Source organism: Haliotis asinina, chromosome 8 (genome assembly GCF_037392515.1).
Source record: "Haliotis asinina isolate JCU_RB_2024 chromosome 8, JCU_Hal_asi_v2, whole genome shotgun sequence".
NCBI classification, from domain to species: domain Eukaryota; kingdom Metazoa; phylum Mollusca; class Gastropoda; order Lepetellida; family Haliotidae; genus Haliotis; species Haliotis asinina.
This window is the reverse complement of record NC_090287.1, coordinates 1,045,362-1,114,175: the sequence shown is the minus strand read 5'-3', so window position 1 is coordinate 1,114,175 and position 68,814 is coordinate 1,045,362. Positions and strand designations below refer to the sequence as shown.

General features: G+C 40.7%; 2 protein-coding genes across 3 annotated transcripts; both read right to left on the bottom strand.

Annotated features, from left to right (window-relative positions):
- Window positions 1-8,440: 8,440 nt before the first annotated feature.
- On the bottom strand, window positions 8,441-27,384 carry LOC137295055 (uncharacterized). 2 transcript variants are annotated; one of them, XM_067826323.1, is made up of 4 exons: window positions 27,158-27,384; window positions 11,644-11,845; window positions 10,903-11,010; window positions 8,441-10,421 (listed from the first exon to the last, which is right to left on the bottom strand). In XM_067826323.1, exons 1-4 carry the CDS (start codon window positions 27,202-27,204, stop codon window positions 9,414-9,416), a joined length of 1,365 nt encoding a protein of 454 aa, XP_067682424.1. In that variant the 5' UTR covers window positions 27,205-27,384; the 3' UTR covers window positions 8,441-9,413. The 2 variants fall into 2 exon arrangements, with proteins under 2 accessions (XP_067682424.1, XP_067682425.1); XM_067826324.1 differs by lacking the exon at window positions 27,158-27,384 and adding an exon at window positions 19,576-19,898.
- Window positions 27,385-29,608: 2,224 nt separating this feature from the next.
- On the bottom strand, window positions 29,609-44,021 carry LOC137293864 (cyclic AMP-dependent transcription factor ATF-3-like). Its single transcript, XM_067824637.1, has 4 exons — window positions 43,708-44,021; window positions 34,632-34,889; window positions 30,546-30,653; window positions 29,609-30,194 (listed from the first exon to the last, which is right to left on the bottom strand). Exons 2-4 carry the CDS (start codon window positions 34,872-34,874, stop codon window positions 29,829-29,831), a joined length of 717 nt encoding a protein of 238 aa, XP_067680738.1. The 5' UTR covers window positions 34,875-34,889; window positions 43,708-44,021; the 3' UTR covers window positions 29,609-29,828.
- Between the last annotated feature and the right edge of the window lie 24,793 nt (window positions 44,022-68,814).

Here is a 68,814-nt window from a genome sequence, read left to right as displayed (position 1 = left end):
CACGAACAGTACGTCGGTGGCAGCGACGTGACTGGCAGAGAGTGCTCTTCACTGATGAAAGTCGTTTCAACTTGTACAGAAATGATGGCCGAGCCCGTGTATACCGACGTAGAGGTGAGCGATTGGCGAGGAACTGCATTCAAGAGGTGCACCCATTTGGAGGAGGTGGTATCATGGTGTGGGGTGGGATTTGTGCTGATCAGAGGACACAGCTTGTCATCCTGCATGGAAATCTGACAGCCCAAAGGTATAGGGACGAAGTCTTGAGGCCAGTTGTTTTGCCCTTTGTGCGTCAACAGCCAAGAGGTGTTCTTTTGCAACAGGACAATGCACGTCCGCATACTGCCAGAATCGTTGAAGATTACCTCAACAACGCCAACATCAACGTTTTGCCCTGGCCAGCACGTTCCCCAGACATGAATCCCATTGAACACCTCTGGGATCATCTCGACAGACAGCTAAGACAACGACAGCAACCACCAGCAAATCGCCAACAATTGGAGCAAGTTCTCTTGGAACTGTGGCAGAGGATTCCTCCTGACGTCATCAGGCGTTTGACGACATCAATGCGGAGACGTGTACTAGCGTGCATTGATTCAAGGGGTGGACACACTAGGTACTGAGTGCTCAGACACTTCCAAGATTCAGTTTTCCACACACTCTGTGAATGCAATCCTCTGTGTAAACTTTCACGTCCACCCCATGTGTCATCTACCTCACTTCCTGCATGCATGAACATTGACAGGGCATCAACAAATACAGTTTTTGCTGTGTAAATGGCTTATCTTTCTTATATAAACATTCTTTCTGACATTTTTTTGTTTTTGTCGTTTTTAACACAAATAATGTCGGGTGATAAGTTTCTTTTGCCCATGAGTTTATGTTATTTGTCATCATTCGTTTGAACTTATAACAGGTATAATTATTGGAGATGCCACTTAGATTACCCGACAAAGGTCCCCATATGGCATTTCTTGTGTCTGGATTGATCTAAGGATTAACCGATAACACACTGATTGATTTATTACTCTTAGGCAGATTTAAATGCGGATTTGTCAAAAGGTAGTGTTTGTGTACTTATTTTACTAATCTTTACTGAATACCCTCTCTCGTGTCTGTGTAAAAACAACGCGCTTCTTCCACAGGATTAACCGGGTAACTAAATTACTTTTTTAAGGAATGACGGACATTAATCAGCTGCCAGGTGTGCCATATTGGGAGACCAGTGAGACTATACACCAGTGTGAAATACTTGAAACGATATGTCACTTTTTCGTATATTAATCTGTTAAAAGACACGTCACATGGAAAATCTGCACATGAATGGCAAATCACTCGTTTTTGTGGATATTGTGTGGCCTGACACTGCTCCTGTAACTTTAATTTGTTATGATTTTAATATTTGCATTATATTTTTATTAATTTGTCGTAGCATTCAACAGAATCATTGTTTACGTCGTGAAGTGTAATGATTGGTCAGCAATGATTTACTACAAGTGGTAAGTAGTTTTGATTTTATAACTCGATGAAAACAAATCTCAATAGCATTATTCTATCCTGGAAGCGAGGTAGGGTGCGAACCATCCGATTTAGTATATACCACAGGCTTCCACTCACAAACAACCCATTCAACACGAACTGCGGGGTCTGGTGGAAATCTGTGCATAGTGACACCATCACCCGACCCCAAGGAGCAATTGACGGCAACACAACAATTCGGCAGATCTTTGTTGATGTCGAGAAATCAGTAAAATGACGAGCTTCCTTCACATTTTGTATATGACAGACTGAAAATCGTTCCTCACATGCCGTCAGCAGAGTTACTAACATGTCTGTGGTTTCGTTGCCGGGCTCGGTATGAACTAACCACAAGTTTTCTAAAGAACTAAAGTTTTCTAAAACAAACAAACAAACAAACAAACAAATATATTTGTTGCGGTAGGTAGTAATGCCTGCAAACGTGACACTGGTCACACATAATGTGGCACTGATCACACATGATGTGGCACTGGTCACACATAATGTGGCACTGATCACACATGATGTGGCACTGGTCACACATGATGTGGCACTGGTCACACATAATGTGGCACTGATCACACATGATGTGGCACTGGTCACACATAATGTGGCACTGATCACACATGATGTGGCACTGATCACACATGATGTGGCACTGGTCACACATAATGTGGCACTGATCACACATAATGTGGCACTCATCACACATGATGTGGCACTGGTCACACATAACCATCACAACTAACAAACTGCAACATGAATGATGATTTGAGTTCAGGGAGTCCACGCGGGAGGGTTTGGTGAATGTCAACAACAAGAGCAGACACTGGTCGCGCACACTGTCACCCAAGTGTACATCTAGATATCTCACATACACTACGCACCTTCTCCCAACTGTACGTCTAGATATCTCACATACTCTATACACCTTCTCCCAACTGTACATCTAGATATCTCACATACTCTATACACCTTCTCCCAACTGTACATCTAGATATCTCACATACACTATACACCTTCTCCCACCTGTACATCTAGATATCTCACATACTCTATACACCTTCTCCCAACTGTACATCTAGATATCTCACATACTCTATACACCTTCTCCCAACTGTACATCTAGATATCTCACATACACTATACACCTTCCCCCAACTGTACATCAAGATATCTCACATACTCTATACACCTTCCCCCAACTGTACATCTAGATATCTCACATACTCTATACACCTTCTCCCAACTGTACATCTAGATATCTCACATACACTACGCACCTTCTCCCAACTGTACATCTAGATATCTCACATACTCTATACACCTTCTCCCAACTGTACATCTAGATATCTCACATACACTACGCACCTTCTCCCAACTGTACATCTAGATATCTCACATACTCTATACACCTTCTCCCAACTGTACATCTAGATATCTCACATACACTATACACCTTCTCCCAACTGTTCATCAAGATATCTCACATACTCTATACACCTTCTCCCAACTGTACATCTAGATATCTCACATACACTATACACCTTCTCCCAACTGTACATCTAGATATCTCACATACTCTATACACCTTCCCCCAACTGTACATCTAGATATCTCACATACTCTATACACCTGCCCCCAACTGTACATCTAGATATCTCAAACACACTATACACCTTCCCCCAACTGTACATCTAGATATCTCACATACACTACGCACCTTCTCCTAACTGTACATCTAGACATCTAGATATCTCACATACTCTATACACCTTCCCCCAACTGTACATCTAGATATCTCACATACTCTATACACCTTGACCCAACTGTACATCTAGATATCTCACATACACTATACACCTTCCCCAACTGTACATCTGGATATCTCACATACTCTATACACCTTCCCCCAACTGTACATCTAGATATCTCACATACACTACGCACCTTCTCCCAACTGTACATCTAGATATCTCACATACTCTATACACCCTCCCCCAACTGTACATCTAGATATCTCACATACACTACGCACCTTCTCCCAACTGTACATCTAGATATCTCACATACTCTATCCACCTTCCCCCAACTGTACATCTGGATATCTCACATACACTATACACCTTCTCCCAACTGTACATCTGGATATCTCACATACACTATACACCTTCCCCCAACTGTACATCTAGATATCTCACATACTCTATACACCTTCCCCCAACTGTACATCTAGACATCACACATACACTATACACCTTCTCCCAACTGTACATCTAGATATCTCACATACTCTATACACCTTCCCCCAACTGTACATCTAGATATCTCACATACACTACGCACCTTCTCCCAACTGTTAATCTAGATATCTCACATACACTACGCACCTTCTCCCAACTGTACATCTAGATATCTCACATACACTATACACCTTCCCCCAACTGTACATCTAGATATCTCACATACTCTACACACCTTCCCCCAACTTTACATCTAGATATCTCACATACTCTATGCACCTTCCCCCAACTGTACATCTAGATATCTCGCATACTCTATACACCTTCCCCCAACTGTACATCTGGATATCTCACATACACTATACCCCTTCCCCCAACTGTACATCTAGATATCTCACATACTCTATACACCTTCCCCCAACTGTACATCTAGATATCACACATACTCTATACACCTTCCCCCAACTGTACATCTAGATATCTCACATACACTATTGTGACGAGTGCGTATATTCTGTATATTTTGCTATTAATGAAGCAATAATTATTATTGGGTCACAACATTTAGTGTTTTGAATGTTTAATATGATGGGTCACATTTCGTTTTAATAACTGGTCAACACTTTTAGCATTCTGGTTTTCCGGAATTTTTCTGCTCCTTTTTTTCTATGTGTCTACTTCCGGGAGACTTATTCTAGCGCATTCTACAGTGTTGCTATATTGTACTTTGTGACCCATTGACTTGACCCATTGTACCTGAAATCTGCATTGTTATATTGACTTGTGACTTTGTATACCTTGCTCTCGTTACATAACAAGAAATAATTTGAACGTAAACAACTTGTCTTTGTTCTGTTTTGCTGGTTTACAAGGGGATTTCTTAAATTGTTGTCATGGTAAATTCTTAACCGTAACACTATACACCTTCTCCCAACTGTACATCTAGATATCTCATATACTCTACACACCTTCCCCCAACTGTACATCTAGATATCTCATGTACTCTACACACCTTCTCCCAACTGTACATCTAGATATCTCACATACACTATACACCTTCCCCCAACTGTACATCTAGATATCTCACATACTCTATACACCTTCACCCAACTGTACATCTAGATATCTCACATACTCTATACACCTTCCCCCAACTGTACATCTAGATATCTCACATACTCTATACACCTTGCACCAACTGTACATCTAGATATCTCACATACTCTATACACCTTCCTCCAACTGTACATCTAGATATCTCACATACTCTATACACCTTCCCCAAATGTACGTGGACTGAAGAACGGTTCGTGGAATGCGTATTCGGACATGTTTAGTTAGTGGATGTTTTGTTGTTGGACAGTGTGTTGTGCTCGCAACCGCACTACGCTTCGCGGAAAGGACTTCTGCACGAGATTTCCATGCATGTGTCTTATATAAGAACAGTTCGTGATTGTGGAAAAAGTATTAGTATTAGGGTTAGGTTAGGAGAGTTATGACACTGATTATATGACGTCTGCGTGTTAGATGTTGAAAGGTTGACTTGTTAGAAATTAGTTGGTCATAATCGGACCTCAGTGTGATATTGCCTGTGTGGGTGTCTTACACTGATTAGTTTATTGTAGACAGACAATTGCGGGGGAAAAATTTGCTGTTGGATAAATGGAATTTTGTTTTGTTTTGTAAATTCCACTGCAAAACAGACATCTCACATACTCTATACACCTTCTCCCAACTGTACATCTAGATATATGACATAGTCTAAACACATTTAACCAACTGTACATCTGGATATCTCACATACTCTACACACCTTAACCCAGCTTCATACATACACATCCCACATACTTTACCAATATACCTTACGTCAGCTGTAACCCTACATACCTGACACACCTTAACCCCAAGTGCACATCTACATATCTCACATACTCCATACACCTTTCCCCAACTGTACGTCTAGATATCTCACATTCTCTACACACGTTCCCCCAACTGTACATCTAGATATATCACATACTCTGCACACCTTAACCCACCTTCACATCTAGATATCTCACATACTCTACACACTTTAACCCAGCTTTACACCTAGATATCTCACACACTCTACACACCTTCCCCCAACTTTACATCTAGATATCTCACACACTCTACACACCTTCCCCCAACTGTACATCTAGATATCTCAACATACTCTACACATTTAAACTCCGCTTTACGCTAGATATCTCACATACTCTACACACCTTCCCCCAACTGTACATCTAGATATTACACATACACTATACACCTTCCCCCAACTGTAAATCTAGACATCTCACATACTCTATACACCTTCCCCCAACTGTACATCTAGATGTCTCACGTATTATGCACACCTTAACCCACCTTTACACCTAGATATCTCACATACTTGACACATGTTCCCCTAATTGGACATCTAGATATCTCACATTCTCCACACACCTTACCCCAACTGTACATCTAGATATCTCACACACTCTACACACCTTACCCCCAACTGTACATCTACATATCTCACATACTTGACACATGTTCCCCTAACTGCACATCTAGATATCTCACATACTCTACACACCTTCCCCCAACTGTACATCTAGATATCTCACATACTCTACACATTTAAACTCCGCTTTACGCTAGATATCTCACATACTCTACACACCATCCCCCAACTGTATATCTAGATATCTCACATACACTATACACCTTCCCCCAACTGTAAATCTAGATATCTCACATACTCTATACACCTTCCCCCAACTGTACATCTAGATGTCTCACGTATTATGCACACCTTAACCCACCTTTACACCTAGATATCTCACATACTTGACACATGTTCCCCTAATTGGACATCTAGATATCTCACATACTCCACACACATTACCCCAACTGTACATCTAGATATCTCACACACTCTACACACCTTACCCCCAACTGTACATCTACATATCTCACATACTTGACACATGTTCCCCTAACTGCACATCTAGATATCTCACATACTCTACACACCATCCCCCAACTGTACATCTAGATATCTCACATACTCTACACATTTAAACTCCGCTTTACGCTAGATATCTCACATACCCTACACACCATCCCCCAACTGTATATCTAGATATCTCACATACACTATACACCTTCCCCCAACTGTAAATCTAGATATCTCACATACTCTATACACCTTCCCCCAACTGTACATCTAGATGTCTCACGTATTATGCACACCTTAACCCACCTTTACACCTAGATATCTCACATACTTCACACATGTTCCCCTAACTGCACATCTAGATATCTCACATACTCCACACACCTTCCCCCAACTGTACATCTAGATATCTCACACACTCTACACGCCTTACCCCCAACTGTACATCTACATATCTCACATACTTGACACATGTTCCCCTAACTGCACATCTAGATATCTCACATACTCTACACATGTTCCCCTAACTGCACATCTAGATATCTCACATACTCTACACACCTTCCCCCAACTGTACATCTAGATATCTCACATACTCTATACATCTTCCCCCAAATGTAAATCTAGATATCTCACATACTCTACACACTTTAACCCAGCTTCACACTTTGATATCTCACATACACTATACACCTTCCCCCAACTGTACATTTAGATATCTCACATACTCTACACACCATAACCCAGCTTTACATTTAGATATCTCACATACCCTATACATATTTCCCCAATTCTACACCTTGATATCTCACATGCTCTACACACCTTCACCCAGCTGTACATCTACATATCTCACATACGTGACACACTTTCCCCCAACTTCACATCTAGATATCTCACACACTCTACCTACATACCGTACGTCAGCTGTAACCCTATATATCTCACATACTTGACACATCTTCCCCCCAACTGTAGATCTACATATCTCACATACTCTACACACACCTTCCCCCAATTCTACACCTAGGTATCTCACATACTCTACACAGCTTCCCCCAACTGTACACCTATACCTTACGTCAGCTGTAACCCTACATATCTTACATACTTGACACACCTTATCCCCAACTGTACACATGGATATCTCACATACTTGGCACACCTTACCCCTATCTGTACATCTACATGTCTCACATACTTGACACACCTTATCCCCAAATGTACACATGGATATCTCACATACGTGGCACACCTTACCCCTACCTGTACATCTGGATGTCTCACATACTTGACGCACCTTATCCCCAACTGTACACCTGGATATCTCACATACTTGGCACACCTTACCCCTATCTGTACATCTACGTATCTCAGATACTCTACACACCTTATCCCCAAATGTACACATGGATATCTCACATACTTGGCACACCTTACCCCTACCTGTACATCTACATGTCTCACATACTTGACACACCTTATCCCCAACTGTACACCTGGATATCTCACATACTTGACACACCTTACCCGCAACTGCGCATCTACGTATCTCAGATACTCTACACACCTTATCCCCAACTGTACATCTACATATCTCACATACTCTACACACCTTCCCCCAGCTTTACACGTGGATATTTCACGTCTGAACCCGTCATGGAAGAAAACGGAACAAATGAAATATGAAGTCATTCATAAAACAACCGAAATCAACAATTACGATTTATTTTACAAAAGAAAAGTATAAAATATTTCCGTTCACCAAACCCGCATTAATATAGCTGAAAGCCCTGTCGATGCACTCACATATGTAGACACTGTATGGAAGACAATGATACTGGTCAGTCGCCTCTCCTCTGGTGTGTAAACATACTGACGGAAGTGACAGACGTTTACACAAAAACAAACAGACACGGCGATAACACGTTTAAACACGGGACATCTTGGCTGAGATCACTGGTTGTATGGACAGATAATATCTTCTTTTAAGGATCACATAATCTATCACAGGATCGCTCATAAGGTCGATAACATAATTCATGACATATCACAATACTGCAGCCTCTTGGTTATGAATACATAAGTTACATCAGTATCTCTGCTGCTGTTGTTGTTACTGATGTTGCTACTACTACTACTACTACTACTACTACTACTACTAACTACAACAGGTTGTTATATAAACAACGCCAACATAATTATATAAATAACAAACAGGAATTTTGCAAATGAGGTAAGAGAGCATTTGTTAGTTTGAATGTGTAAATTGGAATATGAAAGACTGCAACATTAAGGTTTTCGGACAACATTTCAAAAGCCGCCCGCATGTGAGCAAAAACGTTCGTGTTATCCGGAGTACACAACAGTGCGTCAAGTTCGTGCCAGTTCCAGTGTAGAGAGCACTGGGTTAAATTCGTGACATCCTATGCATAAAGTACAGAGCATAAGCCATCAAGGAATATACAATGTCGACTAGACAGCAAGTGAACTTTCACTGAATAGCAGATACTGCAGCATGAATGAGATAGGGAATCTTCAACAATATAACGCAGTCCTGTGGTCGTATCTTTACCGCGTCGATAACCATCGCCGAGGAAATGTTGACAACAGCACTTTACCCATCATGCGACACCGAGGGTGTGAGCGGTATAAGATTTCAGACGACCTCAGATCATTATCAAGCATCAAAACATCAAGAAGTTGGGTTGGGTTTTATCGTCTGCTGTTGTGTACAGCTCATGCAGGTCCTCCGGGGTGCCATGTATCTCCTCGAGTATCAAGTTGTGAAGGTCTTCTGGAAACACCTGTATATCCACATGTGGAATGTCCTCTGGGTGACCGGGATGGGCTCCTGCTGCACCCTCAACCTCATTGGTGTCCTCGCAAGGTAACGACTTGGGTGAAGTAACATTCCCCGGGGGATGGGTGTGTCGCTGATCGCTGCTCTGGCTACCACATCCTGCTAGGATGGAATCTGTATTGTCAGCCATTGTATCAGGATTGTGAAAAGAACCCACTTCCACCTCGAATGGCCTGTTTAGAGTCTGCACGGATGTACACGAGTCCTGTGCAGTTTGCAACGTCTGTAACAATTCCCGACAAACACCTTTGTAGAGGTGACTGTCATCGTCAGGGGTACCGAGTGAAACATGCATCAGCCCGCACCCCGGGCCCTGACTCCTGGGGAATTGTGGGACTTGGTAAGAACTTGGTAACACATGACCTCGGGGCACTTCACACTTGGACCAGTTAGACGTCCTACCCTCGTCAAACACTTCCGCGGCGTGTCCGGTCTTGTTTAGGCGCTGTTTGTCTGGAACAATCCATGAGGGACTTTGATCTAGTTCAGTGTCTTGTTCGTGATGTTCAGACAGCTGCGCAGACCGGTTGGAAGTAATGACTCCGTGTTCTTCCTGACTTAATTCTCTGTGTTCTAGATGTCGAGTGTCGGGTGAACACAGGTTTTCAGGCTGACGCTGACTATCAGCTGACGAAGGACAAAGGTCGGACGGAGCCCTCACCGGAAGCAGGCCGGGAAAATATCCCACATGAGAGTCAGAGAGGTGGGCAATACGACAAGAACCGGATTTCAGGTGGTCGGTGAGGAACCTCTGCATGCTCTCTAGCTCCTGCTGAATGCACCGTATCTCCGTATCCATGTCTGATTTCAACCGTAGCTCCTCGTGGTAAGCCTGAATAATGGAACATACTTTACAGAAAATCAGCTGCGGACTATGTACACGATATTGTACACCATATGCTATGCATTAGCATACAACCATCTGCTATACATTATCGTACAACCATGTTCTATACATTATCGTACAACCATCTGCTATATACTATCGCACATTAAGTGCAAAACATTTTCGCACACGATAGGTTAAACATTGTTGTACACCATATCCTATAAGCACACGATCATCAACCAAATGTTATATAATGTCACACTATAAGGCTGAGCAAAATGACTAACTTAAGGCTATTCAGGCGTTTTTCCTGCACGGAAAGTCATGATCAGTAAACACAACAACATGTCATTTACAGCCAGCCAGTTCACATGATGCACCAGAAGATGTATTAGCACGGGGATCGACTTGTCATATGGCGTGGAGTAGGAAATGACACGATAGTTACCGTAATTATATGATCTATATTTTAAGGTATACATACTGTCTCAATTGCGGTCTTTTGCAGTTTCTTTTTCTGGCGACATCGCCTTGCAGCTTCTTTGTTTTGTTGTTTCCGACGTTCTAGTTTCGCCCTCTCGTCGTCCCGCAGCTGAAACACAACGTCAGGTAGGAGAGCCATCAACAGGACGTCGGGTAACGTGTGGTTTAACATCAGCATTATCATACTAGCGGCGTCATGCACGTCCGTGTCATATGGTCCCAAGTAAGTTTGTTTTAGGACGAGAATGATGAAATGCCAATAACTCGTTTAAAACGTTTGTTCAGTGTCACAATCTGTACAGAACAATATCTGCTGTTTGAAATTTCCAACCCTTCGCACTCTTCAAAGCCTTGGTCTTCCTCTCTTTAGGCGGACGCTCCAACCACTACACCATGGAAACGGTATGCATTCATTGGGATAGCGATTAAAAAATCTGAAAAAGAATAAGTGGGGGCGCACCTCCTCGTGTTGGAGGCTGGTTTTCATGTGTCAGGTGCGCTGTTGTTGTGATCTGTAGATCGTTGCCTGATGGTGCAATATTAGTCCTTTGATTTAATGACATCAAATTTGGGGCAGTAAAACGTTTGAATATACACCCAAATGGCATAAACTGAAAATGCATGTAGCAATGGGCATATATATAACGCTCCACTGTCCACTCACTGATGTAATGTGAAAACGTTACCATTCTGCTCCTATGGATTGAATCAGAGTGCCCGTGTACTCTGCACCTGTACCTACCTCGTGTTTGACTGGTTCTACAAACAGTGTCTGGTACTCGGGTAAACCGTGGGAGTGTCGGTCACTGAGTATCTTGAGCCGGAGACACTCCTTGATAACCGGGGTCAGGGTCTGCTTGGCAAGACCCTCTTCCTCCGCTTGACGGAGTCGTGCCGTCTCTCTTTCCTCCGTGTCCACGAACGTTGCCATGTCACCCGGCGATCTGTAACAGGGTGTTTGATAAATCATGCTTGGTTGAAGGTCACATGAGCCAAAAATCAAACATAATTTAAAAGCAGTTATCACTTGTTCATGATATATAAAATGCATTGCTGATTGTGAAAAAAAAGAAATCAACAGAATTATAGGCGTATAATCGCAAATCAAAAGTGCAGTATTTTATACTTAGGTTCACCTCCCTGAAGCAGTCGCATGCGTTATGGGCCCAGCTTAGCTTAGCTGTTGAAACCACTTTTTCCCCCAGCGCTGAGGGAAAATTAGTGAATCGTTTCCACTCCGATTTTGCGGGCTTTTTTCATCGCGTTTTTTCATCTTTATAGTTTGAATTGGCATGTTTGATGACTTGTTTCGGTAAGTGCATACCGAAGGGTATCCGAATCTGCAAAGTTGAGTTTTACGTTGCATGTTACATTTAGTGTGCATTAATATGTCGACATGTTGGTTCCTGGATTACTGGTAATAAAGAAGAAAGACGTGTCATCAATAATCACACGCTTTTCCTAAAGCAACATGTAACGTGTCATATCTGGGATTACACTTTCTTCTTATTAAACTGCAAATGCTACGGCTTTTTGGTTGAATCCCATCCGGGATTCGAACCCGCACCCAATGAGTCAGGCAACTAATCGCAAAGTGCACAAAGTCAGCCACATAACCCGCTCAGCCACCGCGACTTCCAACCGTCAGTTAAAATACTTCCAGAAGTCTTAGCGGCATGGATCAATTTGTATTTACATACATCTATCTGTTTCGTTTTCATTTTTAAGTAATTATTTGGTCCGGCGTCGCCTACATAGATAGACAAACTGTTTTAGTGCGAACTGGGAGCATTGGACAATTCCGCCATTGTCTACATGATGATACTGGGGTACTAGCATCTATAAACCCAATTCTAATAAATACATAACAGTGTGTGAAAATCATTATCATCAATTGCTTAATAATGACTAAGTGCACATCAAAACTTCTCATCTGTACTTCTATTTTGTAACCCATTGAACGTAATAATAAAAAAATGAAGAAAAAAACAACAACAACAAACGAACTACTCATCTGTCAACAGATACTCAGTCTGTAACTGCCACAATCTTCTTGGAGAGTAAACAACGAAACATTTGGACTAAATGGCATTCTGTTTTTACTTAATTGAATTAAACATGTGCACAAAAGTGTAAATGTGTGTTTGACGGCGAATGTCCCCGTGTTGACATTGATTAAAATATTTTCATTGATTCGTTATAAACATAATGTTTGATTTCCTCATTACGAATGTAGCTATGCTGTCGTTCGTCATGGTTGTGATCAGTGCGCTGAAATATAAACGACGTAATATCCTGGGTATACTTAGCTCGTGTCTACGTGACTAACGTCAGTAAATATATTGCCGTATATCAAACTCTACTTCAGGATACATAATAAATATAATAAAAAATAGGTCTTCAGCAATCATTCCAAAACCTTACAGAGTTTCGAGTATATTTATCACCACCCCAAACGATGGTGTGTTTGCTGATTTCTTTGACAGTATTCCGGAGTCGCAAGCGGGATTTAGAAAGGGAGGGATGTTGTACCGCGGATAATATGTTTACTCTGCAATGCCTTCTACAGAAACATCTGGGATGTAGATTGTTCTGTTTGTATGTGGATTTCAAAAAGGCTTTCGGTTACTGGAAATTTGTTATGGCTTGCTTTCAGTTATGAAAAAAGGGTTAATGCAAAGTTGTTGCTGGTTTTACAAACTATGTACTCTAAAATAAAAGCGTCTGTTAGAATATCTGGTACTTCTATAACAGGGTATTTTGATTGCTTAAGTGGAGTACGAGAAGGATGAGTCCTCAGTCCATCTGGTTCTTTTGTTTGTATTTTTCATTTCTTTTTTACGCTCAATGGGTTACAAAATAGAAGTACAGATAAGTTTTGACGTGCACTTAGCCGCATTGCATATAAAACATTTACAACATAATTTTAGAAAGATTCCTGTACATGTGTTATTTAAATGTTTTGACTGTGCCACAAAACCAATAATGCTCTGCGGGGCAGAGGTGTGGGGATTCCAGGAAAGAAGTGCTGTTGATAAATATCATAACAACTTTTGTAAGTTTTTTTTATTGACACCACATTCCATATAGTGCTATACATATTGTATACAATGCTATACACATTGTATACAATGTTTGCAATGGTACATGGGGTTACATTCAACATATGTTATACATACTCACGAGTATAAATACTATCCTGCGATAAGCAGTATTCTATTTAATATGTCATAAAGCACGCGTCTTAACAACTTGGCATAAACATCAGATGAATGAGTCATGTATGGCATATCATATTGTCTCTATCCCTATATCTGGCCTATTATGCTGTATATTGCATCATGTCCAAACATGTGTTATTGTATGCTGCATTACATCTAATCTATCATGTTCTATAAATAATAGTGCATTACAGCCAGCATATTTTATATATTGGACATATTATATTGATAAATCGCCTCCTGTAATATGTCATGTTGTATATTGCAAAAAAACCCATCCGATATATTGTTTCGTTATACAGCAGTACGCCCAACATACCATGTGCACTTAGTATCACATCTGACATATCATGTTGTATATAGCACACCCGACACAGTATATACAGTCAGGTCCAACCAAACCGTGTTATACATCGTGTATTATCTGACAGATGTACATATAGGTCTTATCAAACATATGTTACATATAGTATCACATCTGATATATCATGCAGAGTCTAACATCAGATTGAATGCGTATTGTATATTTCGTCAACACTTAACTTATTGTGTTTTATATTTCATCATATAGCCGCCCTATAATATATATTCCCAGTGATACATCAGTTCAGTTATTATAAATTGCTTAACTAATTAATCAATATCTAACTAGAGCAATGATATTTACTTATTTTTTTTTTGTTTCTAAAGAGGAAACAGATCAAGACTTCACAGAAGCAGCTGCTGCATCACAGGTCAGGTTTGAATAGTGGGAGTAGAGGATGCCATTTCTTTGCAAATGTTATCGTTTCATTCTTCTTTTGGCAATCAAGCTTTCAACAGTGAACATATCTATTAAAGTATTTATAAAATTTAGATTTTGGAATGATTCCTTTCAAAGAAGAGACATAGATGTCTTTTTGCTGAAATGGTGATATAATTAAGTAATGGGTTTTTACTTAAGGCACCAAAATACACTAAATATTTTGTCAGATGACTTTTTTGTATCAAGTAAGTGTTAATCCAAATTTGAAGATCATTCCAAATCTTCTTAGTTTCACGGTATTCCCAGTAGACATGGAACAAGTTTTCATCCTCATCCGTACAAAAGCTGCATACGGCACTTTGAATAAGGTTCATTTTTAAAAGTTCCTTTTCGGTATAGATGATACCATGTAAAAATTTAAATTGGAAATCTAAGCGTTTTGCATCATTAATGTCTTGTCCGTAAGACTTAAAAGTCATTGGCCAATCAAAATTTGTATCATCGAACATATTTTCCCATTTATGACACATATGGGCATTATTATTGTTAAATGACAATATATCATAAACTAATCTTGAGCCATGTATTGATTTCATAAAATTCTTTTGATAAGAATTTAGATTCATGTCATTGATATGTATATATCTGTGATTTGTTATTATATTTTTCCATGCTTCAGGTAAAGTATTTAGGAGATATCCATGATCTAACTATGTCCCTTTTATTAAATATTTACTTTTCAAACATTCAAAAGACATCAAACCATTTTCATCACACACGTCCTTGATGGTTAATCGTCTTTTATTTGCCCAGTGTTTGATGTAATGATTTTGGTTTTTAAATTTATGATTAAACCATAGTGGCTGTGCTAAAAATTCATCAGGGTTGCCTTCCTCTACAGTGTTTTTTTACAATACATATTCCATGCTTTTAATACATCTTTCCAATATGGATTATGAATATGAACAATATTACAAAAATTGGCACCAAATTTCATGATATCATGTAAATGAAAATTGCATGGATTACATATTGATGATTTTCTGAAATAAAGTCTCAAAGTAGATAGTAGATAGTAGATAGTAACTTTTGTAAATTTGTTATAGGGGAAGGTGAATATACATCTAGTAATGCTGCATTAGCGGAATGTGGAAGATATGGCATGGATGTAGATTATCATCTTAGATTACATTTTTGTGTAAACTATTAATAATGTCTAATGATCGTTATCCCAAACAATTGTATACTTAGACTGGATTCTGTTGGTATGGTTACGCGGGTTTCTCAATACGAAAGCTCTTAATTGAGTCTGGATTTGGTTATGTTTGTCTTTCCAAAGATATGCTTATCATTATTTAAGCAGAGATTAATTGATTGTTGAAAGCAAAATATCAGTAGCTCTATCTTGGAATAATTCAGTCTTGTATATTTTCTAAGTATTCTATCATAATTGCCGCTTGATAATCACATTTTAAAAATTAATGTAAGAGAGTTCAGAAAATATTTATGTTTGTTAAGATTCAATGCACTACCGTTACGATGTAATATTAAGTGGAAGGGAACTATGATGTAATTTGTAAGATGTGTAAATGTAACAGAAATGAAGATGAGACCCACTTCCTATTTGAATGTGATAAATATGCAACGCTACGACAAACATATTTACCTCTGTGGAATAATTTTAACAAATTATTGTAAATTCATAAAGTAACTAACTTCTAATGACAAGTTACTTTTATTGAATTGTGCTACATTTACCAAATTATAACATATATGTCGATCTTCTTTATAATGACAACACAAATGTCTGCCTATTGTCATTATGCAAAGTATCGTTTATATACTGCTTTTGTACATGGGCCCGTGACCTACGACTGAAAATAAACTTCTGCACGACAGGCGAAGGGAAAAGGGTAAAAGATAAACGGAGACAACTATAAGAATGGTAAACGACCAATAGGAAGCTTGCCCGTGAAACGCTGTATTCAAACACCTGCAAGAATGCAAGATGAAAATGTGCTCTACCAGCCGATGACATCGTCCACGTGCCAGCGGTGTATACCTTCACTCGCCACACGAGAGTATCGGGTTTGACTCCCGGGCCGTGATATTACTTCAATATCGCTAAACCTCTTCTCACTCAGCTCACAGAGCAGGTGTGGATGTATGCCCATTTACAGAACTAAACAACCAACAGCCATTTGGAACAGAAAAAATCTACATCAGGAAACTGTCATGTACAAAAATAAAATGTAAACCGACGTCGCGTTCTAGCAACTATTTCCAAATGTTAAGCATAAATAACAACTTGTCTAAATTGAATTCATTTCTTGGAACTTGCTTAACACCATTAGTTAAAAATAACCCAAGACACACAAACATGTCTACTTGTAGATGATTGTGTCTGTTTTAACCTCAATCAGCGCTGGACGTGTGCAACGACCCTGCACCGGGTAGCCAGCAATACACACTCTTAACGATGTCAGCAATGATTCTGGTAAACCCTATACATGTCATCATTCAGTGATCACATAAACTAGTCGTGTAAAACTAATTTGTAACAAGGGGAGGGGGTCAAAGAGTACCCCTCTTTCAAAGGCAGGTCGAACATAAAAGTACTTATCGAGTCCTACATGCTGGTAGGAATTCTATGACATTAATTTATGTCCGGCCAACGAAATATTTTAACGAGTCTTAATTCCTCGTTTTCTCACAACCACCCAAAACGCTTCACAGTACAAAGGTGTTTTGCGAGCTTATTATGGCGTGACGTGGTTCTCTTATTAGCTTACACAAAACCAAATATTTCCTCATTGACTTCTATAGAGTAACGTTATATGTTGTTTTTTTATAAAAAAAACTAAGTAACATATCAAGAGATACTACAAGTACATGTGTGTATAGTCTAGACTTAAAGAAATAATAAAAAACAATAAAGTATGACCACCTCTGACAGCTCCTTTTTCCCTGTAAAGGTAACCACACACGACAACCCCGTGTCATCTGCTAGAAAACACCTGTGTTCACATTCACTATGTCATCATGTAAACAACGACAGCACTTGATTTTAAGAAATACTACGTATTGAATGGATTAACCTTTAAAAGCATGGAACTCTGACAGAAAGTCACCCAGTGTCTGCTGTCAGATGATTTAGTCTGCACTGGAGGTTCATACGAACATTACTTGATAAAATACGGATTTTGATTGGTGTAGTGTAACCATTACTGTCTTCGCCATGTCTGTTGTTTTGACTCAGAGGTCCATCCTTTGCATGTCCCAGGATATGTTCTTGGGGTCATGGGAAATGGAATTAATAAACGTCTTTGGAATATACAGAATCAGGCATGTCCAAGTCAGCAAACATCACGTTATCGTTACGAGTGAAAATATGAGTACAATTGTCTGTCCCTTTTGACTCTTACGCCACTTTATATCTGGACGATGTGTAAAGAGGCTAGGGCCCTGAGCTAATGACGAGCTTAATTAGCCTTACTGTGCCATCTTTCTTGCATTTATTTATCATATTCTGTATTAATTCAACTTGGTCACCACACCAAATAACCTTGGCATAAAAGCTTCACAGACAGTTTAAATATTTTCTGAGAGGAACACATTTACTGTCTTCTCATTAGCATTTGCCATAGCCTGTTTGTTTGAAAACGTACCGATGAATTTCACTTTGTACAAGAATGTAGATCGAATTAAGTTAAATTAGAATTGCGATACTTCATAATTTTAACCTTGCCAATTGAAAATTTTAATCTCCGATTTTTTATCAATTTAGGCTGAACGTTGTTTAACAAACAATCATAGTTTCAATCGTTATCATTGGTTTGTATTACAAGGGGCTATGCACATTAAATGAAACACCGAGGGCAAGCAGAGTTGGTGTAAATTAATGCTCATCACGTACCGAACGTGCATTTGTTTCACTGTTCCAACTACTGAGCCTACCCCCTTGTAATACAAGCTAATAATAACGATTTGAATCTATGATTGTTTGTTAAACAACTTTTATCTTTGAATAAAATTCATTAGATTTAAATGGTCAATTGGCAAGGTAAAAATGTCAAGGATTTGCAATCTCAGTGTCAATTTATCCGATTTACTTTATTGTTTAAAGGGCAAACCATTGGTACGTTTTCACTGCAAACAGTCTATCACTCATATTAACGTAAAATAGCTTACCTTGCACACACATGTGTAAAAGTAATATTAACATGTACTAACTTGCCTTGCATAAACATTTACTAACATATGCAACATATGCTAACTCGCCTTACATAGAAACTGACTAAGTTTAAATTCCCCTCAGCGTACACGTCCCCCCCACGCAATGCTGTACACTCTAACACACCAGTAGGTCTGTGTTAGTAGGACGTGTTCCACGCAGCCTTTTGTGCATATGTTACAATTTTAACTGTTCAATTCTTGACCTTTACCAAACTAGGGCCGATATCTGGTCACGAGTGTAATGTCAAGATGACCCAGGTACAGTCTGTTATCTGTAAATCTCCTGACATGTTCAACACGCTCGAACCTAATTCTTATATTGATACCTTTATGTCATCATGTCATCAGTGTCTTGACTGCGGGGATGACACATGAGGACTGCCTAACCCCGTTGTTGTGACAAATGTGGTGGAATGTCCAACTGTTTAAATATCGGTTGTAACGGTAAGCTGGGAACATACTACTCACTTACCACCATGGTTCATATCCTTCAAACGATCACACCTGTGTCTACCGCGGCCATTATTCTGCGCATGTTGACTCTATAGGTAGCGGGTATAGCTAATTTCCCAGAAACCGGTCGTAGAAAAAAAGAAAATGCAGTTTCCAACAACGCTACAAACGTTTTAGTAGTCGTCGTGTAGCCATCGCCTTGACGATATATTGTCCACTTCAACTCACAAATGCCGTGATGCGAGTTTTCCCTGCATGCCATACCCCAGATTGTGGCCGCTGGTCACGTTGTAGGGGTACCCGGCACGACAGTAATATAACCTGGACATGTTCCAACACTGTATCGAAAATAGAGTTGTCTTCCTCGGAAATGTGAATCACCGCTGTCAGATAAAGCTTGTTGAGGCGCGGTGACGCTCCATGAATATGTTCAACTTCTCAACTCCTTTTTGTCTCAAATGGTTTTCTGATTATAAACGCTGCTGTGTCTACATTTGGCAACGTTTGAGGTATAATCAAGCGTTACAGTCATGGTTGCACTTTTAACATTTCCGTACGGTTTTATAACTTTGCTACTTGTAGTGGACAGCCCGCAATCTGACGTATCGGTAACAAAAGCGATTTCCGTTTCCTAATTTGCCCTGGTTGATCAAGTGAATGCTTTGCCCTTGGACACCTGACTATGCTTTTGACAAAGATTTCCCGTCAGTTTGGTTGCAGTTAATGTCACAGATTCCCATGTGCCTATGACCGTCTATGAAATCTATACTTTAGACTGGCTGGTGAGACATTGCCTGTTTGCTATTTATGTTCTAACTGTTTGCTGCTGAGATATAAACTGGTTCGAAGAACGGTTTGAACCTCATGTCCCCACAACGTGTCCTGGAACCCCTGACAACAGTTACTGACATGTGTCGGCAGCTAATGTCCCCACAACGTGTCCTGGAACCCCTGACAACAGTTACTGACATGTGTCGGCAGCTAATGTCCCCAGAACGTGTCCTGGAACCCCTGACAACAGTTACTGACATGTGTCAGTACCTCATGTCTCCTTTGTTACATTATTGACGATGCCTCGGTGAAGCGGAAAGCGACGGTTTATGCAGCTTTGGACATGCAGGACATGGCATATATTCAGAACATAGTGGTTGCCAAACTGTAGTGGTATGTGCCTTATCACGCCACGAGGTAGTGAATATGCCCGTTTAACTCGCGTCACCTTTAAGATGTGAACTTAACATTTTAAAGTTTGAATTGAGACAGATGATGTACTATGTCACACATCTAGATGACGGCAGCTCTGTATGTGTATTGTGTATGTGTTTAGTTGAAGGCAGCACTGTATTTACACATGCATAAACAGACGTGCATATGCATTGTGCACACGCATACAAAGACGTGCATATACATTGTACAAACGGATACACAGAAGCAGTAGTATTAATAACATTACTGACGGGCATACACGGACGTCCATGTACACATGCATAAACAAACCTGCATACACACACGGATACACGGACGTCCATATACACATGCATAAACAAACCTGTATACACACACGGATACACGGACGTCCATATACACATGCATAAACAAACCTGCATACACACACGGATACACGGACGTCCATATACACATGCATACACAAACCTGCATATACACATTCGTTATAATGTATGCCTGGATAATTATTAAATACACCGACTCAGCGGATTTGGAAAAGAATCTGTCAGGGCATACTGGGCCGGAATAGATTAACTGGTTACTATTGATGTTAGCCGTCCTCCATAAAAGCTACTACGTGACACATGTGTATAAAAATATACACACACTATAAACAGATCAATTTCACATGACATGACATGACACAGAGATACAAGTGTGTCATGTTGCCGTCTGTCACTTTGCCGTGGTGATACCAAATCTACGGACCAGGAAATCAGCAACCCGGAAATAAAATTAGTCAGGAATGAATGATTCAACCCAGTTTTGAAACTGATTATTGTCAACATTTGTTCAGTTTTTCCTTCTGAGAATGTCAGTTGTTGTATGTGGACAATTGCTGATGAGGCATCTAAACATGTGCTCCGTGCCAATGGATTACCTCACGAGGGCGTGGAGGGACAGGACGAGATCCAGGTAGGTGTGTCTATACATACACACATCTTCACATCAAGGCCGGGTGGAGAAGGGTATATTCCTGTAGGATTGAGGAAACAGACGAGTGCCGGTGTTTGTATCTATGCTGAGAGTACATTAATGCCTGAATCGTTCACTGAACACAAATATCGTATTTGTTTAATATTCAGAGTGCTAAAAATCGGCTATCTTAATCTGGATAATCCATGTATAATCATTGTATGCTCTTGTGCCTAAGTCGAGTCTGACATGGCCAGTGGGTTTGTACCACAGACCACAGCAACTGACTGGAATCTTAAAACACAAAACACACACACACACACACACACACACACACACACACACACACACACCTCACACACACACACACCTCTCACACACACACACACACACCTCACACACACACCTCACACACACACACACACACACCTCTCACACACCTCACACACACACACCTCACACACACACACACCTCACACACACCTCACACACACCTCACACACACACACCTCACACACACACACACACACACCTCACACACACACACACACCTCACACACACACCTCACACACACACACACCTCACACACACACCTCACACACACACACCTCACACACACACACCTCACACACACACACACCTCTCACACACACACACCTCACACACCTCACACACACCTCACACACACCTCACACACCTCACACACACACACCTCCACCTCACACACACACACCTCACACACCTCACACACACCTCACACACACCTCACACACCTCACACACACACACACACACACACCACTCTCTCTCGCACACATTTTATTGAGTTACACGTTGTGCACATGTATCCTACTGTCCTCCAAGGATGAGTCGCCATTATCTTTATGTTTGCTTGTGTATAACGATAAATAAGATTCAGGTGATGAAATCTATGTTTGATGTACAAGAATCAATATATTTGTGTTATTCTGTCATATCATGTCGAATTTCAACAAACCCTCGTCATATTGACGTCACAGGCAAATAAAGTTCGTTACAAGCAGCAACGTTATTGCCTCGACTCAGAAATTGCACTGTGATTCGTGATAACCGAATCTTCTTTATATGTGGTCCTTGAGCAGTGAGAGAGGAACTTTTGCTGACATGCAAATCGTGTCTGTTGGGTTCCCGGTGTCCCGGTGTGTGTTGGGTTCACGGTGTCCTGGTGTGTATTGGGTTCTCGGTGTCATGGTGTCTGTTGGGTTCCCGGTGTCCTGGTGTGCGTTGGGTTCCCGGTGTCTCGGTATGTGTTGGGTTCCCGGTGTCCTGGTGTCTGTTGGGTTTCCGGTGTCCTGGTGTGTGTTGGGTACCTGGTGTCCAAGTGTGCTCGGTACCATGTGTCTAGTGTGTTGGGCTCCTTGTGTCCCAGTCGGTGTTGAGTACCTGGTGTCTAGTGTGTTGCGCTTCTGGTGTCCCAGTGAGTGTGGGGTACCTGGTGTCCTAGTGTGTTGAGTATCTGGGTCTTGGTGCCTGATTTCCTAGTGTCTGTGCGGTACAGCATTGATCTCAGTTCCCCCAATGAGTCACACAACATGTGTTAAGAAAACCTAGTTTCAGTGGCGTTGGGATTTCTTTATCAGATTACCGCCGGCATGTCACCACACCCATCGTCTTTTGCAGTTTTACTTGGAAATACAAAATACAAAAACAGAAAGTGTGAATTAGCAAGGGTTTTACTTTCACATGTGTAATACAGATGAACACTTGGTTTTGGTTTGTTTATTCTGTAGGCACATAGTTTGTTGTTTAGTGGACATACGTTGTTTTGGTTATTTAATGGACACCGAATACTATTGTTTTGTTTATTCAGGAGTTTATGCTATTGCTTTGTTTATTATGTTTATTATAGTTCCATATGGTATTCTTTTGTTTGTTTACGAGAACAGAAAATTATTCATGAAGTGAAGGGGAATTTCCTACGGGTGAATTAAGTTCCTGCTTTGCTTAAACTATGTAGCACGTGATATCATCTGATTTATTGACGGGAATCATGGCACAGTACTGGTGGTGATATCAGACAGTGTGTGCTTGCTCTTGTACGCCCAGGAGAAGAATACATGTCAGTTGGCGTATGTGTGTTGTTGTTAAGAAAGAAACGTCAGTTCTACAATGACCAAAATGTCAAAATGACATTCGTGCAGAGTTTGACTTAGTCGTCATGTCTTTTATCGATTTGGTTAAAGGTATATGACAGGATATTCTGTCCCACGTCACTGATTTACGCATCCGGGTTAAATGATACATGCAGCAGTTGAATGAATTTCCACACGGAAGTAACTGCAGAAACGCCAACAACTTATAACTTCCCTCTGCAGCGTCCGGTCATCCATTGCTTAATGACTGGGAAGTTAACAAATGCAAATATATCCGTTTATTTATATAATTAATACTTTTGTTGAGGTCATCCTACACGGAACAGCGAACAGCTGTGCAACATAGAGATGTATGGCAGGGGCCACTCAATGTAACTTATAACAGATATGTGGAAGGCTGATATAATCAATGTCATTACAAACGTGGTGTCTTTCAACACTATAAAATTACGATTAGGACATTTATACTGAAATAGTAAGCCATCATTATCATTATAGATTAAAATATATGAATGCAACAAAGAGTGTTTGCATACTCCTGGAATGTGCCGACTCCCAAGTTATTCAGCTCTCTGCATTTTAACTACCAGAGCTACAAAAGATCTTTGTTTACAAGGAGACAGTACACCCTTGTTTACAAAGTTAGGTGACAGCACATCCTTGTTTACCAGTTTTCGGAACAGTACGACCTTGTTGACAATATTCGGGTTACGATATGTCCGTGCTTACAATGTTTGATAGACAGTACATCCTTGTTCACAATATTTTGGGGGCGTTAGATCCTTCTTTACAATGTTCTGGATGCAGAAAATCCTTGTTTGCAATGTTCTGGGTACAGAAAATCCTTGTTTACAATGTTCTGGGTACAGAAAATCCTTGTTTACAATGTTCTGCGTACAGAAAATCCATATTTACAATGTTCTGTGTACAGAAAATCCATGTTTACAATGTTCTGGGTGCAGAACATTCATGTTTACAAGGTTCTGGCTGCAGAAAATTCATGTTTTCAAGGTTCTGGGTACAGAAAATCCATGTTTACAATGTTCTGGGGGTGGGAGGGGGGCAGTACGACCTTGTTGACAATATTCGGGTTACGATATGTCCGTGCTTACAATGTTTGATAGACAGTACATCCTTGTTCACAATATTTTGGGGGCGTTAGATCCTTCTTTACAATGTTCTGGATGCAGAAAATCCTTGTTTACAATGTTCTGGGTACAGAAAATCCTTGTTTACAATGTTCTGGGTACAGAAGATCCTTGTTTACAATGTTCTGCGTACAGAAAATCCATATTTACAATGTTCTGGGTACAGAAAATCCTTGATTACAATGTTCTGGGTACAGAAAATCCTTGTTTACAATGTTCTGGGTACAGAAAATCCTTGTTTACAATGTTCTGCGTACAGAAAATCCATATTTACAATGTTCTGGGTGCAGAAAATTCATGTTTACAAGGTTCTGGGGGGCAGTATGTCCTTGTTGACAATATTCGGGTTACGATATGTCCGTGCTTACAATGTTTGAGAGACAGTACATCCTGGTTTAAATATGTTCTCGGGGACAGAAAATCCTTGTTTACAGTGTTATGTGGACAATACGTCCTTGTTTACGGTGTTTAGAGGACAATTTGTCCTTGTTTACAGTGCTTAGAGGACAGTATGTCCTTGCTTACAGTATTTGAGGGACTGTACATCCTTGTTTAAAATGTTTTGTGGATTGTACATCCTTATTTACAATATTCTGGGGACAGTAAATCTTTGTTTACAGTGTTTTGAAAACAGCCAGTCCTAGTTTACAATATCATGGGGACTGTAAATCAGTGTTTACATGTTTTGAGGTCAGTACATCCTTGTTTACAATGTTTTGAGGACGGTACGTCCCTGCTAATTAGGTTTTGGAGGACTGTAATCCTTGTTTACAATGATCTGGAGAAAGTACATTCTTGTTTACAGTGTTCTAAGGACAGTACATCCTCCGTGTGTCTACCGCCGAAGCGTTATGATAAACCCCGTGTATAAACGAGAGGGCATATTGATGTATTTACTGCTGGCAGGTGGCGCAGACACTAGCATGCATGTATTGGTCATAAGCAGTATGGGTGTATGTAAATTGTAACATGTCGATAGGTGTTGACAGACAGGTAGTGTTATGTTACATCTTACATCTCGCATTCAATCCAGTCACTGTCAATGTCCAAAGCCTGTTAATGTCGCATTTCATTACACCTTTCAGTGACGCCCTTCTACAGGTTCACATGGTATATATAAAATATCTTCGTATGAATATAAAGTTGTATGTTTATGGATATTTTGCAACTCAAATATATACTTCTCTTCGATATGGAGGAGAGCCACTGTGACCATGAAGGTCACGTATATTAGATATTACAACTGTTATGTAATTCTTCAGAAATATACTGGGTTCAAGCATGTAGCCACTCATATTTGACGCTGGATGTGAAGGAAACACACATGTACTGACAAGGTTTTGAACGTAAGTGCTTTCAAGTAAGGTTTTGATAACGGTTGTAAGCTGTAGGTTACGTCTAGACTTTTCAAGTGTATACTTTCATCTGACTGACATAAATCAAACAGCGCTGCAAGAGTAGCTCCGCCCACTCTCTTCTGGGGAATTTAAGCCTAGGCCTTTCACAGCAGGCAGTGGAAAAAAATCACTTTATATTTGAATCCTTGGCCTGTGTGCAAGGTAGAGTGGAACATTCCCAAGAACTTCTCATATTTGAAAGTTATGATCAAAGTGTGTGTGTCCATGTGTCACAGATACAGCTGTTACAGGTGCATGTTGTATGGTTGGACACATGTAGGTGAATGTGTTATTCAGTATCACCTGTATCATGACTGTGTTTGCGGATCTGGGGCTGTGGAGGAACTAATTCTTGATATCTGTGTTTAAATGACCGACTTGCCAACTGATTTCGATATCAGTTAGCTTACCTCGAGTGTGCGTGTGTGTATGCGTGTGCGTGTGCGTGCGTGCGTGCGTGTGTGTGTGTGTGTAGTAAGTATGTGTGCTCCAACAGCCAACCAGACCTCATGTACTTTCAAACAGGAGATCCAATTCATTTACATTACATTCCCTACCAGAGATCGGCACTTTGTTGTGAAGCATATTGTTTAGTAATCATGATCCAGAGTTATTCCCCATTGATCGCGTGACACTTCGAACTAGCAGAAATTTGAGAGATATGTATCTTCAGCGGGACATGTTTTGGGACCTTTCCCCAACATGCCCGCATTGATGTGTGATTGATTTCATCTGCGCAATCTTGATAAATAATCATGTGACTGAACTGTAGAGATACTTACATTGGCACGCACGCAGAACTTTCCTGGTTATATTCCAAGGTAAGCATGGAGACACTGTCAGTTTACAATCATGGCTGTGACTATATAACCAGGAAGAATATTTGACTAGAAACTATCCTAGGCATGTGATCGACGATCACTTGATAGTGCATACCGTGTTGATTTCTCGGAAACGCTGACCTGGGTTTTGCACACCCACGCCTTCGTGTTGATATCATCGCAACAGCGTTATGGGTTACATCTGGGAGACATATATTACACAGATCTGCTTAGTCAGTGCAGTCGATAACAACTGAGGGGTGGAAGGTGGACAGGTTGCAGGTGTATGGACACCACCCATGCTTAATACTCCAACGCAATCTCCCTGTACATATAAAATGGATTCTTCCTTTGAGAGGAGAACGCCCACTCTCCCAAAACGTTTCGCGGACATCTACTGGTGTTTGTTTGGGGGATCCATCAATTCACTAGACTCAGGAGTAAATGAGGTCTTTGTTTAATGTAAGACGTTGAAGCGGGCGGATATGCCACCGTGTAGTAATATTTGTAAATTCATCTATTTCTTATTTTTTAAATCGTGTGGTATAGGTTGCTGTTGTAGCAATAGAAGTTTCTATATGTTGCTGTTGTGGCATTAGAGGAAGTTGCTATGATTTGCTGTTATGACAATAGACGTTTGCTGTATGTTGTTGTTGAAGTAATAACAGTTGCTGTATGTTGCTGTGGTAGCAATAGAAGAAGATGCTATGTGTTGCTGTTGTTGCAACAGAAGTTGCTGTGTGATGCTGTTGCAGCAATATATGCATCTGTATGTTGCTGTTGAAGCAACAGAAGGCGCTCTAAATTGCTGTTGTATAAATAGAGGTTGCTGTATGTTGTTGTTGTTACAATAGACGTTGCCATGTGTTGCTGATTAAACAATAGAAATTGCTGTATTTGCTGTAGTAGCAATAACAGTTGCTACATGTTACTGGTGTTGCAATAGACCTTGCTAGTGCTTGCTGTTGTAGCAATGTTTATGCATCTGTATGTTGTCGTTGCAGTAACTGAAGTATCTGTATGTTCCTGTTGTAGCAATAGAAGTTGCTGGATGTTGCTGTTGCAACAGAAGTTACTGTATGTTGCTGTTGAAGCAACAGAAGAAGTTGCTTTGTGTTGCTGTTGTTGCAATAGAAGTTGATAGATGTTGATGGTGTGGCAATAGAAGTTGCTGTATGTTGCTGTTGTAACAATAATAGTTGCTGTATTTTGCTATTGTAGCAGAAGTTGCTATATGCAGCTTTCGTGGCTGTAGTATTTGCTGCATGTTGCTGTTAAAGCAATAGAGGTTACTGTATGTTGCCGTTGTACGTAATAGAAGTTGCTGTATGGTGCTGTTGTTGCAATAGAAGTTGCTACTTGTTGATGATGTAGCATTAGAACTTGCTGCATGTTGCTGTTACAGCAACAGAAGTTGTATGTTGCTGTTGAAGGAATAGAAGTTGTTATATATTGCTGTCATGGGAATAACAACCAGTACCAGTACCAGTCACCAGTACAACGCTACTATGCAGTTACTGACGTGAGAGTGAGCCCTGTCGTTCTGCTATGTATAGCATTATGCTTATTCATACGCTGACATTTAGCAGCTTGTGTCACCACGAGGGACGTCACTACATACGAGTGTAGCACTGCTTCTGCAGTCAACGATGACCCAGACGTGTTTTACTCCATCGTTGCCATGTTCTGTACAGCTGCTGTACAGTGTACGTTTCACCCCTGGAGTTGTGCTGAATGCGGGTGCACTGGTACTGTGTCTGTATTTGCAGACGCTGCAGTGTGCTGCACAGACAATTGTTTTCCTGAATCGATAAGTGCGTGCATACTTTCATCGCAAAGTGCCGCGTGTGCACCTCTTTCTCTCCTCGAGTATTAGCACGTATACATTGTCAAGGATTCTGCAGTAGTAGGTTACGGGTGTTCGAATCGCGTTCTTCCTGTTTTTTCACAATGGTTGTCTGCACCCTACGTGGAGTGAAGGTGGCCACAGTGGAGGCGTATCTCAACTACAGTGAACATGTACTGTGTGTTCACCCTGTTCACTGTGTATGTCAATCATACAAATGGGATTAAATACATGTATACCTCTGTGCCTTGATGCATCTCTAGATAGCCTATATACTTTCGAACATCTACAATTCTGAGGTAAAGTAATACTAATATTGTAAATATTCAAGAGGGTCACGTATTTGAAAGCATAAACATATGCTCAGTGTGTGCACTGATCAGTCAGTCTGTCTTGGTAGTGTGTTTCAGTGAAACGCACATAATCCTAACAAGCCTTACGTCGCCGCTGTTTCACCGTGTTGAGGACGAAAAAAAGTAATAGCAACCAGTGAGGTATGATCTGCCGAGTTCAGCCAGCGATGTACGTACGGTCCACGGTTCAGTAACAGGAGAAAGTAAAACACATTCGGTAATAAACAGTTTAATCCATCTCTGAAACTCACACAACATCAGCCACTCGTCAGATATCGCACGCCAAACTAAACATTTGCATATACATAAACAACATCGCGCCTGGCGATTAATATCACTGTGTAATGCGGTAACAAACTCCCTTGTTACAAAATAGAGGATTTGAATGAGGTACAGGTATTGTAAACAGCAGCACAACTAACTACAAATGTCTCTAATCATTACTGAGATCGGCCAAGAAATGGCGATTGTCGAGGTTGTATATCATGGAGGCGTCTTCTCCCGGTAGTTCCGACTCTAGGTCGTTTGAGAGCAGGTTTACCGATGTTTCTACAGGTAGGAATTTCTTAGAGTCATCCTGAAAGAAGTCATAGAAGCTCTCATCCTCTGACGAGTGGCTTGAGATCCCCGGGGAAAATGAAGCACATCGGACATTCTGGGGAGGTGTCACGTGACCTTTATGACATGCGCGAGTCAGCATGTGGTGTACAAGCATGGCCTCCAGGCGGCGCTTCTCCTCTCGTAGTTCAGACACTTCTTCCTCGAGTCTTTGTCGCTTGTTGTTTTGCTCTGAGAATAACTGAAAAGACAGTATCGTACGCCATATTTGTGTTAAAGAAATGGGACTTCATTAGCAGGCTTAAACAAGTTTATGTTTAAAAGGTTTTCAATAATCATATGAGAAATCCTGGGTGGCATGAAAACCAATAGTTTATTCCGTTTTTCGCTCACTTGTTGTTTTACAAACAGGCAATTACAAGTCGGTATGTTTCTTGATTCGAACCCATGGCAACCCATCGTATCCGGTTGAGTGTAAAGGGCGCAACTCTGCACATCGGACAGCTGCGCTTCATTTGGTTCATGGGTATTTTATAGGGCGAAGTGTCACGAAGTCGATGTCAGGCTTGTGGGAGAGTGTGTGGTAGAGTACCTGAAGGAATTTCTCCTGTTCCTGTCGTTTCTTCTTCCGACACCTTTGTGCTGCCACTCGGTTCTGTGCACGTCTCCTTTCCTGTTTCGCCACCTCGTCGGCCGTCAACTGCAGACAGATACCAGCAGTAGGTCGATATAGGTTGGTTCGTGCGGTATTAATAGAAAAATAGACGGGTTAACAAAATGATAACAGTCAGTCATAAGGCAGTTGTATATACGATGAGCACCCTACTTGGTGACACGTGTACAGATTTATAAGGGAGACTACACTTCACATTGTGACAAATAAGGGAGACAACTCTTCACAATGTGACAAATAGGGGACACCACTCTTCAAACTGTGACAGATAAGGGACACAATTCTTCACATTGTGACAGATACGGGAGACACAGCACATTGAGACAAATAGGGGACACTACTCTTCACACTGCGACAGATAAGGGAGACTACTCTTCACAATGTGACAGATAAGGAAGACCTTCACACTGACAGATAAGAGAGACTACTCTTCATGTTGTGACAGATACGGGACACTACTCTTCTCATCGTGGCAGATAAGGGACACAATTCTTTCACACTGTGACAGATAAGGGAGACTACTCTTCACATTGTGACAAAAAGGGACACAACTCTTCAAATTGTGACAGATAAGGGAGACTATTCTTCACATCGCGACAGATAAGGGACACAATTCTTTACACTGTGACATTGTGACAAATAGGGGACACTACTCTTCACATTGTGACAGATAAGGCACACTACTCTTCATATTGTGACAGATAGGGGACACTACTTTTCACAATGTGACAGATAAGGAAGATCTTCACACTGTGACAAGTTAGAGACACTACTCTTTACATTGTGACAGATAAGGAAGACTACTCTTCACATTGCGACAGATAAGGGGCACAATTCTTCACACTGTGACAGATAAGGGAGACTACTCTTCATGTTGTGACAGATACGGGACACTACTCTTCTCATCGTGGCAGATAAGGGACACAATTCTTTCACACTGTGACAGATAAGGGAGACTACTCTTCACATTGTGACAAAAAGGGACACAACTCTTCAAATTGTGACAGATAAGGGAGACTATTCTTCACATCGCGACAGATAAGGGACACAATTCTTTACACTGTGACATTGTGACAAATAGGGGACACTACTCTTCACATTGTGACAGATAAGGCACACTACTCTTCATATTGTGACAGATAGGGGACACTACTTTTCACAATGTGACAGATAAGGAAGATCTTCACACTGTGACAAGTTAGAGACACTACTCTTTACATTGTGACAGATAAGGAAGACTACTCTTCACATTGCGACAGATAAGGGGCACAATTCTTCACACTGTGACAGATACGGGACACTACTCTTCTCATCGTGGCAGATAAGGGACACAATTCTTTCACACTGTGACAGATAAGGGAGACTACTCTTCACGTTGTGACTAATAAGGGACACACCTCTTCTTACTGTGACAGATAAGGGAGACCACTCTTCGCACCGTGACAGATAAGGAAGACTTACTTTTCACAATGTGACAAATAAAGGACACGACTCTTCACTTTGGATCTGAATCCAACGGACAACTTAGTGTTGTAAGGAATAAATGCACATACATGGTTTTTGAAAGCAGCAGACACAGCTAGGAATTTTGCAAACTTTTCAAGGGTTCCCCCAGCATGAAAATGCAATTTGTAATTGTGACGTCAAGATGTCACGTCTGATGCGACGCCACTGACACATCGTATGTATTAGCAGTAGCAGCAGTAGTAGAAGTAGCAGTAGCAGCAGTAGTAGTAGTAGTAGCAGTAGTAGTAGCAGCAGCAGCAGTAGTAGTAGCAGTAGCAGCAGTAGCAGCAGTAGTAGTAACAGTAGCAGTAGCAGCAGCAGTAGTAGCAGCAGTAGCAGTAGCAGTAGCAGCAGCAGCAGCAGCAGCAGTAGTAGTAGTAACAGTAGCAGTAGCAGTAGCAGTGGCAGTAGCAGCAGCAGCAGCAGTAGTAGTAGTAGTAACAGTAGCAGTAGCAGTGGCAGTAGCAGCAGCAGCAGTAGTAGTAGTAGTAGTAGTAACAGTAGCAGTAGCAGCAGTAGTAGTAGTAGTAGTAGTAACAGTAGCAGTAGCAGCAGTAGTAGTAGTAGTAGTAGTAACAGTAGCAGCAGCAGCAGTAGTAGTAGTAGTAGTAGTAACAGTAGCAGTAGCAGCAGTAGCAGTAGCAGTAGTAGTAGTAGTAGCAGCAGCAGCAGCAGCAGTAGTAGTAGTAGTAGCAGTAGCAGCAGCAGCAGCAGCAGCAGCAGCAGCAGTAGTAGTAGTAGTAGTAGTAGTAGTAGTAGTAGCAGCAGCAGCAGCAGCAGCAGCAGTAGTAGTAGTAGTAGTAGTAACAGTAGCAGTAGCAGCAGTAGTAGTAGCAGTAGTAGTAGTAGTAGCAGCAGCAGCAGCAGCAGTAGTAGTAGTAGTAGCAGTAGCAGCAGCAGCAGCAGCAGCAGCAGCAGTAGTAGTAGTAGTAGTAGTAGTAGTAGTAGTAGTAGTAGTAACAGTAGCAGCAGCAGCAGTAGTAGTAGTAGTAGTAGTAACAGTAGCAGTAGCAGCAGTAGCAGTAGCAGTAGTAGTAGTAGTAGCAGCAGCAGCAGCAGCAGTAGTAGTAGTAGTAGCAGTAGCAGCAGCAGCAGCAGCAGCAGCAGCAGTAGTAGTAGTAGTAGTAGTAGTAGTAGTAGTAGTAGTAGTAGTAGTAGTAGTAGTAGCAGCAGTAGGTAGTAGCAGCAGCAGCAGCAGTAGTAGTAGTAGTAGCAACAGTAGTAGTAGTACTCATTTTCCTCATTTGCGAAGTGCTTGTTCGTGAATTATGTGATGATATTCGCGGAGTTCGTATGACCGGTACTATATATGTATAGTACACAAAAGTAGGAGGAGTAGTAGTAGCAGTAGTAGCAGTAGTAGCAGTAGCAGCAGCAGCAAGTAGTAGCAGCAGCAGCAGCAGCAGTAGTAGTAGTAGTAGCAGCAGCAGCAGCAGCAGCAGCAAGTAGTAGTAATAGCAGCAGCAGCAGCAAGGGAGAATTATGGAAAGCTCCCAGTAAACTGTGCTGGTCTGAATGGTGCTCCAGACACGGTGGCTATTTGAATTTGTGGCATCTGTACATCGTGTGCCATATAGTGTAGGGCCACCGTCATACAGTTTGAACATTGCTGCATGCAGCATTGGAACTCGTCCACTCAAGGCCCTGTTATCATAATTACCACAGCGACTATATAAGTAAATATTTACACTACAGCTGCCTCCTGTCGATAGCGAGCTATTGTACAATCGTTCTCTGTCGTCTCTTTATCATTTCTAATCATGACCAACACCGAGTCAACTCAAAGAGAAAACCTCTCAAGTGTTCTTCCGCGGAAGAATGAGAGATATTCTTGCTGACGGAGTCCCTCTGTTCCAATTCGTGTGTGTGTCTTATTTCTGACTTTATGTTAAATCATTTATGGAGGGGGAGGAATAATGCTTGCAATCAACAACGGTCCAGTGGAGCGTAGCCAGAGTCTTCTGGCGATGCTGATGAACAGTCGTTTGAAATGGACAAAGGTTTCATTACCATGCCTTGATGGAAGAGATACAGTCACTCTCTTGTCAAAGGATTTGTCAATTATTTACAAATTGTTAATAACGCACAAATTAATTTTCCTCGAACAATTATATCCACGTTTCGTATATGCGTAGTTTGCGATTTAATAAGTAATCACGATTGAGAAAACTATCTATTATCTTCTGGGTTATTTTCATTCATACCTGAAAAAAAACTACGACAAAGGCGACAATGTTGTTTAAACGCTTAATTCAGTACTCAGGTTGAAACACTTTTCCAAGAGTGCAAATGTAAGATACGAAGACAGTTAACAACTACTACTACTACTACTACTACTACTACTACTACTACTACTACTTGCTGCTGCTGCTGTTGTTGCTGCTGCTGCTGCTGCTGCTACTACTACTACTACTACTACTACTACTACTACTGTTTAACATTACTACTATTATTTTTCTGACAGCACTGATACTCAAAGACAAAAAAAAAGTCACGAACCTCGTACACCCGCGAGTGTGTCTCCTCGTGGGTTATCTCCCCTTGACCGCTCGACAGTCGCCTCAACATTATCGCTGCTCTAAGTTCTTCCTTGAGGATGGGAGTAACTTGATGCATGCGACACGCCTCGTTCACAGCTTGCTGCAGCCGTGGGTCTGGTTTGGCTTGGCCGGGATGAGGCAGATTGGCTGTCAGAATGTCATGGGTGTGGTCAATCTGGGTCCGTGTGTCCGAGTCAGTCATCGTGATCGCTTGTTCCTGAAGAGAGAGGGTGAACAGTTAAGGCGTTAGAGGTAAGCACGTGACATGCGCATCATCTGGAATTAACTAAACGTTCAAGGACAGGCGGAGAGTAGAAAGTTCGTAACGATCACAGAGATGAGAAATGTGTTTAGTTTACACACACTGTCATCGGAAAATTTTGTTCTCGTAATCTTGTCGTGTCACGCCCATATGCTAATGATCTGCCTGAATGCTAATGATCTGACTGTATTCTAATGATCTGACTGTATTCTAATGATCTGTCTGAATGCTAATGATCTGACTGTATTCTAATGATCTGACTGTATTCTAATGATCTGACTGTATTCTAATGATCTGACTGTATTCTAATGACTTGGTTGTATGCTGAGGACTTGGCTGTGCGTTAACAAATAACAAATAATTAATTACAGGAAATACCCCTTTTCACAACTTGCAAGGTATCCCTTGATGAGATACATCCAGTTTTAACCTACAGCATAGACTGCGAGTTTGGGTTGAGTCAAGCGGATTTTCGTGATTGTAGTGAAAAACATTTACAACTGCGTAATCTTTAATCAAACAAGAAGATAGAGTTTTGTCAAAATAGTTTCTTACTACGCGAAGGATGTGTATTAATTCTACGGTACCACAAGCCGCAAAGGTCAAGCCTTGAAACTTTCTTCATTTTCAAAAGCTGTGGAAATCTAGGGTCTTTATGACAGACTAGCAATACAGTTGTAGAAAACATGTAATAAAACATCACAATCCAAATTACTACCTACAATGAAACAAATTGTTGACGCATTAACATATCATTTCAAACATGAAATGAGGGGAGGCCACGGAACATGCACTATTATAATTGAAGTATCGTCAGTAAAGCACGTGGTAGCTACTGACAGACATTATGTGCCAGAGGAAGCTGGTGGGCTATGAAGCATGGGTCTGACAGGCTGTCGTGGTACTGAAAGCAATGTTGATAATAATACACATATCGGCGGTGCGCGAGTGCACAACGATAATCATATAACCAACACGGATATTACCATCTTATTTTAATTCAAACTGTAATCCAATCTTTTCTGCTCATTAAAAAAAGTGTTTAGAGTATTAAATATATGGAGAAGACCATGAGATCAGCGAGTACATTGAATCACGTGTTTACGTTAGTCTCCATCTGTAAACACTCCGCTAATCCTGATATCACAAGAGGCTGATGCATTAACAATACGCATGGAACTGTTTTGTAGTTTAATGATACAGTTTAATTGAATAATCAAATACAGGAGATAGGAGGAACATTTAGACACGCAAGATAAGGCTAATGTGTGAAGGTAAAGTTATAGATGTCGAAATGCATGTTCCACTGGCCAATATAGAAAGAGCAACGAGATGCATGACAAATAGATAAGATGTTCTAAATATACTGTACATGTATATATACCTTCGAGGAATACACGTATCGACATAGAGATGTCGTTTACAACAGCTGAATTTTAGCTTGTCTTAATTTATAAACCTTTGTGATATCAAGAAAGTTGGTTTTATAATCTCTTCACTTGATGTGATTTATACAGCGGCCAAGACCTGCACTACTATTTTAGAGTTCCATTTTATATCATGTTTGACTTGTGAAAATATAGTCAGTAAAGTACGTGGTAGCTACTGACAGACATTTTCATAACTATTTGCATCTTTTGTGTTATATAATTTTTTAATCTATTTATATAAGGCGTATTTTCATGTATTTTACTTCAATAAAGACACACGTCTTTTAATAGTAATATGTTCTAAGTTTTATTTAAATCTTGAATATAGTGTCTCATAACCCTACATAGAGTGGCTCATCTTTTCATACTACATGTTAATTTATGTATCTATATGCAATGCAATGTTGAGGTGGGACTGAAATAGATAACCTGTCTGTTTGTAACCATACGAAACCTAAATGGTCTGGACGAACGTTGTTAGACATTATGAGGGTACAAAGAATTACTGTTACAGCTTAAGGAGCAGACAACGGCGGCCGTCTCTCCGTCTGGTTCATTGACTACCTCAAAACGGGAAACGATTAATTCCTAAATTTACATGGTTGAATATGTATATATCCTCTTGAGACCCAGAGGTAGCCAAATTTGCTAAGTTTTTTTTTTATTATAAATGCTAACATTGATGTTTCTTTGGCAAAGAATTTCACTGACAACGGAAATTCAAGTCAATTCATGCTAACATACCCCCATATGGTTATTTTAGGGGTCCACACTTTTGGACATTGGGACTTAGCTTGACACAAATGTTTTGCATGTCCATATATGTGCACAGATACAATGAACACTTAACTCGTTGATTATGCATTAATATCTCATCTATGTGTTAAACAATGATACAAAATTGATAGCAAGACCCAATTGTGTGGAAATAATGCAGACTGCATTCAATCAGCAATCAATACAGAGTATTCAGCAAACTACATTAAAAATGTCGCAAACTTCAGCACATTATCTTCAGTAAAACGGATACTACCACAAACAGTGTTACACGGGGGCCATCGCTAACATCAGTTAACATCAGTTAACATCAGTTAACATCCGTTCTAAACTGGGAAGGACAATATGAACAGTAACCTTCGACTAAAACGCTGACATGAACAAACATGACCTCACAGGCCTCCCTAAATTATCAATAAAGGATAGAGTTTAAAAATAAATATCAAATTTTAGTGAGGGTTTACAAAGTTTTTAAACTAGAATAGGAAGCAACCTAATCACAAAGTCGTAAAGTTTTGATCAAAAATCAAACTTTTAATGTTACCATATAAGACCTCTTGTCCACACCCATGGACAATCCATATCAGCAGTGAAACCTAATGTCCAAATCGAGGGACATGTTTAATTACTTGTAATTAAAAATCTCAACAAAATTCACAGCATTTCAAACTTTGCCAAATGAAAAACAAACTATTTGAAATTCAGTTTTTATTATTGATGCAGCTGTGAAAAATCAGAAATTGACATAATTCGAGAAATTATCCGATGAACTGGGTCTCGCGTCACCACTGCCAAGGTCAGTAATCTTCTTTCAAGCCTCAACAATGAAGACTTCCAAAGTGACCATTCCTGAATGTCCCAGGTGGCACCACTAGACTGACGCAGGTTCTCACGAACATATATATATTTGTCACAACCACACCGTGTTCATGGGTGTCACCACAGAAGTAAACATAAAGTAGGGGAAATACTGTTCCAGACAGCTTTAAATCCACCTCACTCACTCACTCGATCGCTGCAATCCATGTCGATCAGGTTTTCACATTTACAAAGTGGCAAAAATATACATCAATGGCACCTTCGGCCTTACACAAATTTATTTACACAAACACAAATCTCGAGAATATATGACCAGTGGGGTGAATGATTGCGGACTGTGATAAATACACGTGTTAGCGACTTGCACAGTCTATCATGAAATTTACAAGCATATGTCAATGAGGCTACGTTGACACTGGAACTATAAATATGCTATACCAACTGCGGACGTAATAATGCCGACAACAAAAACCAACTGCACCGTGTTCAACATGAATTCAAATAAATCATTATTAACATACACTTACGCATTCCCCATATAATACAGCAAGGTCATTCGGTGCACTTCATCATCCTCCGTCGGGGTGAGCGAGTACATTACGATCGTCCGGGATTTGCTTAATTAATGTAATTTGTGTATAAAAGATCAGCCCAGCAGTGTATCCAGCCACTCGTGGGCACGCACCGGTAAACTGTACCCTTCGACCAAACTGTACTGCCTAAATATTATGTGATTATCTTTTCATATGCGGTTGTTGACGACAGAGCGTATCGACATATTCTGCTGTGTGAAGGATAGACCTTTAGATGATATAGTGGTGGCCATTTCAGACATAGAGACAAGGGTTCTGCGCCTCAACATACATATTCATTGGCAGTTTACAATATAGGGCAATACTCGTAATGATTCCACGCCACTTGTACTGAAACACATTAATCACCATAACAGCAGCTGTATCTGTGTGGCCAGTGTGTGCACTGACTGTAACATTTTCTGCATAAATGCGTGGCGGGCAACTGAAATGCCGTTATATCTGTCATCACGCTGACCTGTATAAACCCTTGTATAGTAGAAATCTGTTAAAAGTACATATCGAGCATCGACTGTGAATCAAATATTCTATTGCGCAGCGAAGCATTTAATATCATGATCCTACAGAGAAATAACGATGAAGCGTGTCATTAAGTTATGCCGCCGTATAGGTTTATAGTCAATATACAGGCAGAATGGACAGTAATGTGTATATCTCTAAATTACATATATTGTCACATTGAGCACTATACTCTCGCCCGACTAACCCACTAACCCACTAAATGGGCGGGACATCAATAATATTGTATTCCTCTCATGAACAAGGTAATACCTGATAAATAGTTGTTTTAACGGCTTCGCGCTTTATTGACAAGAACAGCGATATAACCCTTAACCGGCTTTTAGCTTTGGGATTAGCCCTGACAGTAACAGTATTAATGTGCATAACACAGGTATATGTAGCGTAGACCAGGGCAGTTCGGCACCGTGTGTAACAGTTACAGGTAGTAAATAACTCTTGTATAGTCACGGTTATAATCTAGAAAAAACACACAAACTTTGAATATTATCCTGATGTACAAAATGAATCTGTACCGTAGCAAACGCGCAGTTTGGGGATGGGGGTGGGGGGGGTGGGGGTGGGGGTAATTTCCAAGAAGTATAACTGTAAAAGTAACAGAGCATCGCAAGATGTCAGGTATGTGGCGCTCGCGAGATCTTCTTTCACTCAATACAAATGCCATTCAAAAGTTGCAAATCTATATGTTATGAACAAGACATGTTAATGATACAAATTGTAAGGGGTTAGGGTGAGGGCGTGGTTTTTTTGTTGTAAGAACTGAGCTGACATTTTCATGAAAATATCCACAACGTATCTGTGACACATAACTTTGCTTAGAAGATTTTTTTTAATTTCATCACGCCGGGAAGGCTTTAAAAAGAATTTCAGTCATCATGTGGATTGTGTTTTCTTCCTGTTCACTGCCGCCAACGTCGGTTAACATTAGCATGGAATTAAAACTTAAACCACTTAGTGAATACTTCAAATGATAAACGCAACGAATAAAATGTCATATTCCTTGTCGACCAGAGCGTCACATATTTCATGTACTGTTACAGGACAAACCAAAGGTTATGCAGTTCAACCTTCGTCCTCTGTTCCTACAGTCACACCTTTCATTAATTTCATGAAAGTCTCACATGCACAATAACACAATATAACAGAGTGTAAGTTAAATCAGACGACGTTTTCGTTTACGAGAGACTATAAACAATCGACCAATCACATGAACACGTCGCACCTGTCAGGAAAGATATAACAGTTTTACCCAGAATGTAGACGTATGTTAGACATTGATGTGACAACAGAAAAAGAAAGCAAAAAAACCCAGCTGTAATGAGACAACAACGACTGTGACCGTGACCAATGTGACTATGGCGATCAGAGTGCATATGAACCCGTCTCAAGGCAACCCACTGCAATACTATATGGGGCCAGTTCTCTACAGGAAAAGGAGAGGTCGGAAGAAGATAAGAAGACCTGAAACATCGCATAACGGCATTTGGCACAGAAAGGTTGCAATTATTGTCAACAGTAGCACCTTTTGACTACAGATTCTGACAATAGCGGACACACATGACAACAGGTGTTCCTCTGTCACAGGTGAAACCAACGACACCTGTTTGTTATATTTAATACTTTGTAATTGAAGGTAAACCACACGCTTGCAGCACATGAACACGTTCGGCTAGAAGCTGTGTGGCTGTTTCTGTCATGGTTAGCGGGTCTTTGGTCGTGGTTTTATCGTTCTGAACCCTGCCATCTGGTTATCTCACTTCTCATCGGATAATTTAAACCTACGCAAAACACTTTCCAAACTGAGTCACGTAGTTCGAAGGTTTGAACTGACCTTGAGTTTTTATTGTAACTCCCACGTTTGAATTGTCCCAGATGTGTCATGTGATGACAGCTACGTTTCAGGCAGTCCCGCCCACTGTCCGTCACACCTGATCGGGTGTATCATCACTCAAGCATTACGATTAAAATTGTTTTAGCTTTGTAATTGACACATACAGGTAAGGTCAAGTGATGCAGATGTCTGTCAGTCACTAGTGACTATATGTGATAACACCCAATACACTCAGCGTATGAAACATGGTTATCTGTCACACCCGACACCTTGAGAGTATGATACATGGTTATCTGCAACACCCGACACCTTGAGTGCATGAAATCCAGTTATCTGACAACTATCATGGTGCTCGGTAGTTTTAGTTAGGGGTTTGAGTAAAATACTAACAAGCACAAAAAGGAGTCTCGTCTCAGAAACATATCATGTCGCCATATTTTCAATACAAATACATTTATATATTCCTTATTTCCAGTGTTGGGGTCATTGTTAGCCAAAACCAACGAACAGATTTGTTGACAGCAAAATCGGCAGTATGTCAACATTTTGGGGTACATGATTAGGCAGATCCCTACTCATGGAATATCGAATGGGCGAGCACAAACGATCGCTTCAGAGCTGACCCCCCTGGATTACGGTGTAGACGAACTGGTTGAATGCCGGGTGCAGACAGATAACTGGTTGACTGTAGGTGCCGGGTATTCTCCCAATATATGTAGTTGTAAGTCAGGCTGTTCTTACACCTGTCACACCAGGTCATGTACTTATATAGTTAGTGCCAGGAATGTACACACAAAGTGCAGGAACATGAAAACCACCTGTAGCCAGCTAGCATCTACGTCCTCGACAGCACGGTGCGTATATACCCTGTGCTAACAAGACGATAAGCGGACACTAAAGAAAGTACTTGTCCAGTGTGACGAGAAATAGGCAAAAAGACATGCAGTAAAACACAATACTCATCTTCCATTGCGTTCATAACTGGGGCCAGGCCATGTTGTGTGTGTTTGACACGGTTATTATTTCATAGAACTGTTTAGTTAGGATCGGCTTCTACGTAAATGCGTCCTCTGGTAAGTCGAATTTCAAATAAACCTGTTGTGACAGTTGGCAGTATTTCGGCCACGAGCGGCCGTACAGGGGAAACACAAGCCTTCAGTCATCAAGGTTTTAAACGGATGGATATGATAATGTATGTTGTGAAATATACATCATCATAATGTATAGGCGAGTGTAAGATTCGCGACTGGCCATTGTGGAGATTTGTTTTTTAAGTTCAAACAATTATATTTATACTGTAAGAACGTGCTATCTGTGATTTTACTGCTTATGAATATCTGCGATATCAGTGTCACTGTAGGATCTGGTCCGACGCCAGACCACAACACACATAGAGCTTTCGCTTCTACACTGCATATGACGTCAGTACCATTGTCAGTTTCAATCAAAACAGGAAAAAAGACACTGTGATGTCAAACAATGATTACTGTATCGGGCGATGTGATGAAAACAATGAACCATTATAGTCTTGATTGACAGTAATGGACATAAGTAATCAATTTCAAACCGCGCCTCGCGTATCTCAAGCAGTGTAAAGATTCTGCACTGGTAGATTCATGGTTAGCTGACATGTATGTGCTTTACAGAGGTCGAGGAGTACAAGCGAGCGGCCCTGAGCTGTTCCGAAAACATCATCACTGATGATTATGCAAATTGGAGCTAATGCGCACGTGTGTTACCTTATTTTCATCCATAAATGTCAGATCATTTGCCAACACCTTCATGTCCGATTTTTTTTCATAATTATGTTCATATATTATGTTTAGCATTTCGTCAATGACGTAATTTGGTCTAGATATGAACAAAAACACAATTGTTTTATGAATATAAGACAATATTCATACATTTCACATTACAGAAAGTTGCACAGCTCCTTTTGTCGGCGTACAGCATATATACTCCATGCCCTACTTACAGGAGGCGACAGCGGACAAGTGGCTGGCAATATGCCATCTTTGTTCCTTTCAAAACAGAAATCGACACCGGCTATGAACTGTTGAAATATATACATCTTTTTTCAAATTCTATTGTTTATTACTTTTTGACAGACGTGTAAGCATAATTAGTGTATAATGTCCGTGTTTGTGTGGATGTGAGCGTGTTCTGCTACATCACTCAGCAACCATAGTGGTGACCGCTGGTATGACTCACCAGTGGAAATTGACATGCAAGTTGGTGAAATGTACAAGTTCGTATGTCATAGTTGTGAGCTGACTAATTTCTGGTGAAGACACCGCTACTAAATGTGTTTACACTGCACAGATACACACATGCTTCAAGCGTATTATAGCAACAACGCATAGGAAAGGTGAGAAATATTACTGAGATGATACAGACACACGGCAGTGTCAATATGCATATGACTAAATTGTTTATAAAATTCATTACAAGACGTATTATAAGTTGTTTATGTAAATTGTGCTCTGAAACACTATTGTGGATGCATGTAACGCTGAATATAACAGATAAACAGTGTCTTGACATGCAATAAGCTCTCCAAGACAGTCGTTCGACACGCTTTTCAGCGAGAACAAGCAGACCAATCCATAATCAACAAACGTCAGACTATTGAATAACATTCAATGATACTGTCATACTATCCGCTGGGCTAGGTGGTCCAAATGAAAGTGACAAGGGGTATATGCAATAGATCTTACGAAATACTCTAAACAAGCCAGGCACCTGCAGTTTAACAGTATTCATTCTGAGGTTCAATCAACATAAAAGAAGTGAGTTTACGATACCTTTAAAATATCCCGGAACCTCTGTGTTGTTTCCCCGACCGTTTCAACACTCCATCTGAGGCGAAGAGCTTGCCGAGACCTGTTATATACAAGCTGTCAATCATCGGCACGCGAACCATAGTCGACAACGCCCCTCTGACCTATTTAGTCAACGGCTATGACGAGATTGTTTGACTTATTTAAAAGCCCAACCACCACATTTGGTTACCGCCAGGTATATGGCTCCACTGTAGCGACAGTACAGACGTGAATATTGATTGATAAACTGTCGCACATTGCACAGACCCACCTGAACACAGGAACCAGGCCGAGGCGAGCATACTTATTACTAATCACTATAAATAGCCCAGCAGGGGAATCCCCTCTCCGAGCAACGGAGCGGCTTGTCTGGTGTCAAGGCTACAAGACAAGCATTATCATACGCGCTAAATGTTATAACCAGTGCATCGTGGGCGCATTCAACTCCACAAATGGTTTAGGTGTAACAAGGAAAATACTTTTCGAGATTGTGTTTCAAAACATGTTACCCGCGAGTTCTTTTGTTTAAAATTCCTTGTGGGATAGGTTTGACAATTGTTCTGTTTCGTATAAACTCAAAGTATGGCGTCATTAAACAATTTCATCCACAAATACCACAGCGATCTACACTGATCTCTAATATCAGCTTGTTGTCGCCAAACATATTTAAATATTTATAAACTAATTGTTGATATCTCGCTGTGCCTGTAAAGAGAATCCTCGGATGTTACTACAGTGAGTATGGGTAACTTAAACAACCGATGGTCATGTCTGGTCAACATTCATCTGTGGTCAGGTGTCGCTCCCATTTCCCACTTGTCCGGCATCGTATAGTTGCCTCGTGCGAAACCTTCCACAACATTCTGAGGCCATAGCGACGGCATCCTCCATCCGCCTGTATCTAGAGCTCGTTCCTAACACAACTGTGTATTCTCCACGGCATATCTCATTCCTAACACACCTGTGTATTCCGACCACGGCATTCTCCGTCCGCCTGTATCTCGTTAACGTTCCCAACACACCAATGTATTGCGACCACGGCATTCTCCGTCCATCCGTATCTCGTTCCCAACACACCAGTGTATTCCGACCACGGCATTCTCCGTCCGCCTGTATCTCGTTCCCAACACACCAATGTATTACAACCACGGCATTCTCCGTCCGCCCGTATCTCGTTCCAAACACACCTGCATATTCCGACCACATCGGCCATGTCTAACTAGCTATAGGACCCGTTATTGACACACCTCATTATTCGGAACACCTCAGCCTGTCAAGCAAAGACGGTGTTATTGACAAACCTGATAATTCCGCCTATGGCATCCCATGTGCCAATCTGAAACACGATATTCAAAACTCTTTAAAAATAGGTTTGTTTACTAAAAATATGATTACTTTCGTTGCTGAAGATACTACCCCACATACAGTCATTGTGTACTACAAACGCTTCTAATCCAGCCCACACCGTGTGTGTATATATGGGTTTATATAGTGCCCTGATTCATCAACTGGTCTCAGGGCGAACGTTTGAAATCACCCATCCCTACCAACCTCAGGTCAATGTCACCGTTACAGCTACAACACATCCGAGTATCATGCATATGGTCTCTTTGCATCACTCGAGTCATTAAACTACTCTCAATTACATCAATAAGGGGGAACATGTCCCTGACGCACTGTCAAGTCGCTTGACACCCGTGGAACACCTCGCTCTTCAACCACCCGTGTTGTGAAACACATGTCCGGGGCTAGTATGTACTTAATGAAGAACCATCTCGAGCACAGATGTCAGACACCAGAGTTCTCACACATGTTGATGGAAACACGCAAAAAATAATTTAATAAGGAATATGCAACGAAATGCTACCAAAGTACACGTGCAGTACATACAATGCATAGAACGGGACCTGGACACGTCCTAAATACATATCCCAATCATAGCCAGCCTAAAGCTACTGCATGGTTTTGGAGTCAGCATATGTGTCATCGTTTTCAACTCGTCGTCAGGACGTGCGCGTTCAAGGAACAAAGATCTCGTGCTGAATGCGTGGGAGTTGACAGGTATGTGAATGAGAAGGCCAAATAACGTTCCGTCATTACCCGTTCAGAGTTCCTGTTAGAATCGGTCTTGGATGATACATGTCAGTTGCTCACAGCTCATGCTGTTGATCACTGGATTGTCTGGTCCACACTCAATTCATTACAGACTGTCACTGGAATATTGCCGAGTACGTGCGACGTCACACAACGTCATGATATAGCTGAAATAGGTGATTTTAAATTTAAATCACTCACTCACTCAGACAAATAAGCGAAACAGTGGCAACTGATGTTTAACAATTCAGGTAGTTGTTTCACAGCAAAAGACATTGTTCGCTGCTGTGACATTAAACCAAAGGTACACAGTGTACAGCTGCGAAACCTCTGCTGTTTCCTAGACAACGTGTGTTCCATCACCTGGTCTGTAAATGATTAGGTATGGATACAAACAATACCGGGGAACTATTCCATGTTTTCCCGCGCTTGTTTCATTAGAAATACACGTGTGGTTGTGAGGAGTTTACCTTGAAGTATTTACCCAAACTATGGACTGCAGTCAATTCACCTAGATACATTTGTCATATTTTGTTTCTGGTCCCTACCTATCCGTGATGACAAAATCAATACTGCCTCGGCAAAGTTGAGATTTCACAGGCATTTTCTAGTTCCAGTTACAGGTATCATTATAATGCTGCAAGAGCGGTCACCGTCAGAGGTACATACTTTACCGTGCCATGTCGTCACTGCGCCCCACAGTCACCACATCGTTTACAATGTACTGCTCGAATTACAGATTGTAATCAATCTCATTCGCACAATTTTTCAGAAAATTCAGCTGTACAGCGAATTTCGTTCACTGGCGCTGGTTAAAAAGTCGTGAAGATGACACGCGCTGATATATTTCAGTTGTTTCAAAACACACAATGTAAAAATGTTCTTATTTTGTGATTCTGAGTTTTCCTGGTACACGTGCAGCTCGGTACTGCTCTGGGGACGCTGCAGGCGACTGACATTGACTGACTAAAGCTAAAATACTACCAAACTGTCGAAATCAACGAAGCTGATAAGTTCGACAGGAATTAATTTAGGTTGTTTTGCATTATTTACACCTGGCCGACTTAAATTGTTTGTGTGAAGATAGTGACCGTGTCGTAAGGTGATTGTGTTGCGCATATGTACCTGAAGCCCCCAGGCTAAACAGCTCTTCGAGACACCTGGTCTGGATCGACACCTGTGTGCATATCTGACATGCTTGCACTGCAGGTGCCAGGATATCGACCTTCTAATGCAAACAGTGCATGCATGCAGATATATATCTTTAGTCATCTGTGGCCACATGCGAAATGAACAAATGTCGATAACAGTTGCGAAATTTATCATGAGGTGTCTATTAGCTTTGCACTGTCAACATCAAAGGAATTTTAGGATTTACGGAATAAGGAAAATCTATCGTGTAATGCTATCTTATGACGGGTTATATAGGGCTGAATTATCGATTTAAGATATAAGTTTAAATTTGATCGTCTTTCAACATATCATATCTGTCCATGAAAACTATGGCCGTCACTTTTAGTACAAAACAGAATTACCTCATATGACGATGGGCATCTGATTGGGTCGGGTGGTCAGGCTAGCTGACATCGTAATATCAGGTCAGTGTATCCCGAGCCCGAGTTGCAGGTCGTGGTATCAATCACCAGATCGATTGATTATTTTCGGGTTACAGACATATAGTTGGAATATTGCACTGGAATATTGCGTTGAACAACAAACATACACACTTGTCGTGATGCTCTGAGTGTGCCTGTTTCAAAGAAAGCCAATTATGATATCGTATTTCTTTGTACTTAAATACACATTAAATTACCATGTACCATTTTTCAAGCTAGTTCATGCGTTAGATAAAATACGAATAATTCATGATAATTTGCAAAACTACTTTTTAATTATAAAACTGTCATGGATGATAAACATACTTATTATGAAATAATTATCAATTTATCTATGGCAGAAGGTATGCCGGACAAAAACAAGGAATGATATTATGTGACGAGATTCCGTCTGTATATAATGTCAGGATCAACACCAACCATAGCATGCGTTACGACAAATACAACTGGTCTTTTTACGTACTTGCTACTTTGGACTCAAACTCTTTTATGGCGTGAGACGGCAGTTTCAAGAACTTGGCCAACCTGGAGTTTACTGACTCGACACGCCAAGTGTGACGTTGTTGATGACCACGGAACATCAAACGTTACAGAAGTCGTTGTTGTCAGAGAATTCTCATAGTTACCTCCATCGGTGTCCTTACTTTGCAACAAATGATATGGCACTGCCGCACTTGATTGCACAACTCGAGTCACTGAATTACCCAACAAGCGTTAAGTCTAATCAAACCAAGTTTCGATACGTGCATGTCGATCATTAAGCATGTATATTTCAAAGTCTTGTACATTTCATGCTCTGACGATATGTCATGCCGCTGATGTATTGCCTGGTGATGCATATTTAACGCTATAGAGTCTGTAATCCCTGTTTGGCGTACACTTCCCCGAAAATGACATCGTGTATTGATTGTGGTACATATTTAGACATCGATTTGCTCTCTGTCAACCCGCCCCAGGGTATGTAGCTAGCTGTGAACACACTGGCACCACAAGAACGGACAGTCAACCACCACACAGAACCCTCACAAATGTGGACGATTCAGTGACATCGTCCACATTAACAAGTTCCAAACAGTGAGGAGGAAGTACAATAAGTACGAACCAGGTTCCACGCACCTGAACGTTACCTTATTATGATTCTTTCAGTCTTTGGGTCAAGTTTCATTTTCAACTCCCCACGGAAAATACAACGAAAGCTGCCGAATGTCTACAGTAATATCCCACTGATCCCATCGGGTACCCATTCGCTACATGGAGAACAGTCTCATTTCGAACTCTGTGGCTAACGTACGGGCCACCGAGAAATGTTGGATATATATGGCTTCAATAGAAGATAGGGCCTAACAACGAATATTGGTTGATGGAATGCATAAATGGAAAATGGGAAATGGACAAAACATCTGCCACACAACGCACTGTCGATTTTTTATCATCGGGAGCACATTAAGAGCACATGCACGTATTGAATGATGCCCTAAACACGACTGTACACTTAAAAGCCTGAGCCGCGTGGCGTTAAGTGAACTTAGATGACTGTAAAGTGATTAAAGCTGCGTTCAGGTTTCAGCACAGGTTCAGACGGACGGAACGGGCGGTAGGTGGTTATCACGGTTCTAGTGAACCGAGGCCACCGCATATCAAACTATGCTATGGCTCTTAAAGAAATACATTCCTGTTGTTGAGGTTGTACGTTCTGTCTAGCCCTGGCACCTTGTATAACGTCGATGCTAACTTACAGGGGGTTGGTGCCATGGATTTATCGTCTATAATTACAATTAATGTCCCGCCTAATATCGAGACAATGCCATCATAATTAGATCAATCATTGTCTGCGATTGACCGGCGTTTTTTTTATTCAATGACTTTGTGGATAAGGGGGCAGTGTGTTTTGAACGATGCGACTGTCACTATAAACGGTTTGACTGTAACCATGTTCAACTGGCTCGCTCCAAGTGTCTCTTTAAACTGTCGCCAAGCTGGCGGATGTGGTGATGGGGTGAGGAGAGCCATCTGCGGATGCATCTAGCGGAATAAGTAGCCAAATAGATGGATTATCTCACCATTAAAGTATCTAGAGACCGTTCAAACAGCATATGAGTAACAAACACTTGACATTAGTGTTGAAAGTGAGCACATTACACGCGTGCGCCTTTCTAAGATCCAGTTAGTTTGATGTCATGCATAGACAATTTGTCACACCTGAGTACAAACTACATTATTTATTTTCTCTAACAGATGTTGATATATCGACTGAAGAATATCGACACCAGGGCATATCAAATCGTTAGAGGTTGAGGCTCATTAAGATGTGTCAACCTTCACAATACATTCCCGAAGAGCACGCATGGTCTTCGAGAGATGCATACATGCAGACAGATGTCGATAGATCCGATTGTCAGTGACTGGGAATTCCTAGTTCCGTCAACGGAACTATTTGGGAATACCTGTAAGCCGCCTTACCTTTTACTCGGCTGATTTTTTTTCTAGAGAAAATTAAAATTAGCAATATTAGTAAGTCGTATCTGCATAGCGAGTGACTCACAAATATGTTGGAAACCCCATGCATGTATTACATCTGTGAGTCATAACTCCGCATTACGCGACTCTCAATGTCCAGGTTTTACTGGCTTACAAATAGTGCAGATAGCAGCATATTCCGCTCAGATATCTGACAAAAACAAAGGACAAACGGATACAAGTGTAAAATGCAACAAGATAAAATTGGTTCTGTCTTTCGCTAATCTTAGTTAAAGCTCACAAGTTTGTCTTCATTTTCACATCAGGTTCTCTGTTCAAACGTGCATTTTTCATTTTGTTATTTATTCTGTAATTATTACATACTGTAATTATTATTATTGGGTGGTGTGGTGGTATAATTGCGAAAAATCGTTTGAAAACAAATGAAAAGTCTTGTGTTTAATTCATTGAACAAATACCCATCTGTACACAGGACGTGTTTTGTACCATATACTGAGCTCACATGAACAAATAGGGAGACACATACATCTATAGATAATGACATCTCGTTTATTGTATTCAGTGATGTTTCCATGTTGATTCATAGATTCTTATTTATCCGCCTATCTCTAAAATGTCAGTGAAACAAAAATAAAAAATTCCAGGTATTTTGTTCATATTGTATGTATATTGTTTCAAAAGTCTTGAGCATGCACGCCGATCCCGATGATAAATACTAAAGGTATGGTTGCTGCATGTAAAATTATAATGTAGCGTTTTATTGCTATTTACAACACGCAAAAATTGTCACTGAAGACATTGTTCAAGTGTGGTTGTGAAGTGACTAAGAAAACATTAAAGAATCCACACATACCAATCTGCAGACACTACACATACCGCAGTCTTGTATCACGGCTGGCAGTGTCGTGACGTCATCGTGGGCAAAAGACGCCGCGCCATGACTCACGCGCCCAGCCACGCCTCTCTTCACCTGTCGCGTGGTGACTAACCCAGATAATCGCCGGACAATACATGGCGAACTCAATACATGGAGCAACTTAAGCGGACAACACCAGAGCGGTCAGTTGTGAGTCACGGCAATGGCATTCAGAACAGGAAATATTTCACTAGTGACCTTCCGACAATAACAGAACATGGAACCTGCAAGATGCATCAAGATATTACATGTCACTGTCATTCCTCACATGACCAATCTCGTTCTTATCTCACAACGTAATGCATGTGTCACCTATAAAATATGCATGTATAATTCTGTAGCAATGTTTTATACTCATCAAAATTCTGTTCTACGCATTTAGATGTCACGTGCATGTTCACAAATAGGAAATATTTACATTGCGTGTTTCGTATCGGGCTATAAACTGTCCTAGGTTCCGTAATCCGCCATTGTGTAACGTTGAATAGCGTTTATGCAATAAATAGTCTATCATGTGGCAAGGTGCTTGTGTACATTGCACGTGAGCAGTGGTCGTATTTTCCTGGACAAACAATGCAAACAACAGAGACAACATCGTGTCAATATTTCTCATCAACGTGTTCACAATAATAAATATGAACTTACTGTAGCTACAACTGATGATTTGCTTCAACCCGTACATCGTTCATATCGAACCTGTCTAAATGTATGAACACGGCAGTTTTAGCATTTGTTTTGTTTTTCACTAGATACTATAGTGATATGTGAGACGAGCGATATGAGACAGATATGACAGCGTTAGGACGGCACACGGCATTATGCATGTCCATGCCGCACTCACACACAGAGTTTATAAACCCCGCGATGACCTCGGTTCACCACTGAAACATCCAGCAAGCAGGTTAACAATATCTACGTTTAACATCTTCTGAGGCTGCCAGAGAGTCGAACCTGCGACACGAACCTGTTTGATGACACATGTATGCATGGCCGCTGAAACTTTTAGAAACAAATTCCTCATTATATCTTCTTCATTCTGTTCCACTGAAGCCATTCCAGGACAACATCGTGAATCCTACTGCCCCTGTCACTGCCTGTAGTCTAACTCACCTGAAATATGCCTGACCTGGACGCATGTTGGTGACACAACACGACATGCACACGACGGCTTGGTTGCCATGTACATGTCAAGTACATGCTGTAACTTTTAAACAATACATGTATATGTCACTCACTCACTCACTCACTCATGTGTTTGACGATGGTGGCACCACCTGTCATATGACGACATTCTTGTAAGCATATGACATTTCAGAGTAATAACCACCAGTGACCGACTAACTGCCACTGCAAAACCAGACACTAACATGGAATCCGTCAGAAAGACATACTGTAACTGTAACTGTAACATTAAACACATTCTGTAATAACTGACTGCGAGTGAGCCCGTTACACGCTCTTGGTTAGGGGGGATAGATGGAAATAGGAGGGTAGGGTGGGGTGAGGATATCAGGTAGAGGAGGTATACCTTCAGGGTCTCGAGAGTTAGAGGAAGCAGGGGGATCTGTTTGTGGTGAACATTTCCCTTTGTTTTCAACAGCCTGAAACTAGTAATACGCACCGCCAGTGGCCACTTCTTTAAATATCAGTTGGTTGGTCCACCAGCTGGGGAAGATATCGATTCTTTAGAATAAAATCCAAGTAACAGCACTGGACGATGTCAAGGTGAAACAATCTCACAAACGTCACGTTTCATTGCGAAATGATACCTCGCTTTCCGCCTCGAGATGCACATACTCAAATACGGTACCGATATATCATATCGGTTTAAGAAATTAATATTTTACGGGTCATAATTGTGACTAGACCGAGAGAAGTAATTGTTGTCAATGTAGGTTACGATAGCAGTTACCGTCAGTCTGGTTGTGTAACTTTTGAGGGGTTTCAACGGTGGGCAGGATAACTACTTGATTATCAAACAACACCAGTTGTTATGAGAAATGGTACTATATATCAAACAATGCACTTTTTTATATCATAAACATTATAATATAAACCCTTCGATACTATCATCTGCCTCCCACCATCATCGCACCCACACACACAACAAATGACATTAACTTATCTCATTAACGAAGACCTAACATGTAATAAAATCTTCAACCGTTTTTGTAAAATCAGTAACAAGTTAAACTAACCACAATCTGTATGACTATGAACACTATTGTAAAATCAGATATATTATCACCAAGTCATGCACATTGTGATAAAACCACTAAACGTATAATTCTGGCCTAAACATTTTAATACCACAAAAACTATTTGTAAACTACGCCTATTGGTTGATCAAAAGCATTCTTAGCAAAACCACACGCACTGTTTTAAGATCATTAAATGTCTTTTTGTAAAACCTTAAACTGTGTAATCCCACCTCAAAGATATTTAGATATTATTTACACACCATGCACACACATATTTGCCGAACTATGAACAAAGTTATATAGTCACACACATTAATAATATTGTTATAGAAAAAAACTCCAAAAACATGGTTACCTGACAATAAATATAATAGTCAAATTACAAACATTGTTACCAGACAAAAATATATTAATGAAATCACAAACATTGTTACCGAACAAAAATATATTAATGAAATCACAAACATTGTTACCAGACAAAAATATATTAATGAAATCACAAACATTGTTACCAGACAAAAATATATTAATGAAATCACAAACATTGTTACCGGACAAAAATATATTAATGAAATCACAAACATTGTTGCCGGACAAAAATATATTAATGAAATCACAAACATTGTTGCCAGACACAAATATATTAATGAAATCACAAACACTGTTACCGGACAATAAATATAATGCAAAAAAATAATCTCAAGCATTGTTACGAAAAAGAAATATAGTTATAATTACACAGTCACAAACATTACTACCGGACCTATATCATCGTTGTAGGCAAAAACATTGGTACCGCCAATAAATATACTTATAAAATCAAAACCATTGTTACAAGAATATAAGTACAAGTATTAAGTCACAAATATTATTATAGAACCGTGAACATACCATAAAAAAGGAAAGAAGAAAATCATTAGCTGTCGAAATCATGGTTGTGATAGGTAAATGCAGGTCAACAAACCATATGACTACATTACAAAGTGAACATAATTTTCAGATAAATGCCATAAATCCATTATATTTACCCATTACACCCATATTGGACGGTACCTAAACTATATAAAATGAGCGATATATTTGATATGTTTAAAACATGCATTTTGAACCTCAAATTTGTAATGTTTCATCGACTGTTTTCAGTCGTGTTGTGAATTGAATGCCGACTTCTTTGCGGCAGTCTATAGCCCTCTGCGGAATTACAGCTTCTTGATCTGAAATTCATGCATCCGCATTATGTAATAACCGACTATGTCTTCATTGTAGAATGGTAAAATGTAAAATGATAACATATGTCGGTGGCTGAGCGGGCTAGGCGGCTGACTTTGTGTGCTGGCGATTAGGTGCCTGACTCTGAGGGTGCGGGTTCGAATCCCGGATGGGACTCAACCGAAAAAAGTACTAGCATTTGTACTTTACTAAGAAAGTGAAATCCCAAATATGACATATGTTGCATTTGACCACTTTCTAAATGGCATCGTGTAATCGTAAAATGATAAGACAAGCAATGTATGTAAAGACCAGAAGTAGGTCGCAGACATCACCACTTAAAGAACACTATATGGGGAGAACTGCGTGAACACGAGAGGGGCAGTCAAGTCCAGCATCTCTACACGTCACCCAGTGCTTTCCCCGTCTGTGTGACCACTCGATGCCTTGTTTCAGACAGCATATATTGCCGGGGCTTCATATACGATCAGCGCTATTTTACAAATATTCCCTTTATTCGTATTTTGCGTCTCTGTCACGCCAGTACACGTCCCACACAAAGATAAACCAAAACTAAAATTTGAAATAGATCAACTTTCCTTTACAGCCGATGCTTTGTGGTAGGCGGAACACCGGGTGTTCTGTACGTCACAGGAATACTTGTTGTACACGAATATGCCGTGTTGGTGTGGATACAGAATTCAACGTGAGCGTGACCCCGCTTCTGTCTGTCTGTTAAGACAGATGTCATTTTATATCAATGTGTAAAGCATGATATCGCCAGACATGCACGTGATTCACGCATCATCTCGTCTCGTCGTTTCCTTAGGTAAAGTTAAAAAACAAATGCTTATCCAGTAAACTCTGATGCTCTGTACGTTATCGAACGTCCATGAAAGGTTATTGAGTGCATCACATTTCGTAAACACGATATGATTATGTAAAGTAATAAACATATGACTGGATGCACCTATACGAAATGCCGACAACATGTGTGTTCTGGGCTGGGCTGCAGCTTTAAACGATTGTTGAGAGATGCCTATTCACAAACGAAAAAGAATGGTCCAGAAAAATATGACAGTATTCCAGACGTGGTGACATGTGGTTGTTTATATAGGCCGATGGTAGCCAGGTATTGGAACTGGTGTAACCAGTACCATGTAAGCGTTGCCGTTAATTTTCATCATATAAGGCTTTGACCCGCCAGTCCCTAATTTCACGCTGTCTGTCTCCAACAGCTGTTTACGGTCAGGTATTGTTAGGTACAGCTTCATTGATATGGATTTCATACACTTACGTTCATATGCAACAAACATATTGCAGTCTACCTGGCAGGTATTGTGGCTGACACAGTTATACAAGCAGCATGTTTTGGGAGATGTTTGGGGTCAGCTGTGGGTATAGTGATCATTTTGCAAGTTGGGGAAACCAACACGTCCTCACTCACCGTGTTCTGCTAGGGTGTCACGTGACATAAATCTGTTGATTGTAATGCAACAGTATGATTCTTCTATAATAAGAAGTAAACATGATGAGGTGTGTTCTTCTTTTAGATGACGGTTCGCTTTTGTATTCTAACGAGTATGAAGTAAAGGTACTCATTCCTGTGTCTTCAGACAGCACTTACGTGGGGAGACGTGCTCCTCTGATACAAAAAGTCTTTGGTAACGGCGAATACGTATTACTCTGTTCTGAGAAGTATTATGTAGTCAGACGTATTGGACCCGGGTTCGATTCCCCACTTGGGTACAATGTGTGAAGTCCATTTGTGGAGCCCCCTGCCGCGTTATTGTTGAAATATTGATAAAAGCGGCTTAAAAGTATAACCGCTCACTTTTGATCTACGATAAGAGGTTTTAGGTAACGGTACGTAACATTCTACTCTGGGCGAACACTGTCACAGGGTGGCATGGAAAAGGATACCTATGAAATGAATCGCCACGAAGAAAGCAAAGCACTGATTGTAACCGCAACCATGAAGAGGGAAATAACATTTCCACCAATGTAAACCTGACCCAGATAATACTTCACTCACGTGGGTAGCCATCTCAACGTTACATGTGTGTCACCCACGTGAGTAGCCATCTCAACGTTACATGTGTGTCACTCACGTGAGTAGCCATCTCAACGTTACATGTGTGTCACTTACGTGGGTAGCCACCTCAACGTTACATGTGTGTCACTTACGTGGGTAGCCACCTCAACGTTACATGTGTGTCACTCACGTGAGTAGCCACCTCAACGTTACATGTGTGTCACTCACGTGAGTAGCCATCTCAACGTTACATGTGTGTCACTCACGTGAGTAGCCATCTCAACGTTACATGTGTGTCACTCACGTGAGTAGCCATCTCAACGTTACATGTGTGTCACTCACGTGAGTAGCCATCTCAACGTTACATGTGTGTCACTCACGTGAGTAGCCATCTCAACGTTACATGTGTGTCACTTACGTGGGTAGCCACCTCAACGTTACATGTGTGTCACTCACGTGAGTAGCCATCTCAACGTTACATGTGTGTCACTCACGTGAGTAGCCATCTCAACGTTACATGTGTGTCACTTACGTGAGTAGCCATCTCAACGTTACATGTGTGTCACTCACGTGAGTAGCCATCTCAACGTTACATGTGTGTCACTCACGTGAGTAGCCATCTCAACGTTACATGTGTGTCACTCACGTGAGTAGCCATCTCAACGTTACATGTGTGTCACTCACGTGAGTAGCCATCTCAACGTTACATGTGTGTCACTTACGTGGGTAGCCACCTCAACATTTACATGTGTGTCACTCACGTGAGTAGCCATCTCAACGTTACATGTGTGTCACTTACGTGGGTAGCCACCTCAACGTTACATGTGTGTCACTCACGTTGGTAGCCACCTCAACATTTACATGTGTGTCACTCACATGGGTAGATACCTCAATGTTCCATATGTGTCAGCCATGTGGCTAGACACCTCAACGATACATATGCCACCAGCGTGGCTAGCCACCATAACGTGACATATGTGTCACTTTTCCACGTCTTCCATTAAAATACCCATTGTGATGTATGACCTTCCGTTTCATTTCTCTGTTTGCCATGAAGAGAAAACTATTGCACATTTATCACAGCACATGTGTCAGCAGACATTAAGCGACCATCTATATTCGTGACACGTGCAGTAACGTTGTCGGTTTCGTATTAGAGAATGACGGCAGTGTTGACAGGTGTCGATCAGGTCAATATCACGTCGTATTACTGACATGTATCCCTGAGCATGCGCGGAATGTTTGGCTATAAAACCTAAGAGCACCATCTGCCCGATTTCTATGAATGACACATATCGCTATCAAGTTTCAAAACGTCCTCTCCTTTTTGACAGGTCATGGAGTAAGGTCAGCGTGACCTTCAGGAATGTACTCAGTCGTGGTATCAGTGAACACATTTTTTAAGGTTAAACCCTGACCTTATAATAACTTTGAAATACACAATTCTGTCTCTTTGGTGTGCAAGCCCATGATCATGTTTTCGAATCCCGGCTTGCTCTGATTTTGTTTTAAGGTGTAACCTGTACATGTGTGACTTTCATCCGGTCTTCCGTTGATAGCTTCACTCAACCAGTATCACTCGCCCTAACCTGGGATCTGAGAGAATGTAATGTATGGGTGTGATATAGTTGATCTTCAGTTGATAGCTTCACTTATGTCACTCGCCCTAATCTGGGACCTGGGAGACTATAATGTATGGGTGTGATACAGTTGATCTTCAGTAGATAGCTTCACTTATGTCACTCGTCCTAACCTGGGATCTGAGAGACTATAATGTATGGGTGTGATATAGTTGATCTTCAGTTGATAGCTTCACTTATGTCACTCGCCCTAATCTGGGATCTGGCAGACTATAATGTATGGGTGTGATACAGTTGATCTTGAGTTGATAGCTTCACTTATGTCACTCGTCCTGACCTGGGATCTGAGAGACTCTAATGTATGGGTGTGATATAGTTGATCTTCAGTTGATAGCTTCACTTATGTCACTCGCCATAACCTGGGATCTGACAGACTATAATGTATGGGTGTGATATAGTTGATCTTCAGTTGATAGCTTCACTTATGTCACTCGTCCTGACCTGGGATCTGAGAGACTATAATGTATGGGTGTGATATAGTTGATCTTCAGTTGATAGCTTCACTCAGCCAGTGTCACTCGTCCTAACCTGGGATCTGAGAGACTATAATGTATGGGTGTGATATAGTTGATCTTCAGTGGATAGCTTCACTTATGTCACTCGCCCTAACCTGGGATCTGACAGACTGTAATATATGGGTGTGATATAGTTGATCTTCAGGTGATAGCTTCACTCAGCCAGTGTCACTCGTCCTAACCTGGGATCTGACAGACTATAATGTATGGGTGTGATATAGTTGATCTTCAGTTGATAGCTTTACTCAGTCAATGTCACTCGTCCTGACCTGGGATCTGACAGACTATAATGTATGGGTGTGATATAGTTGATCTTCAGGTGATAGTTTCACTTATGTCACTCGCCCTGACCTGGGATCTAACAGGGTTGATATAATTGAGCTCCATGGCGTGCATCGTTTTTTTAACCGATTTGTTAACAGGTGCTGTACATATTTACTGAGTAGTGTAACCATATGTTATTAAAAGTTATAGTAATCATATATTTGTTACGTGCACTTACGACACCGTAGAGCGGCTGTGTTGTGGCCATGTTTTCTACCTTAGGTCTGTCACTGGTACCCAGGGACGCTGTGAGACAGATCAAAGTACAGACTCACCAGCGATACCGGGCAAAGTGCAATATCTGTCTCTGTCTAAGTACATAGAAATCGATAATAATGAACCAACAGAAAATTTAAAGCAGTCGTCATCTTAGTTTTAATTAACTGAAATGATCCATTTCCATCTCGCCCACGCGTGCTCAAAGCCAGGCGTCATCGTATAAACAGGCCATTACTACCACATCACTTGAAGTAAAGTGTTGAAATATGCATACGACCATGGGCGCCTTGCATTGTCTTCCTTCAGAGGAGTTACCTCCCTTCTCTGGGAAATGCCACGACGCAATAGGGGAAAGTGTTCGATCAATACACCTACGGGTATTTAAGGATCATTTTATAACAATCACATGTGTATTGAATCAACCGCGTCGATTGTCAATTGAAACTGCATAGTTATAACTCTACGCGTTTGTCACAGTCAAAACGTGAGGCTGTTAAGTCTGGTCGGGTGGGTGGAGGAGATTCCGGGAAAGGTGGATTTGGGTGGTGGTCGATAGGTACGGACGGATGGATGGATATTGTTTGGTTTAAGAGAGAAAAATAAAACGACAATGAGTAAACAGAAATTTTATGGAAGACAACTTCTGGGTTATGGCGGCTAGAGACGTTTTGGTGTTTCAAAGTCTCATTTACCATCCCTGGACTCTACTTAGAAACTACCTCACACTGTATACCCTTCAAAAAATAAACTATACTAGCTGTTGTGGAGTTTACTTACTGAGTGCATGTAACTGTTTCAAACATGACGTCACTGCTCAGTTACAGTAAAATCATCACTTCACAAATCTCCCCAAACTGATTATTAAAGCCACCTGGTCAGAGTAAAATGACAGAGTCTGGTGTGGCCACCATGACTATTGACAAAGCTTGACCCATAGAAGAGAGGAGACACCGAAAGTTGTCTTCAGGAATGTTTTGATACTGTTGCTGAAGTGCTGAGTGCAGCTCTTGTAGTGTCTTGGGTTGAGGATTACGCTGGTGCAAGATCAAGTCGATCAACAGTAGGCAAAGGTAGCACCTGAACATTGTTTTGCTGGAGTCCTGTAACGTGAGGTGCTGTAACGTGAGGTGCTGTAACGTGAGGTGCTGTAACGTGAGGTGCTGTAACGTGAGGTCCTGTAACGTGAGGTCCTGTAACGTGAGGTCCTGTAACGTGAGGTCAAGCATTTGTCATGCTCCAAACATCGACCGTTGACGTTGATGAAGGGGACGACTTGACGATGAACTGGTATTCTGGCTTCTCAAGGCCAACTGGTTAGAGGTTCGACTGCATTTCGAGTACTAGCCTGTCTCACAGTCCCTGAACGCATTATCTTCCCTACAGCTTAGCCTTCCCTGCACTGCTACTGCTCTAAATGAAGCAAGTCTACATTTCCGTAGGTTCTAAATCTCTGGTCTCCCTGGGGATCGTTTTCAATAAAAAGGTGTTTTTTTTTCTATGAACAGTATATATATTTAGAGACTAAGCCTTACTCTATTCGAGTACCATCAATGTGGCTTTTTACGCTTCAGCTCATGGTGATACACAATTTCACGATGCACGTGCATTCCGTGTAGGGTGAGGTTGTCTACCGACGTCAGTGTAACGTTACGATTTTACTCAACGTTTCTTTTTCAAACGTTTTAGATTCAGATTCATATCCATATGATATGATATAGCTAACGATAGCTTGGGTACAAGTTATCATAGATTATAGGTAGGGTAGGTATATGGCAGCTTGGAATAAAGATAAGGTGAGGTTTTGTTATAATGGATTAAAGATAAGGTGAGGTTGTGTTATAATGGATTAAAGATAAGGTGAGGTTATATTATAATGGATTAAAGAGCCAGGGTATATGGTGTGATGGAGTAACAGTAGTAGAAACACGAGCAGTGTTATTTATATATATGTAGTTAGTTAGTCAGTTAGTTAGTTAGTCAGTTAGTAAGTTAGTTTTTTAAAGTTGTTGTTGAAGGCCGCACTTAACAATATTCCAACTCTGTGGCGGCGGTCTGCAAATAACTTAATCTGGATTACATAAGCCAGTGATCAACACCACGAGCATCGATATACGCAACTGGGGTACGATGACGTAAGTCAGTGAGCTTGACCACCCAATCCCATCAGTCGTATCTTTTTTTTTCGTTCGTCATTTAATGCCACGCTCAACAATATTCCAGCTATAAGGTGTTGGTCCGTGAATACTCGAGTCTGGACCAAACAATCCAGTGAGCAACAGCAGTAATATCTATCAACGTAATCAGCTTTCTCTTTCGTCTGGGAGGTGGGATAGCCTAGTGGTTAAAGTCTTCGCTCGTCACGCCGAAGACCCGGGTTCGATTCCGTCCCCTGCCGTGGTATTGCTGGAATATTGCTAAAAGCGTAAAACAAAACTCACTCCTCTTTGGTCAATTATGGATTGGTGATTACCAAGTCTTTTCCGTATCTTCATGGGTAGGGTCAGTAGAGCATTTTCAGGTGTTATAACTATGCCTTCGGGCATGTCCTGTACCCTAGTGGTACCTTTTAACCATGTGGGGAAATAAACCTACACCGTGATAGGCGACCGCGTTACCCACTGAGTCACCCTGCTTAAGAGTGGATGTAGAGTCTGCTGTGACAGATTGGTCCTTGTGTTGACGTGTCCCCAGCTGGCGTCCTCCTACGTTAAAACCAACACCACCATCAGCAGCTTCGGCAATGAGGTCAACGATATGCGCAACTAAGTAATAATATGACACTTTACTTAATTTACCTTACAACATGGAAAACTCCACTCAGCTTCGTGACAGCTCACAAACTGACGACAGAAATGTCACCGATCCCTTGAGGTGAACTCCACCATTTGATGACCTCTGACACACTTTCTTGTAAGTTCATACACTTGGTCCAGTAACTCGATATGGCGGGGACATGATACATGGCAACCTCTTCGTTCTATAAACGTGTTACTGCACTAGCCTCAGAGACAAAACGCCAGTTTTATTTCCGACAGATTCCTATTTCTTGTAACGGAAAGCGGCTTTTAAGCTCACATTCAAACCAAAGCCGTAAATTGTAGAAAATATCGGCTCCCCTTCCATGTCCAGTGTCGTCAGTCACTTGGTATTGTTAAACAAGAGATCAAATTATACACCCATATCTATCTGATGCGCCAACACGAATTACTGTCACTTGACAGTTTGTTTAAATACAGAGCCCACTCCTTAACACGATAATTCCACGAAGAGAAAGTTTGCAATAACAATAATGAGATAGAGAAAAATCAAAGAAAACAATTACGCTTTTCAGCCGATAAGATAATGAGAAGAAAAAACGCAACTCAGTTAGTCCGCCCGTCTCCCGCTATGCCACAGTCTGACCAATCTACAACACTCCCTTACATGACGTTATACCCGTGTTTCGGATTCGCCTTCCTGGGTCGTTCGCGTGCTATCACGTGTAATCAATAATGTCAATAGGTAAGCTTGTGATGCGTGTCGGCAATCACCGATGTCATCAAGTGCAGCTGAGGATGTGAGCGCCATCGCACTAAGTTCACTGAGAACACGGATACATGCTATCCAGTCAGTGCATCAGGCCCATTTCCGCGGCTGTCGTGTGTATGTGGTGTAAGGATGTTGTGTGTATGTGGTGTGAGGATGTCGTGTGTATGTGGTGTGAGGATGTCGTGTGTATGTGGTGTAAGGATGTTGTGTGTATGTGGTGTGAGGATGTCGTGTGTATGTGGTGTAAGGATGTCGTGTGTATGTGGTGTGAGGATGTCGTGTGTATGTGGTGTAAGGATGTTGTGTTTATGTGGTGTAAAGATGTTGTGTGTATGTAGTATAAGGATGTTGTGTGCATGTGGTGTAAGGATGTTGTGTGTATGTGGTGTAAGGATGTCGTGTGTATGTGGTGTAAGGATGTCGTGTGTATGTGGTGTAAGGATGTTGTGTGTATGTGGTGTGAGGATGTTGTGTACATGTGATGTAAGGATGTTGTGTGTATGTGGTGTGAGGGTGTTGTGTGTATGTGGTGTAAGGATGTTGTGTTTATGTGGTGTGAGGATGTTGTGTGTATGTGGTGTGAGGATGTTGTGTACATGTGATGTAAGGATGTTGTGTGTATGTGGTGTGAGGGTGTTGTGTGTATGTGGTGTAAGGATGTTGTGTTTATGTGGTGTGAGGATGTTGTGTGTATGTAGTGTAAGGATGTTGTGTGCATGTGCTGTAAGGATGTTGTATGTATGTGGTGTAAGGATGTTATGTGTATGTGGTGTAAGGATGTTGTGTGTATGTAGTGTAAGGATGTTGTGTGTATGTGGTGTACATATGTTGTGTGTATGTGGTGTAAGGATGTACTGCGTATGTGGTGTAAGAATGTTGTGTGTATGTGCTGTAAGGATGTTGTGCGTATGTGGTGTAAGGATATTGTGTGTATGTGGTGTAAGGATGTTGTGTGTATGTGGTGTACATATGTTGTGTGTATGTGGTGTACACATGTAGTTTGCATGTGGTGTAAACATGTAGTGTGTGTGTGGTTTATATATGTTGTGTGTGTGTACGTATGTTGTGTGTATGTGGTGTACAGATGCACTGTGTATGTAGTGTATATATGTTGTGTGTGTGGTGTAAATATGTAGTGTGCATGTGGTGTACATATGTTGTGTGTATGTGGTGTAGAGATGTAGTGTGTATGTGGTGTACAGATGCAGTGTGTATGTGGTTTACAGATGCAGTGTGTATGTGGTGTACACATGTAGTTTGCATGTGGTGTAAACATGTAGTGTGTGTGTGGTTTATATATGTTGTGTGTGTGTACGTATGTTGTGTGTATGTGGTGTACAGATGCACTGTGTACGTAGTGTATATATGTTGTGTGTGTGGTGTAAATATGTAGTGTGCATGTGGTGTACATATGTTGTGTGTATGTGGTGTAGAGATGTAGTGTGTATGTGGTGTACAGATGCAGTGTGTATGTGGTTTACAGATGCAGTGTGTATGTGTTGTACATATGTTGCGTGTATGTGGTGTATTGATGTAGTGTGTATATGGTGTACATGTGTAGTGTGTATGTGGTATACAGATGTCGTGTTTATGTGGTGTACATATGTTGTGTGTATGTTAAGGTACAGATGTAGTGTGTATTTGGTGTACGTATGTTGAGTTTATGTGGTGTTCAGATGTAGTGTGTAGGTGGTGTACAGATGTACTATGTATGTGGATGTACAGATGTAGTGTGTAGGTGGGGAAGAGATGTAGTTTGTTCAGGGTGTACATATGTTGTGTGTATGTGGTGTATTGACGTAGTGTGTATGTGGTGTACAGATGCAGTGAGTATGTGGTTCGCATATGTAGTGTATGTGGTGTACAGATGCAGTGAGTATGTGGTTCGCATATGTAGTGTATGTGGTGTACAGATGCAGTGAGTATGTGGTTCGCATATGTAGTGTATGTGGTGTACAGATGCAGTGAGTATGTGGTTTGCATATGTAGTGTATGTGGTGTACAGATGCAGTGAGTATGCGGTTCGCATATGTAGTGTATGTGGTGTACAGATGTATGTGTGTGGACTGGATATGTGTGTATGTGGTGTAAATATGTTGTGTGTATGTGGATGTACAATTGTGTATCTGGGTGTACAGATGTGTTTGTGTGATGTCATATTGAATAAGACCAGAAATAGCTTATATTATTTCTTTTTCTCTGTGACAAATGTCTCTTCAAATGGGTCCGACATTATCACAGAGTATCTTACTGTTTGGACAAATATGTAGGGATGTTCTACACATGTCTAGACATTCAGTAGATATTGTATTATATCAAAGGTTGAAATGTTCATGAAGCTACACACGTGAATAACTACTCTAAAGTCTAGATGCCTTTATGAATTTCTGTTGAACGTTATTTTCTTATTATTAGAATATTTTGTCGGTTTGTCACCATTTATAACACAATGTGTACAAGCTGTCACACCTGCGTCGAACATGGCATCTACATTTCCAAGATATGATTTATATTGGTCCGTAATTGTAATACATTCAACATGTTGCAACAGAACCACGTACATGTTTAAGAACGGCTATTTGACCTTTTCCTATTAAAGTACATTAAGTTTATAAGTGTCATCTCGAATACTAAACATGTCAAATTTAAACTTTATGAAATTTAAACTAATTATGAAATCATCGAAACAAGAGAGATAGGTAATATGCTGTGACATCCATAGCTTTGTATATCTATCTATCTATCTATCTATATATATCTATATCTATATATATATCTATATATATATATATATATCTATATCTATCTATCTATCTATCTATCTATCTATCTATCTATCTATCTATCTATCTATCTATCTATCTATATCTATCTATCTATCTATCTATCTATCTATCTATCTATCTATATATATATATATATATATATATATATATATATATATATATATATATATATATATATATATATACACACACACACACCTATATCTATATATATATACCTATATCTATATCTATATATATCTATATCTATCTATCTATCTATATATATATATGTATATATATCTATATATCTATCTATCTATCTATCTATCTATCTATCTATATATATATATATATATATATATATATATATATATATATATATATATATATATATTATATATATATATATATATATATATATATATATATATATATATATATATATATATATATATATATATATATATTATATATATATATATATATATATATATATATATATATATATATATATATATATATATATATATATATATATATATATACATACATGTTTATATCTATACATCCATCTGTGTATATCCAGTGTACGCAATACTCTACTTTGCCAGTTGGCCGTCGGGCCTGCCTCCGCCTGTAGGCTTTAAAATCTGCATTCCCTGAATGGAATCTGCAGGCCCAAGTTAAACCAATACCATCACAACAAACTACACTGTACACAGTTTCACACTGTTTCTACAAAATCAATAAGCGAATCCCATGGGGTCAGAAAGACGTTTTTAGTTAGTTAAAAACTGGTGCTGAAATTCCTATGCGCAAATGACTGAAATAACCGGAAGTGAAACTGTAAGTTATTGTAAAATGGGGCATCATGGACGATTCCCGGACGTTAATAAAGAAGAAAAGCAAGGAAAGAGACTTTCTGAAGGCCAGAAGAGCCTGCAAATATTTAAGACTACTGGCCCGATACAGTAATAAAGTAGCAGTGGGCCTCCAGGCGAGCGATCCTTTCGACCGCTGGTATATATATCTTCCACTTACTTGCTTAGTTCAAGGCTAACCAGTCTCATGCAAGCAGTATGTGTCAACCAAGCGTTAGTGTAGACGGAACTACAGTGCAAGTTTTGAGTGAGTGAGTAAGTTTATTTTTACGACACACTCGGCAATATTCTGAAGATCTGTAAATAATCGGCATCCAATGATCAACAGCATGAGCATCGATTGAGTCAAAACCCGATCCCATTAGTCGCCTCTTACGACAAGCGTGGGTTGCTGAAGATTAATTCTAACCCGTATCTTCAGTCAGGATTCAGTCAGGCTTGCCGGCTTGTCAGTTTTGAATGCTACATGTATGGATTACCACAAGTGGAATTCCCCTGTGTATAGGTATAGTGCCTGCAGGTACATATGGCACTTTGTGATTCCAGCTGTGCAACTTTCCACATGATCCCCTGGTAGTACTACAGGAGACTGTCTTACACCGGACATTATGAGTGTTTGATTGCATTATGTTACATGTCTTTGAATGGTATTTTAATGTAATACGAAATGAAGATGAAAATTCATGGACATCAATGTATATTCTTACTCCGTCATCAGCTGATGACAGAGCCAGGACAGTTGTGGTTCGCTCATAACAACCTTGGTATCGATATGTGCTGTGTCTATTGTTATTTTACATGTTGATGTATCATGAACACCGAGTGAGTGAGTGAATGAGTGAGTGAGTGAGTGAGTGAGTGAGCTGGGTTTTACACCGTTTGTAACAATATTCCAGCAATGTGACGGCGGGGGACACCGGAACTAGGCTGTACTTGTTGTACCCAATATCATGAGGAGATATGCTATTGGCTCCTAATAATTATGAATATTCACAATGGGCATATTAGCATATAGCCATTGTGCATCTACCCAACATGGAACACAACTTACATGAAATGCAATCTATAGCAACTCATTGATAACTGCATGTACTGCCATTCAATTCATTGTAGCCCATTCAATGATATTGATTTCACTGGAAAGGTTGTAAGTTTCAGAGAGTACATGACAACCGCACGGAGGCCGTGGTGTAGTCTCGTCACTGCTGTTGTCCTGCAGGATTGCTTCTTTCGACCAGCATGTTGAGTTCATCGAGTGCGCAGTGACTGCATCGCTGCGTGTGCATTCGGTGCAATCTGTGCATATTATGTTTCCACAAAGGGCCTGATCTAATGACTGACAGCTCGTAGTGTGCAATAGCTCGATTCTGTGTATACAGAAAACGGTCGTCACAGACTGATCCATACTGAGAAGTTATCTTTCATAAGAAATAGACACATTCCTGTTGATGGAAGTCGTTCATCATGATTAGCATGCACCGTAACTATGTACACAGTATCTCTTCAAGTTAAGAATCAGGTCATAACAAGCATGCCTCATACAATCCTGAGATAAACATGATTTACCCTTTAAAGTGTGTTTTCTAAATAGGTTACTGTGTGAATGGTCTCCCAAACTAACGGAAACTAGCAATCGGCGGTATGTGGTTTAAAGAATGTTGGTGCAATGATCTGAATGTAAGTTGTCTAAAGGTTCTACTGAAGATTTACATTCAGATATGTACAGTTATTGACTGGGAAACAATGATCATACATAAATTAGAAATACAAGAATATAGTATAACAAAAAACATGCATAATATTATACATATCAAATACAAACGTGATAATTGTATGCACTGTGTGCTGGAGATGACAGTGTACGGGTCATCTGTTCCTCAACAAAGACAGTGAAGACGCAGGACACTGTCAATGGTGACTGACACCGGGAGACAGACAATTAGAATGGAACAAATAGGGACCAAACGTGGGCCAACAATTTATTTTCTATTCTTTCTTTAAGTGTATCTATTTGCCAAAATTTGTTTTTTTATTATCTCCACTGCCGGCTCCAGTCAGACCAACAAATATACCAAGTCTATTCCATTTAATTATATACATGGCAAGTCTAGATTACCACTGCTTCAGGCATGAAGAATTGTCAAGGGAATTTATGAAGTGTTTTCTTCAGTAAAATTTGTTCATCTCAGCGATACGAAATTAATCATGTTTTTCAGTACAGTTCATGTAAAGGGGGACTGATGACTGATGACGTGAAAGTTTGACTTATGTCAGCGATGCTGAAGTGATAATATTCCAGTTACTTCCTATTCTTGGTCACACACGTTTCCACAGCCCCAAGGAAGGAAGGAAGGAAGTCTGGCGCAGCAAATTAAGAGGCGATGGCGGAAACTGACAGTGGGACGTACACAAGACTCGTGGACTGAAGCCATGTCAGAAACTTCTCGTGGATTGTAGCATTGCGTGGAGTTATCCCACAGATGTGTTTCCTCTTATCGCCAACGCCTCATATCGCCTACAATCAGTATACTCTCCAGTTTTCTCCAGTTGGGTTTTACCCAGCTGTCTGTTGACATTAAACAAATGGATCTTGAACACTGTCTGTGTGGCATGACTTGCTAAGCTACTTACATTGCGCATCTCCTTCTTTGATCAGCATGATTGT

Bases quoted from the DNA above. Each gene is read 5' to 3' on its own strand.
- LOC137295055 (XM_067826323.1), bottom strand. From the start codon at position 27,204: ATGCTTACCTTGGAATATAACCAGGAAAGTTCTGCGTGCGTGCCAAT. The intron at 11,846-27,157 runs GTAAGTATCTCT...ACCCTGTTACAG, and splicing joins AGTTCTGCGTGCGTGCCAAT to ATCGCCGGGTGACATGGCAA. The intron at 11,011-11,643 runs GTAGGTACAGGT...GTTGTGTTTCAG, and splicing joins TAGAACCAGTCAAACACGAG to CTGCGGGACGACGAGAGGGC.
- LOC137293864 (XM_067824637.1), bottom strand. From the start codon at position 34,874: ATGACTGACTCGGACACACGGACCCAGATTGACCACACCCATGACATT. The intron at 30,654-34,631 runs GTTCGTGACTTT...ATCTGTCTGCAG, and splicing joins CACACTCGCGGGTGTACGAG to TTGACGGCCGACGAGGTGGC. The intron at 30,195-30,545 runs GTACTCTACCAC...CTGTCTTTTCAG, and splicing joins AACAGGAGAAATTCCTTCAG to TTATTCTCAGAGCAAAACAA.